Source organism: Nicotiana tabacum, chromosome 1 (assembly GCF_000715075.1).
Source record: "Nicotiana tabacum cultivar K326 chromosome 1, ASM71507v2, whole genome shotgun sequence".
Lineage (NCBI taxonomy): Eukaryota > Viridiplantae > Streptophyta > Magnoliopsida > Solanales > Solanaceae > Nicotiana > Nicotiana tabacum.
Genome location: NC_134080.1, coordinates 106,744,641 through 106,816,729, shown reverse-complemented (window position 1 = coordinate 106,816,729; position 72,089 = coordinate 106,744,641).

The window sequence follows — 72,089 nt, the reverse complement described above, 5'->3', positions numbered from 1 at the left end:
CTTATCTCTCAGAACTACGCTCGGTCTAATTCATGCGGGGTCATGATATGTAGGCAATATCCATAGGATTCGACCATAACCAAAAGAAAGAAAAGAAAGAAAAGGAAAGAGAAAAAAGGGAAAGAAATAAGAGGAAAAACAAGAGAGTAAAGAAAAGGAAAAAGCGGAAAAACAAGAAAGAAAAAGAGAAAATAAGAGAGAGTAAAAACAAGGAGAGAACAGAGGCTAGAATGAAAGGAAGGGAAAGGAAAGAAAAGGGGATGTTTGCAACTAAAAGAAAGAAAAGGCCGAGATGATGCATGCAACCGATCAAATACATAATAGAGAGACGGTTAACTATTTAGGTGTATTCATGCCCAATGTGCGGTTACCAATCTGTTAAAGCCTAATCGCTAACAAGGTTGTTTGTTTGATGTATTAAGTTCAGGCAGGTGGTTAGTTGACTGGCATTCTGGCAACTCACTCCTACAATACCGGATTGAAAGACAGGCTTAATATGGTCGACCAGGAATCGGAAACAAGTATTATCGACCCATCGAAAGAGCTGGAAGAAATGGACGTTAATGCAATGAGGGAGGAAATGTATAAGCTGAAACAACAGATGGCTGAAATGTACCAAGCTTGGGCGAAGGGGCATCCACCACCGGTTTATCCCACCAATCCTGCTATATCCCACCATCAGCCCAACCTCAAGAACCTCCCACTGTGAACTCATCTCCAGCCTTTCCCCTTTACCAACAATGCCAAGGCACCACTTCCCATACTTCTCAAGCTGCACCACCCAAACAAGTCCCGTACCCTCCCCCGCCAATTACACCTATTTTTGTGGCACCTCCACCTGCTACATTACACCGATCTTCCAGTGAACCCCTATTCCAAACTCATGATAACCAGTACTATCCCCCTGAACCCACCTTCAAAGTTCTAGAACCATATCCTTACAGTCCTCATCTTGATATCCCGGCAGAGACCGAGAAACCGCCCAGAAATCCTGAGCATGAAGAGATGATCAGAAAGGTCAAAAGCTTAGAGCAATCATTCTGAGATATGAGGGGGCTGGGAGGCCAAGTAAGTGTGGCCTATAAGGATTTATGTCTGTTCCCAGATGTTCAGTTGCCAGCAGGGTTCAAAATGCCCAAGTTTGATCTGTACGATGGGCATGGCGACCCGGTAGCACACTTAAGAGGGTTCTGTAGCAAGATGAGAGGAGCAGGTGGAAGAGATGAATTGCTGATGGCGTATTTCAGCCAAAGTATGAGTGGGTCAGTGCTAGAATGGTACACCAGACAAGATCATAGCAGGTGGTACACATGGGACGATTTGGCCCAAGCCTTCGCTTGTCATTTTCAGTATAATCTCGAAATCATCCCAGATCGCCTGTCATTGACGAAGATTGAGAAGAAGCCCGGTGAGAGTTTCCGAGAATACGGGTTTCACTGGAGAGAGCAAGCAGCAAGGGTTGACCCCCGATAAAACAAAGCAAGATGGTTGATTATTTCTTGCAGGCTTTGGAGCCCACTTATTTTGGTCATTTGGTGTCAGCAGTGGGCAAGTCCTTTAATGAAGTTGTGAAAATGGGAGGCAAGGTTGAGGAGGGACTCAAGTCCAATAAGATCATGAGTTACTTAGCAATCAAAGCAATCACCCAGTCCATTCAAAACGGTACTGGGGGTGTACTCGGAAAGAAGAATAAAGAGAATGTTGCAACGATCGAGTCGGCAGCTTGGGGTGGATCCAGGAACCTTCCACCATTCTACAACCAGCCTTGACCCTATCCCCAAACATACCCCCACACTCCATATAGCCCACCACAACACTACTACCCACCACCAGATCCCCATTTTTCTGTCTATCACGCACAAACCTATACCCAACCTTCCGCTCACGCGCAATGGCGTGCACCAGCTCCACAGAGTCCCTACCAAGCTCCACAAAATACCCATCCACCCCCAAAAACCTACAAAAACCCTCCTGGAATATGTTTTCGACCCAATCAATCCTTTAAGAATGAAAGGTTGCAGAAGCCGAAGACATTCACTCCATTGGGAGAATCATATACCAGCCTATTCCACAGATTGAGATAGTTGGGTATGTTGAATCCGATTGAGGCCAAAATGCCGAATCACCTTCCCAGAAATCTTGATCGCTCGGTAAGTTGTGAGTATTGTTCAGGGGCCCTGGGCCATGACACAGAGAAATGCTGGAAACTAAAAATAGTTGTACAAGAGCTCATTGATACTTATCAGATCGAGGTTCAGGCCCCAGAAACACCAAACATCAACCAGAATCCGCTACCAGCTCACCATGAGACCCATATGATTGAGTTGATACACAAGGGAGGGGAGGCTAAGAAACTCTCGCAGACGGTGATGATGATCCGCTCCAGTGAAACCAGTTCAAAGGAAAAGGTAACCAGTGGGAAATCAGTGGTCCAGTTGAAAGGGATAGACAATAAGCCAGCTGCGGTAGCCGGGAAAGGGTCATCAAGCGCTGTCATAGTGAAACCAGAGAATGTTAAAGTGGTGGTATGTGGTACCAGGGGTTACAAGTAAACCTGTTGTGGTCGTGAAGGGTGCTCGCACGGAGCCTGTTATTATAAAACCAGTAACTCAGCTCCCAGTGATCAACAGCAAGACGGTCCTGTGAAATTATGAATGAGTGACAGTAGCTTACCGAGGGAAAGAGGTTAAAGAAGAAGTGTGTGAGACCCATGGTTTAACTCGATCGGGGAGATGCTTTGCCCTCGAAGAGTTGAGAAAAGCTAAGACCTCAAAAGATAATCCAGTATTGGTGAAGAAAGCGGTGACTGAGGAAGAAGAAAAAGAATTTCTGAGAAAGATGAAAGCGCAAGACTATTTCATTGTGGAGCAGTTAAGGAAGACACCAGCTCAGATCTCTCTCTTGTCATTACTGATCCATTCAGACGAACGTCGTCATGCTTTGATGAAGATCTTGAACGAAGCCCACGTTCTTGACAAAATCTCAGTAAACCACTTGGAAAAGATAGCTAACAAGATATTTGAGGTAAACCGAGTCACTTTTTCTGATGATGAGTTACCCATGGAGGGTACCGAGCACAATAGATCCCTCTATCTGACAGTGAAATGCGAAGACTCCGTGGTTACTCGGGTACTGGTTGACAACGGGTCTAGCGCGAACATCTATCCTTTCGCCACAGTGAACAAGCTGCAAGTGGAGGATGAAAGAATTCACAAGAACAATATTTGCGTTTGAGGATTCGACGGTAGAGGGAAGGATTTAGTCGGGGACATAGTGTTTGAGCTCACAATAGGGCCAGTTGAATTTACTATGGAATTCCAGGTGCTCGATGTGGCTGTTTCATAAAAATCTATTGTTGGGACGACCTTGGATCCATGCTGCCAAAGCAGTCCCGTCTACTCTACATCAAATGGTCAAGTTTGAATGGGATCGACAGGAAATTGTTGTACATGGCGAAGATAATTTGTGTGTGCCCAATGGTGCCATTGTGTCGTTCATAGAGGTTGACGATGGCAAGGGACCATGGGTTTATCAGGTTTCCGACACAGTATCGGTAGAGAAATTTCGGAAGGAAAGTGCGTGCCAACTCCAAAGATGGCTGCGGCATCAGTCATGGTAGCTGTCGAAATGTTGAGAAATGGTTTCGTACTGGGCAAGGGTTTGGGTACATCTCTGTAAGGTATTGTGCAGCCAGTCTCCCTTCCAAGGAATCTAGATACTTTTGGTCTGGGGTTCAACCCTACCGTTGCAGACATGAGAAGATCTAGGAAAATGAAAAAGAAAGCATGGGCATTGCCAAAGCAGTCCTGCGTCTGTCTAGGTCATTCGTCAGGCCGGGTACTAGAAAGCAATTGTTGTTAAGGATCCCTGGACCACTCATTGGAGCCGATGGAGACTTGGAGAAGGGGTTCGAAAGGTTATTCGCTGAGGTTAATATGGTTCAGGCTGGGGAAGGGTCCAGCAAGGCAGATGTGCAATTTGTGGGACCACGTGCAAAAGTCAACAACTGGGAGGCTACTCCTCTTCCTATCCGGAGGGGGTCTTGGTAGTGGGTTTTGATTTTATTTTAGTTTTATGGATTATTCCTGGGTCTGTAATTCAGATATTATGTTCCGTCTAGTTGGATGTGTTAAAACCCTGTTATCTTTATATTCAATGAAATGCAATTGTTCCTTTTCCTTCATTTATTCTAATTTAATTTTTGTTTTGTTTTCCTCTTTTGTACAGTTCTTTTTATGCTGATATCAACAACATGACATGAGTAAGGAATCTTCGGCCCAGTTTTAAAAGCCAATATAACTCTAAAATAATAATACAAGAAATTGAGTGTGATGATGAGTTGGAATTTGAGGATGATGAGGCCTATGAAGAAATTAGTAAGGAACTAAGTCATTTTGAGGAAAAGCCCAAACCTAATTTGAATGACACAGAAATAATTTATCTATGGGACCAAGAAAATGTCTGTGAAACTAAAATAAGTGTCCATCTAGAACCTCAACTCAGGTAGGATATAATTAAAGCACTGTTCCAATACAAAGACGTTTTTGCATGGTCCTATGATGACATGCCGTGTCTGAGAACTGATTTAGTGGTTCACAAATTGTCCACTGATCCGGCATTCCCTCCTGTCAAACAGAAGCTGAGAAAGTTCAAAATGGATATGAGTGTAAAGATCAAAGAAGAGGTCACCAAGCAGTTTGATGCGAAAGTTATTCGGGTCACGCTGTATCCCACCTGGTTAGCCAATTTGTGCCTGTGCCAAAGAAGGATGGCAAGACCAGGGTGTGCGTTGATTAATGAGATCTCAACAAAGCAAGTCCGAAGGATAATTTTCCCCTGCCAAACATCCATATATTGATTGACAATTGTGCCAAACATGAGATTGGTTATCATCAGATCTTGATGGACGAGGAAGATGCAGAAAAGACGGCATTCATCACGCCGTGGGGAACGTACTGCTATCGGGTCATGCCATTTGGTTTGAAAAATGCTGGGGCAACCTACATGCGGGCAATGACAACAATATTCCATGATATGATACACCAGGAAATCGAGGTGTACGTGGATGATGTGATCGTGAAGTCTAGAAAGCAGTCTGACCATGTCAGGGATCTGAAGAAGTTCTTCCGAAGGCTTCGCAGGTACAATCTCAAGCTTAACCCTACAAAGTGTGCTTTTGGAGTGCCGTCTGGAAAGTTGTTGGGGTTCGTAGTCAGCCGCCGGGGTATCGAACTGGATCCATTGAAAGTCAAGGCCATCCAGGAATTTCCACCTCCAAGGAACAAGACTGAGGTTATGACTTTGTTGGGGAGATTGAATTATATCAGTAGGTTCATCGCTCAGCTCACGACAACTTGTGAGCCTATCTTCAAACTGTTAAAGAAAGACGCTGCGGTCAAGTGGACGGATGAATATCAGGAGGCGTTTGATAAGATAAAGGGGTATTTGTCAAACCCACCCGTGTTGGTCCCGCCAGAACCAGGGCGACCTTTGATTCTATATTTGACGGTTTTGGATAGTTCATTCGGTTGTGTATTAGGTCAACATGATATCACTGGTAGGAAGGAGCAGGCCATCTATTACCTCAGCAAGAATTTCACATCCTACGAGTTTAAGTACACTCATCTTGAGAGGACATGTTGCACCCTAACTTGGGTGGCACAGAAACTGAAACACTATTTGTCATCTTATACTACTTACCTCATATCCCGCTTGGATCCATTGAAGTATATCTTTCAGAAGCCTATGCCCACAGGGAGTCTTACAAAATGGCAGATCCTACTCACAGAGTTTTACATTGTCTACGTGACTCGAGCTGCAATGAAAGCACAGGCCTTGGCAGACTATTTGGCCGAGAACCCGGTTGATGAAGATTATGAACCTTTGAAAACTTATTTCCCTGATGAAGAGGTGATGCACATTGATGAGTTGGAACAAGGCGAGAAGCTTGGATGGAAGCTTTTCTTTGATGGAGCCGCAAATATTAAAGGCGTAAGGATAGGAGTAGTACTTATTTCTGAAACAGGGCAGCACTACCCTGTTACGGCTCAGCTTCATTTTTACTGTACCAACAACATGGCTGAGTACGAGGCATGTATTCTGGGTTTGAGGTTAGCTGTGGATATGTGTGTCCAGGAAGTCTTGGTCTTGGGTGACTCAGACCTCCTGGTGTACCAGATTCAGGGAGAATGGGAAACACGGTATTTGAAACTCATACCGTACAGATAATGTTTGCATGATCTTTGCCAGCGGTTTCAGTCGATAGAATTCAGGCATATCCCGAGGATCCATAATGAAGTAGCCGATGCTTTGGCCACTCTGGAATCAATGTTACATCATCCAGATAGGGCTTATGTGGACCCTTTGTAGATTCAGGTCCGTGATCAACATGCTTACTGTAATATGGTAGAGGAAGAACTAGATGGGGAGCCATGGTTCCACGATATCAAAGAATACATTAAGATGGGAAAAAACTCTAGATCTTGGATTGCTAAGATGCATAGATGTCAGACAAGCCACAGTCATCATGACTGAGGTACACTTCGGAGTTTGTGGACCATATATGAGTGGGTACATTCTAGCAAAGAAGATTCTCTGAGCAGGTTACTACTGGCTCACTTTGGAGCGGGATTGCATCAGTTTTGTGCGTAAATGCCATTAGTGCCAAGTGCATGGAGATTTGATTCATTCTCCACCATCTGAATTACATACAATGTCTGCACCATGGCCTTTTGTTGCTTGGGACATGGATGTCATTGGGCCAATCGAGCCGGAAGCATCGAACGGACACAAGTTTATCCTGGTAGCCATTGATTATTTCACTAAGTGGGTTGAAGCGAAAACATTCAAATCTGTGACCAAGAAAGCAGTGGTTGACTTTGTGCATTCAAATATCATCTGTCAGTTTGGGATTCCGAAGGTAATCATCACGGACAATGGCGCTAATCTCAACAGTCATCTGATGATAGAGACATGTCAGCAGTTTAAGATTATACATCGCAATTCCACCCCATATCGCCCTAAGGCAAATGGAGCAGTCGAGGCAGCCAACAAGAATATAAAGAAGATACTTCGAAAAATGGTGGAAGGTTCTAGATAGTGGCATGAAAAGCTGTCGTTTGCATTGCTGGGATATCGCACTACTGTCTGTATTTCAGTAGGGGCTACTCCTTATTTGTTGGTGTATGGAACGGAGGCAGTAATACCCGCAGAAATTGAAATCCCATCCCTTCGGATTGTTGCTGAGGCAGAAATTGATGACGTTGAATGGGTTAAAACCCGCTTGGAACAATTAAGTCTGATCGATAAAAAGAGATTGGCAGCAATGTATCACGGCCAATTGTACCAACAGAGAATGGCGAGGGCATATAACAAGAAGGTACATCCACGGAAGTTTGAAGTGGGTCAGTTTGTGTTGAGACGTATCTTGCCTCATCAGGCTGAAGCAAAGGGAAAGTTCACCCCAAACTGGAAAGGGCCACATGTTGTAACTAAAGTGTTGTGCAATGGCGCATTATATTTGACAACTATAGAAGGGAAATGTGTAGAAATGGCTATCAATTCCGATGTAGTCAAGAGATACTATGTATGATTTCTTTCTTTGATTGTACTTGTTTGTATTTGGCATATTTTGAAGATTGAAATGACGAAGGCATTTTGTTCTGCTATCTAAACACTTTATCCCTTGTCAGCCCTTTTGAGCCTTATTTATTTTCTTTCATACCCTTCTTTCGGGATCAACGGCACAATTCAGAAACGCAAGTGCGGAGGATAAGTAAGTGAAAAGAAAATTAAAGAACGAACAAGAAAGGAAAAGGAGAAGAAAAATGAAAAGAGAGAAGAAAGAGAAAGAAAAGAAAAGAAAAGAGAAAAGCAAAAAGAGAAAAAAAAAAGAAAAAAAAAGAGAGAAAAGATGAATAACAGAAGAAAAAAGAGAGAAATAAAAGAAAGAGAGAAAAGAAAAATTGCAACAACAAAGTAATTTCTATGCCATGAACTACGTTCGACCTGATTCCTTTTAAGGATACGTAGGCAGCCTCACGGTTCGGTCTCATCAAAACAAAATCCAAAAGTCCCCATGCAAGAAACTGGGGCAGAAGTTGTGGTTGTTGTGAGAAACCTGATTCCGAAAGTTGTAATTTTAACCCATTTGAATTGTTTCGAGCCTTTTATACCCTTTCTTTCTAACCCTGTCCAAAAGCCCACATTACGGTCCAAAGAAAGACCTTTTGATCAGTCTTTGAGAAATGTCAAGTCGAGCAGGTAAAGGTAATTCATGTTAGGGGAAACACTCTGGTTCAAGCAGGAAAAATAAAAATGAGAGAGTCTTATTGGTGAAAACCCTCGCAGGCACCATGAGGCGACAGGAGCTGAGAGAAAGCAAAGAATGAGAGAGTCTTATTGGTGAAAACCCTCACGGGAACAGTAAGGCGAAAGTGAGTTGAGAGATGAACGAATGAAAGAGGTTTGCTGGTGAAAACCTTTCAAGGCACCGTAGGATGAACAAGGTCAGGATTTGGGTGAAGAAATCAGATTATGGAAATTCCGGGGCAACAAAATACGGCAACTGAAAGTTAATTGGTTGGACAGATTGGGCCGATTAATCCGAAATACATGTCATGATCATTGGTACCAGCTGTTCCACTCAGATAAGTTTCTTTTTCTTTTTCCCTCTGCAGCTGTCATCTAGTTTTGGATTCTTCTTATCCTTAACCCGCAAAGTAATTGCATTTCATTTTCTTTGGGTATTTGTCTAAGATGTTTCAATGTTAGTCTTGTTCAAAGCAAGTGAAAAAGGATTTCAAAGCTCACTACCAACTTCCAAAATGGTGAAGCACGGCGTGGTCAGAGCATACTAAGGATAACATGATGTAAGGTGGGATACAGGGGATCACTAGAAGTCTCATCAGTGGAATGGTTTGGTAATGTCATGGGAGATGCAAAGGTTCGGATAAAGGGGTCAGAGGTAAAACAACAGCATGGGTATAGAACACTCGGTTCGTCAAAGGTCATGGGGTTTGAAAGTCAGTCAGAAAGTCAAAGCGGCTCAGGACCAGTTCAGGGAAGCCAGTCAGAACAAAACAATGCAACGGAAAGATCTTCAGCAAGTATGCCATCAGCCAACCACCATTTTAAACTGACAAAATTTTCTTTGATTGAAACAGTGGCAAAAAATTCGTTTGTTCCGGAGGAACTCTCTGTAAGGGAAAAGCAAGCACTAATCAGGTTTGATCGTAAACTCTCAGGACCCTCCTGTAAAATGTGGCTTAGTTAAAATTCAAAACAATCATGAGTAGCATAATTTAGCATAAATGTATCCCAAAGGAATATAAGTTGGTTTCAATGTTTGCATGTTTAAGATAAGATTCAATTAGGAGTTTTCAGGACCTTCCTGGATAATAGGATGTAGTTTAAAACCCTCTTAGATAACAGGACTTAGCGGAAGTAATACCTTTAGAAGATACAACTTAGATCTATAATTGTCAGTTGTCAGGACCTCCCTAGATAATAGGACCTAGCTTTCAAATTCTTAGTAACAGTTGGTAGAATGACTCAGTTTAACACTCACCCATGTGCCCAGATACCCAAACTAGGGTAGGAACATTTCTCTGTTTTGTCTATTTTGTTGAAGTCAGGAGCCCGCCTGGAGAGCAGGAAATACTTTCAAGTGCATCAGTCAAGAGCCCGCATGGAGAACAAGGGAGTACAACCTAAGTTTTAGTTTTCAAAATTCTTTGTTTTGTCGATGTTGAAGTTAGGAACCCGCCTGGAGAGCAGGGAATACATTTCAAGTTGAAGTCAGGAGCCCACCTGGAAAGCAGGGAATACATTCAAACGTAGCAGTCAGGAGCCCGCCTGGAGAACAAGGGAGTACAATTTAAGTTTTAGCCTTCAAATTTTTTGTTTTGTCTGTTTTGAAGTCAGGAGCCTGCCTGGAGAGCAGGGAGTACTTTCAAGTTGAAGTCAGGAGCCCGTCTGGAAAGTAGGGAATACTTTCAAGTTTAGCAGTCAGGAGCCCACTTGGAGAACAAGGGAATACAATTGAAATTTTAGCTTTCAAGTTCTTATTGATAGTTGGTAATGTGATTCGTTCTATACTTACATATGTTCCCAGATACCCAAATTGGGGCAGAAAAATTTCCTCTATTGTTGTCATTTTGTTGAAGTCAGGAGCCCGCCTGGAGAGCAGGGAATACATTTCAAGTTAGAAGTCAGGAGCCTGCTTGGAGAGCAGGGAATACATTTCAAGTCAGCAATCAGCAGCCCGCCTGGAGAGTAGGGAACACATTTCAAGTTCAACAATCAGGAGACCGCTTGGAGAGCAGGAAATACATTCAAGTTCAGCGATCAGGAGCCCGCCTGGAGAGAATGGGAATACATATCAAAGTTTAGCAGTCAGGCATCTACCTGGAGAAAGGGAAACATCTCAGTTTACCATTCAAGGCGGCAACAAAGAAATTTTACCGAGAGAATAGAGGACAACAAGGCAACAAGAACTAGAAGATCAAGTTTGAAGATATAGAGAGGACTTTTGTAATCCATAGATCATAGTCTAGTCTAGCTTCTTGTTTTACTTTGACATGGTATAATAAGGGGGTTCAGTAAGCGGTGGCAGCAACAGCAACAGTGAAATCACAGCTTCATGGTAGTCCCAGCTACCAAAACTTCCCGAACTACACTGACCTAATTCCTTTTTAGCCAAGGATATGTAGGTAACCTCGGAAGTAGGGTGCGGTCAAATCTTTCAAAAATGCTTCCCACGGAGTATTCAAACGGGCAAAAATTGCCCGTATCCGCTCACTTTATCTTTGCACGAAAACTTTTCGTGTTTCGAGCAAAGAGGAGCAGCTGTGAGCACGTGATTTTTGCCCTATATGAATTACTCCCATAAATTCAAAACAAAAATGAATTTTTTCCATTATTTGCAAATTCGTAGATTTTTGTAGTTTTGTATGCATTTGTCCGTGCATGTTTAATTTTGTTTAATTCATGAAAATACAAACAAAACACATGGCATTTTTATTTAGGATCTAATTTTGCACTTTTGTGTTAATTAGTAATTTAGTTGTTTACAAAAATAGAAAAATCACAAAAAATAACCCATTTTTGCACTTAGCTTCGAATCTTCTAGTTTTCTTTGATTTGGTAATTAATTAGTTGTTGTGAATATTATTTTGAGTAAATAATCTAATTTGGTGGGATAATTTGGTTTGGGATTTAATTTAGGTTTTATTTTTAATTTTAATTTTGGAAAGAAAAGAAAAACTTGAAATTGGAAAAGAGAAGAGATTTTTAAATAAAAGGATTTGAGCTTTGGGCTCATCAATTGATTTCCCCCTCCCCCAGGGCCCAAACTCCTTTCTTCTAAAATCTGCTCAAACCCAGCCCAAACCAAACGCCCCAACCCGTCTGCCCCCTCCCCCTCCCAAACCCTGACTCGTCACTGACCCGCCTCGTTATCTCTAACATAACAGACCCCTTACTAGCAAAACCTAAGTTCCCAAAAGCAGCGCCCCTGTTCATCTTCTTCTTCATCTCAGCCGCATTCAACTCGCCAAATCTCAAGCGAGTAAGCTCAAATTCACCCCACGCGCTCCCCATCTCTCTTCATCAGCAAGATTCTAACGGCCTCTGACAAAATAAGAAGGTTCCCTCCGGATTTTTCACGTGCCCTTTAACTCTTGAGCGATTTGTTGGACGTATGGGGGCCATGGATGGATGGAAATCAATCCATGCCCTCCATCTGTCCCTAAATCGTTCACGGAATATTGAGAGGATTTGGAGATTTTTATAAGAAGGTTCGAGATTTTTGAGGGGATAGGAAGGTAAGGATTTTCTCGTTTAGGGGGGGATGTTTTTCGAGAGTTCTTGAGTTTTTGGGGGTGAGAGTGCTCAAGGTTTTTCTTTTCAACCCTCTTCAGAAAAAGAAAAGAAAAAGCAAAATATATATATATAAAAATAAATATATATACAATCTGAGTTCGATTTCATTCAGGTTTTTACGGCATTTCAAGGTTCATCAACAAAAATCACCAAAAAAGATTTTGTCTTTTTGCATTTCATCTTTTTCCTGATTTCTAGTCCTCAATAATGGAGTTTGATTAAAGTTTGAGTTGGAATTTGCGTTTAAGTTCTAAATCTCGGTATCGTTTCAAGTTTCTGTCTGAGCTTTTGATTTCTACTCGTTTCTGTTGCTAATTGCTGGTGTTAGCTATTGGATTTCACTTGTATTCAACGTTCGAGCAAAGTTAATCGGAAGTGTTTATTAATTCCAGGTTCATTTATTCTTCATTATTATTTGTTTTTCCGTGATTCTGTGTCGTGTGCTCATGTTCCGTTATGTTTTTAGTCTAAGACTACCTGAAAGTCAGTGTTTGTTGTTCAGATTAAAGGCTGAGTTCTGTTGGCCTTGATTTAGGTCTGTTTTTGTTTTTGTGTTTATTCTATATTGAACGAGCGATTGTACGCACTGATATAATGGCTGCAATTGTATAAATTCGCACACCCGTTTGTTAAATTTGAGCATTGAAACAAATTCATGAAACCTTAAGGGTGGAAGCCTTCTTGTTTGATCATTTCTGCTGGTTTAGCTGCAGTTTAAATGCTAAATGATTGTTGGGCTTGGTTCCCTTGTGAATTAGTGGATCGACACGCATTTAGCTTCATCTATAAGGCCATAGAGATTAATGTTCACGTTTCCAGCAGTCATTTCTGTCCTTAGGCTTCTTGAACAGAATCAGACATGAAAATTGTGAAGTATTATGGCTTCCTAGTAGCTATCAAAGTTGGTATATGTGGGAATGAGTTTTGGAAAAGAATTTTTGTTTGTGTGTGGAGTTTAAACTTGCAATAAGCCATGAGACTCCTTCTAATCATTGTCCATTTCATGGTCAATTAGTTCGGCAGCTTAGGGATATTCATTGAACTTCGATTTGTTTGGTTTTCACTTGTATGGTTGGGGCGTAACTAACTGCATATCATCTGAGCAAGTTGTCAATAAGCGGCGTGTTCATGTGTTCGTATCTTAAGTATTCTGGACTGTATCTGTTGGTTTTTTTTTCGAATTCGATCTTCGTTGGCCACGCAATCTCATCTGTTGTAGGTGTTGGAGTATTTTGGCCTCTGAAATCTTTTGAGCCAGGTAGTTTGAGCTATGAGGGGCACTGTATTGTCATTATTTCGCTGATTCCGTGTAACTAGGCCTACCAGTTCTTCTTCAATTCTATTTGGTCCACTTCTTATTTGTTTTGTTGTTGTCCGAAATGTGTTTGCAGTTTAATTCTATTGCAGGAGATTTTACTGCTATGGAATCTGCATATATGTATTCACTTCAATACTCTGCCAAAGGAATTGTGAACCATTGTCGTGCTTTCTCTGAGTTGGTTGCGAGTCTTTTAATTCCTTTGCTAATGTAAGTTCACATCCAGTGTTAAGAACCTTGTGTGCTATTTTGTGTCATCTATTTGAGTTATCTGTTGAGTTAATTAGGATATAAATCAGTACAAATTCGTGATAGTTTCAGCTCGACTGAACTATTTGTTTAGTTGAATTTATTCAATTGCCGTTTTATTCCTTTCCAATAAATTTTGTTCCTGAAACACGTTAACATCTTCGATGAGGCTGTAATTTGATTCGATCTTCAGATTTTTGTTTTTCTCTTTGATGGATGATTCAACCTGGGTTTGCAACACATGAACTGAGGTCTTGAACAATTCGTTCCATTTGTCTGTGTCGGAAGAACTCTTTTTGTTTCTTTAAGCTTCGCCATTGCAGCTGGAAGAAATCGATAGAGCTTAACATCTTAATTTTAACCACTAGTTAGTTTGGTTTTTGTTGTTGTGATTCTGTGATAAACTCAACATGTTAGCGGGCTAAATGTGAATATCACTATTTGGTATTATCTATGTAGTTAAGTGATATCCTTTACTCAATTGTGATTATCGAGTGCCTAGTTCCGTGTCCTCACTAAGAATGAATAGCATAAGTTAAAACATGTATCCATTGTATAAGTCTGTTCGATCAGCTCCTGATGCATTGGTTTGGCTTTTCATTAGTTCATGTAGTCTAAATCTAAGGATCTTGACCGTTCCCACAAAATTCTTAGAATTCGAGGTATGTCATTTGGCAAAATTCCATGGCCCTCACAAAGTTGCAAACGCGTAGTTGCTTTAGGCGCGTTGTTTTAATAATATTACCTTCCTAAATTCGGGTGCGCATTTATGTGACCCAAATCCAAATCTCAACAATGTTAAAATATGTCGAAAGTCACGGGTGCATTTATGTGACGTGGTTTGAGGCGTGTTTTAATAACGTTGCAATCTTCTTTAATTAATTAAATAAAAGCGGTTAAAAAGTTAAGTTTGCACATAGGTTCGTAATTATTTAGAATCAGATAATTAAGCTGAATATAATGGTTAAGCGACCGTGCTAGAACCACGGAACTCGGGAGTGCCTAACACCTTCTCCCGGGTTAACAGAATTCCTTACCCGGATTTCTGGTTCGCAGACTGTTAAACAGAGTCAACCTTTACCTTGACTCGAGATTTGAACCGGTGACTTGGGATACCATAAATCTCTCAGGTAGAGACTCTGAATCTTATAAAATAAATCCCGTTTCGATTGTCCTTTAATTGGAAAAACTCCTTTATACACCATCTCGGGGTGTAGGTAAAAAAAAGAGGTGTGACAGCGCTTGGGCCTTAGGAGCCCCTCCGGAGTCTGCACACCCATAGTGGGCATGGATGATATTATTGAGCGATGGATCTTCCCTGGACATGAATCTTGTCTGAAGCATTGATACTTGGAGATGGATCTTCTCCACAGGGCTAGAAGTAGCCTTCCTCGGTACTGGATGACTACAGTCAGTGATGTGTATATATTCCAGGATGGATCTTCCCTGGGCCGGATGGCCATATACAGTTCGAGTGGTTGAGCATTTGAGACTGGAAGTACATGGTGCATTTTGTACGTTCTGTGCATTGGCATGTAGAGATTAGCTGAGATTTATACCTCACATTGTTCAGATCTGTATTTATTTTTCTGTTTGAGTTGTATACATGAATTGAAAGCATGCCTACTTTTCTGCACAATTTACATATGTTTACCTGTTGAGGTTAAGTTTGTCACTACCTATCAGTCCATAGTTTGGACTTGTTACTTACTAAGTTGGAGTACTCACGTTACCTGATGCATCTTGTGTGCAGATCTAGGTATCTCTGGCCTTGATAGCGGTTGCTGATATTTTCTATTGCTGATCATTCGAGATAGTAAGGTAGTTGCCCGGCGACTGCAACCCTGCTTTCTTCTTCTCTATCTTCCATAGTTGTATTTTGGATTTTCCCCAGACTATGCTAGTATTGTTGTTAGCAGAATAGTTGTGGTAGTGGCTCATGACTCAATGACACCCCGATGTTTGGGGCTTTACTTTCCGCACTTCTATTTTAAGTTCAACTCTTATTTTTTTTATGAAATTCTGCTAAACATGATGTCTTTTGGCATAGCTTTTAATGAATCATTGTAGTATTGTGGAAGTCGGCTGGCCTAGTACTATTGATAGGCATTATCATGATAGGTTTGAGTTTAGGGTCGTGAAAAAACCAATACTTAAAAAATAAAAAACGTGAAATATAGATGATAGCTTATCAGAAAAAAATTGGACCACAATTGTTGCATTTCAGTGATAAAAAATTATTTTACTCTTGAAGTAATGTAAGATACAATAGAAAAGCAAAGAGTTTAATATAACAATGAAAATGATGTTAACAATAACAATAACAAAATAATATTTCTATTAGGAGGGAAGTCATTATTAGTTTTCTGAGTTATGTAGTAAATAATTTAAAATTTTAAGCTTTTCTTTTATATTCGTCAAAGTCAAACTAAAACATTCAAATGCAGATTCTTATTTTCCTGAGTTTACATTTTTCGTTATTGACAAGTGGAGAGGGGGAGGTGGTTAAAGTTTCATGTGAAAAATTAGCAAGAACAAGGTGGAAGATGTTCTAAGATAACTCCGGTAGGAATTTAAAAAATTTGACTTTCATGGAGGTTAGAGAAGTAGAAAATACCAACAAATAAAAGATAAAAGAAAAAATGGGGCAGGGCAAGGCTTAGTAGGCGGGGCAGGTAAAAGTTTGTAAAGATGTTAAACGGGGAAGGGTAAGGTGGGTCAAAATCTTAGCGGGCCAAAGCTTGCCCTGCCCCGCCCAACCCGTTTGACATCCCAACTCCTTCAGTTTTCCACCTCTTCATTGCTTTTTTTTTTATTGCCGTTCCAAGAATCAAATACCTTCTTTAATTTTCACCCACACATTAATGTCAATTTATTTGATATAGAGTTTTTTATTTTCTTGTGATTTGATTTGAAGCTCAAAATTCTAGAACTTGATACAATTATGACGAAAAATTATATATACAACCAAGTTATGAAAGCTTATAACATATATACCATTAATAAATCTTTGTTATATCGGGTAAATATACACACAAAAATAAACAAATATATGTATACGAAATACCATCATTATATCATCTATATAATTACATATACACACTTTAACCGAAGCAACATCCACGCGCTGATCTTTCTAAGAATATATGGTTTTATTAATTATACATGGTTAATATTGTAAAATCATCTAAGATTTTTTTATTATACCAAACATATAAATAATTTGTAATGTATATATACCACATATATACCTTATATATTTTCAATAAATATGTGTATATTATATTTTTCAAGATATAAGGATGAGTATGGTAAACATACATAGTTTATTCCAATATTATACATATTATTAATTAAACATGATTTTTTAATGAAAAGCCAATGGAATTATTATTAAAGAGAACACATTGAGTGAATGTATATTTCAATTCAAGAAGAATAGCTATCACTTTAAAATTATAATAATTCATGAAAATTCGGTAATTGTTATAAAATAATAAAAGAAGAAGAAGAGTATTGCACAGAAAAATAGAGAGAGGATTGTTATTGATTTTGGATGAATTACAATAGAATAGAACCCCTCTATTTATAGGGAAAGAGTGACTTAGCCACCAAGTAAAATCTCTCTAAAATATAGACATTCACCATAAATAAAATTTTACTTATAACACTCCCCCTTGAATTTCTATTCAACAGATAATGTGCCTAGTTAAAACCTTAACTAAATAAAATCTAGTGGGAAAAAATTCTAGAGAAGGAAAAAGAGTACACATATCTAACAATACACCTTTTGGTTGCCTCGTTAAAAATCTTGCAAGGAAAAACCAGTGAGACAAAATCATGTAAGGGAAAAAGAGTAGAATGTGTATTAACTCCCCCTGATGAGAGAATCAATTCACTTCTTTAAGCATTCTGCATTCAAATCTTGTACACTATCTTCAAAAGATCTTTGGTAGAGATTTGATAAACAAATAAGTCATATTAACTTGAATGAATTTGTTTTACTTTGAAATCATCATCCCTAATAGGTGTATTATTTTCATATGATCTTGTTGGAATCATCTGTTCAATATCTTCACATAGAGGCGAAAACTCTTGCTATCATATTATCATGCCTATAGTTATAGCAAGATATATTTGTGCACAAATTGCACTGAGGAAGTGGTACTTCAAGATCAAGAATTGTATATGCTTCAAGCAACCTAAATCCTTCATGGATTGTCATATTAATTAAGTCATATAAGCCATATAATAGACTTTAGATGCATATCAAGTTTTCTTGTAATGCTAGACAAATAAGATACCGAAAACTGATTGCACATAATATTGACTTTGTACTTTCAAGTACTTGAACTACATCTTCAAAACTACATGTCTTTCATATGAAACCAATTCTATTTGAATTGTGTCTCTTCCATTTGGCCAATATTTTTAGTGTCTATATTCGACAGACTTAAGATCCTCATCCATACTTAGTGGTATCACAGATGTCATCAACGAACATTTTATATCGATTCCAACATTTTTTCATAAAGACATAACATAGAGATCTCTTCCTTCATATTTTCAGGTACCTAAACCTCTCCTGAGATTTTATGAAGTATTATATCATGTGATCTTCTAGATCACTTGCCTCCTTTATTATGATCATTTTGACCATTTTATCATCTTCTTTATCAAGAAGTTTTGTTTGAAACCGATTTGTCTATACGCTTTAAGCATACTATAGACTTTGTCCTTCTATGACATAATAGGAGCATTTGCAATGAGAATATAGTTACTTTCTTTGGGTCAGCAAATGCGTCTGGCATGCTTTGTAATATATTGTAGATGAATTATTTTTTTATGAATTTCAAGTGCATATTATTTTATTCGAGGAACTAGATACAAATGATAATTCATTCCACGTAACTTTTTATCAAATGTTTATCATGTCTCTCCCTCATGTTAGAAAAACTAACTTGCTTCCCCAACTTTGTAAATCCATCTTTGTGCCATGGTGTTAATCAAATATACACAACACATCAATAATAATGTCACGACCCAAATTGATGGGCAGCGACGGGTGCCCAAATCCTACATGTTGAACATCCTTAAGCATGCGTTTAAGATATAAACATGAATAATAGACGTGAGGGAACCCTATCCAAAAGATATATGTACATATACATGCGGAATACAGTGGGCGAGCCGTCAAGGCTGCTATATACAACTATATACCAAAAACTGGAAGCCGACAAGGCCACATACTATCCAACTATACATGACTGTCTACAGACCTCTAATAGAAATAAAATTTTACAAAGACAGGACTGAACCACGTCATACCCATATGAGCCACATCATACCCATATATGTATACAAGCATATCATATCAAAATCAAAAACAGCTTCGGATCAAGTGGAGCATGCCAACTCTCGCTGATCAAGGATCCTAAGAAGGGGGCTGTCAGCTTGCCTACCTGCACCTGCAGGCATGAAACACAGTCCCCGGAAAATAAGGTATCAGTACGAATAATGTACTAAGTATGTAAGGCATGAAAATCAGTACATAAAAGACAGATGAAACATGGAATAATGAAATCCATCTGTATGTCTGAATAACTTTGTAAATTCTAAAACATTTATAATGTCATGCACGTGCATATACATGTCGTGTCATGCATAGGTATAGGTGTAATGACCAAGCCGGTCGTTTCATTAGTTAGCGCTCCATTTTCCCCATTTCTGCTTTTTATTGTCTTGTTCAGCTGTATTATGTGTTATCGGATTGGTTGGTTTGGGTTCAGAGAGGTTTTGGTAAGGTTTGAGACATTTAGTCTCTTTTGAGTAAGTTTGAGTTGAAAAATTCAATCGGATGTTGACTTGTGTGAAAAAGGGCTCGGATGTGAATTCTGATGATTCGGATAGCTTCGGGAGGTGATTCGGGGCTTAGGAGCGTTATCGGAATGTGTTTTGGAGGTTCGGAGTTGATTTAGGCTTGAATTGGCGAAATTGGAAGTTTGACGTTTTCCCGTTGATTGGTGAGATTTTGATAAAGGGGTCTTAATGGGATTCCGGAAGTTGCAATAGGTCCATTGTGTCATTTTTGACGTGTGTGAAAAAATTCCAGGTCATTCGGACGAGTTTTGATAGACTTTTTCATCGAAAGCAGAATTTGGAAGTTTTTGGAATTCTTAGGCTTGAATCTTATGTCAATTTGGTGTTTTGATGTTGTTTTGAGAGCTCTGAAGGTTGGAACAAGTTTGAATGAGGTTATGAGATATGTTGGCATGTTTTGGTTGGGGTCCCGAGGGCCTCGGGTGAGTTTCGGGTGGTTGAACGGATCAATTCATGTTGGAGAAAGCTGCAGAAAATTTGTTGTTGGTGTTGCAGACGTTTGGCCTTCGCGTTCGCGAGTGGGCGCTCACGTTTTCAAATAGGATGAGAGGCAGGAGGTTTGGCCTTTGCGTTCACGATGGGGTTCCCGCATTCGCGAATGGTTGGGGTCAGTGTGCTTCGTGTTCGCGAGCTAATAGTCGCGTTCGTGATGTGTTGAGAAACTAAGGCTTCGCGTTCGCATTTAGGGTGTTTCATTCGTTATGAAGGATTAAGTGGTCAACGGGACTTTGTGCTTCGCGAACGCGAGGCGTTGATCGCGTTCGCGAAGAAGGAATGTGAATAGCTGGGCAGAATGTTTAAAAGACCATTTCCGCGATTTTGGGTCTAAGTTTCACCATTATTGAGAGATTTGGAGCTTTTTTAGGAGGATTGAAGAGGGAATCAAGGGGAAACACTTGGAGGTAAGATTTATGGACTTAATACTCAATCCTAATGTGATTTTTACCTAATTTAACATGAAATTTGTGGAATCTAAAACCTAAAATTGAAAGTTAGGGCTTGAAAATTAGAGACCTAAATCTAGGGATTTGAGGGATCAATTGTGGTCTGATTTTGGTATTCTTGATATGTATGAACTCGTGATAGCGTAAGGATTCTTGTTTTGTTATTTTTGTCAGAATCCGAGACGTGGGCCGGGAGGTCGGGTTTGGCCAACTTCGGGATTTTTGATGTAAATTGGTTATTTTCGAGTGGGCTTTGTTCCCTTAGCATATTTTGATGGTATAAATATATTCTTGGATAGATTTGGAGCGTCCAGAGGTCGATTCGAGAGGCAAAGGCATTGCGGGCTAGAGTTTGGACCGGATAGAGATAAAATAATGATTGTAAATGCTGTCCTGAGGGTGTGAAACCCCTTATTTCACATCGTTGTGCTACTTTGAGGTGACACACACACTAGATGACGAGCGTGGTGCCGTGCACTATTAGGGATTATGACTTAGTCTGTCCCGTATGACTGTTAATCCATGTATTTGATTGAAAACTATTTGCTATCACTGTATTTTTGAAAGTATTATCATGTTTTGGGCGGAATGCCATATTTGGGCTTTGTGCCAATTATTTTGGACTCTTAGGGGATTTTTACTACCATTCCTCACTTCTTTGACTTCACAGTCATGTTGTATTCTATTATTTTTATAGCTCAACCATATTTACTCTATTTTTGACATTTTAAATGACATTTTGGGCTGAGTATCATGTTTACTGTTGCCCGAGTGGCTTGAGAGATTTCTGACTGAGAGAGGCCGAGGGCCTGTATTGTGAGGATATTATGGGATCAGGCTGTGTGCCACAACAATGGGTACTGATTCATGATTATAAGGCTGAGGGTCAGTTTGACTATACCATGAGATGGCTTGATATAGTGCTTGGGCTGTAGGATCCCTTCCGGAGTCTGCATACCCCAGTAAGCACGAGTACCTAGTGTGAGATGTGATATTTCCCGAGGGGTTGTTATTGTTTCATGTTATTGCCCGATGGGCTGATACGAGTGATTGTGAGATAGCCCCAGGGGCTGGTTCTATTGGTATTTTGCCCGAGGGGCTCATTTATGTTTCTATCATTTTCTCCCTATTTTCATCACTCGTTTGAATTACTGCAAGATGTTTTAAAGAGGTTTTTACTGAACTAAGGTGTTTCTATGAGTTTTTATTGTTTTATTGCATTGTTCTGGTTTTATACTGTTTTGTTGTAGCATTATGCTGTATTTTACGTATTTTCTTATCGCTCAGCTGCTTTTACTTTTATTACTTACTGAGTTGGCGTACTCACATTACTCCCTGCACCCTGTGTGCAGATCTAGGAGTCTCGGGTCACGCTAGCGAGTGCTGATTTGCTTTCCAGCATGCTTGTTCGGAGTTGACTAGGTAGCTGTTCGGCGTTCGCAGCCCATTGCTTCTCCTTCCTATATTTATTTCACTTTGTACTAGCCTTGTATTAGATTATGTTGTCTTGTCATACTCTTAGACGGATTTTAGATGCTCATGACTGGTGACACCCCGATGTCGGGCTGTGTTTGTTTCCGCACTATTCTATTCTACTCTATATTTTGGGATTTATAGCTTATTAATAACTTAAAATGAATTATTATAACTGTTTAGTTGGTTTTGGGGGTTTGTGGCGGCTGGTCTTTTTTCACGATAGGCGCCATCACAATCGGGTCTGGTTAGGGTCGTTACAATAGGTGTACATAACATCATCAAGACTCTCAGGGAATCCCATCATATCGTCTCGGCCACTGTGGGTAACATCATCAACATATACCAATTGATCAGGTGGTGGTGCGTATATAACGCCGTAACCTTTTTCCCATATCCCATATATATATATATATATATATATATATATATATATATATATACGCGTAAATAATGCCATCTGGTCATGGGTCAATGTACATATATAAATAAATGAAATGCATGAAAATGTATTAATAATATCAATATTCCTTTCGGATAAACTTTTGTCAACTGCGTATTATTCTAAGACCCATGAACAGAAGATATAATAATATGTCACATGGAGAATCAAGAACACAGAGACCCCTAGTATTTCCATGAATAGAGTTGTTCATGAAAACTGTGCGTTTGCTCGTTTCTTTTGTATTATTTGGATCATGCTAAAGAAAAAAGAAGGAATAGCCTTAACATACCTGAGCCGATTCTCCTTATCCCATTAATTTCCTTTTGTCCAGTTTGTAAAAAAAAATGATATCTCAATGTTAGGCATACACATTAGAATGTTAATAGCAATGGACCATTTTTTTTTTCGAAGACTTGTTCAAACTGGATGTTCCATTAGCCAGTTGGAGAAGCAAAAGTCATTAGTATCTTCATGGTCAAGTAGAATTGCCCAGAATTCCAAGGCAAGAAAATAGAAAAGATCGAGGACCATGATCATCTTCGACACTGATTGCAAATAACGAAGTGAGTGTGACTTCTAGATTCCATAGTGATTTGTGGCAAATGGTTTAAAGAAGTCTACGTCTAAAGGGAAAGAAAGTAGGAATTGATTGCAACTAAAGAGGTGGATTTGGTCATATCCTTGTAACTTTGCCGCCAAAATTCTTAATGTGACACATATAATAAATGACTAATGAGTCAGTTAGTGGCTTGCTGCAACGTAAGGGTAGGGTGAAATTTTTTAATCTTTATCCACTTATTAGGTGATGTCTCGTTACCCGATAATTAACCAATTACCCGCATAATTAAGAATTGTCTCAAATTACTTAAAATTCTACTCATTTGTAATATACTTTATACATCATAATATCACAGTCATATGGTACCTTGTATGGTACTAGTTCATAAATATCGGGTATTATAGCTCGGATCGTATTTTATCCCAAATCGACAACCTTCAACGAAACTCCTTTTCTTTAATTCGTGTACCCTTTATCCTTTATCGCATTAACTTATCGCTTGTTATAAATAGCATAAATATGCTAAACTCAAGATAATCTCATCCCCGAGTCTATGTCAATTAACTGAAGATGAAACTTTAACGTACAAAAATGCGAGATGTACCATACTTCCCCCTTAGAAACATTCATCCTCGAATGTTTAACTCCCCGGAATCTATATAACTTTGGCAGAGTCGCCTTTGTAACAATACTACTACCAACCCTTCCTATAGAAACTCAATAATTCAATGCCACATATGACCATAATCATTAATAACGACAATGGCCTCACACAACCAATGACAATAACTAACACAAGAATCCATACACGTACCTTAAGGTTGTGATGTCTCAGTCGAACCTTTTTCTGGAGGAGAAAATAAGTAGGTATATCTAGGTTTCATGTCTTCCTCGGCCTCCCAAGTCATTTCTTCCACATTGATGTTTCTCCAAAGTACTTTCACCGAAACTATATCTTTACTTCACAATCTCCGAACTTGTCTGTCTAATATAGCAATGGGAGTTTCTTCATATGATAGCTGCTCTATGACCTAAACGTCGTCAACATACACGATTCTAGAAGGATTTCCGATACATTTACGGAGCATAGACACATGAAAGACTGGATGTATAGACTCCAAGTCTGAAGGCAAGTCTAACTCATATTCTACTTGTCCTACCTTGCGTATGATCCTATATGGTCCAATGTACTGAGAGCTAAGTTTTCCTTTCTTACCGAACCTTATATCACCTTTTATCGGTGATACCTTTAGGAATACCCAGTCGTCAACCTGAAACTCCAAGTCTCGCCGTCGATTATCCGCATAAGACTTCTGACGGCTTTGAACTGCTAATTGCCTTTCCTGTATAAGATTAATTTTTTGATTGCATGTTGTACCAATTCTGGTCCTATTAACGTAGTTTACCCAACATCAAACCACCCTATAGGTGACCTACGCTTCCGTCCATAAAGATTTTCGTATGGAGCCATCTGAATACTGGAATGGTAGCTAATATTATATGCGAACTCAATAAGTGGCAGATGATCATTCCAGCTACCTTTGAAGTCTATCACGCAAGCCCTTAACATATCTTGAAGTGTCTGAATAGTACACTCAGCCTGTCCGTCTGTCTAGGGATGAAATATTGTACTAAGACTTACTTGAGTCCCAATCCTTTTTGGAAGGACCTCCAGAAGCTAGCTGTAAATTGAGCTCCACTATTTGAGATAATAGATACAGGGATACCATGCAGTCGTACCATCTCCTTAATATAAAGCCTTGCATAATCCTCTGTAGAATATGTAGTCCTAACGGGCCAAAAAAGGGCTGACTTTGTAAGCCTATCAGCAATCACACATATCGAATCGAACTTACATTGGGTACGAGGTAAGCCTACAATGAGATTCATATTGATTACTTCCTATTTCCAAGTCAGAATCTCCATAGCCTGCAATAATCCACCGGGTTTTTGATGCTCAATCTTAATCTACTGACAGTTAGGACACTGAGCAACAAACTCCGCTATATCCTTTTTTATACTGTTCCACTAATATACTTCCCTGATATAATGATACATCTTTGTCGCTCCTGGATGGATAGAATAACGAGAATAGTGAGTTTCTCTCAGAACCTGTCGATGTAGCCCTACAAATTAGGGACACATAATCGTCCTCAATATTTGAGGACCCCATCTTCTGTAATTTCAAACGGTGTCTTCTCCTTCTGAGGAGTGGTATCCCTATAACGAACTAACACATGATCCTCATACTGGCATTCCTTTACTTCAGTTACTAAAGAGGATGTTGACGTATCCTGAATAGTAATTCCAATATCACCTAAGTCCAGTAACCGAACTCCAAGACTAGCTAGTTGATGAATCTCATGGTCTATTCACATCTTTTTTGGCTGTAAATATGACAGGCTACCCATAGATCTACGGCTGAGGGCGTTGGCTAATACGTTCGCCTTCTTCGGATGGTATAAAATATCAATATCATAGTCTTTAAGTAGCTCCAACCATCTCCTTTGACGTAAATTCCATTCTTTTTGCTTGAAGATATACTGGAGGCTCTTATGATCCGTATAGATATCAACATGAATGCCATACAAGTAGTTCCTCAACATCTTTAGTGCATGAATCATCGCGGTTAACTCTAAATCATGGGTTGGGTAGTTCTTCTTGTGCTTTCTTAGTTGTCTAGAAGCATAAGCTACAACCTTACCATGTTGCATCAGCATACAACCCAATCCAATGCCTAAAACATCAAAATAGATAACATAATCATCGGTCCCTTCTGGGAGAGTTAGAACCGGTGCTGAAGTTAATCTGTCCTTTAATGCCTGGAAACTCCATTCGCAAGCATCAGTCCATTGAAACTTTGCTCCCTTCTGAGTCAACCTTGTCAAAGGTGCTGAAAGGGAAGAAAATCCCTCTACAAATCTCCTGTAATAACCTGCCAAACCGTGAAAGCTGCGAACATCCGTCGGTGTTGTGGGTCTAGGACAATTCTTTACTGCCTCAATCTTTTGTGTATCCACTCGGATGCCTTCACCCGAAATGATATGTCCAAGGAAAGCTACAGAGTTCAACCAAAATTCACATTTAGAGAATTTGCATACAACTTCCCTTTTTGTAGAACTCTGAGCACAGTACGCAAATGATCTACATACTCATACTCTGAACGAGAATACACCAATATATCATCGATAAATACAATTATGAGCAGATCTAAAAAGGATCTGAACACACGGTTCATCAAATCCATGAATACTGTTGGGGCATTGGTCAAACCGAATGACATAACACGAAACTCAAAGTGCCCGTATCTAGTCCTGAATGTTGTCTTCGGATATCTTCCTCCTTAACCCTTACCTGATGGTACCCAGACCTCAAGTCTATCTTTGAAAAACACTTGGCACCTTGCAAGTGATCAAATAAATCATCAATCCTCGGGAGCGGGTACTTATTCTTGATCGTCACCTTACTCAACTATCTATAATGAATACACATCCATAAGGAACCATCCTTCTTCTTCACAAATAACACAGGTGCTCCCCACGACAATGTACTAGGTCTGATAAAGCCTTTTTCAAGAAAGTCCTTTAATTGTTCATTCTATTTTTTCAGCTCTGCGGGGGCCATTCTATAGAGAGGAATAGATATTGGATGAGTATCTAGTAATAGTTCAATAGCAAACTCAATTTTTCGCTCTGGTTGAAGACCCGGAAGCTCATCGAGAAAAACATCGGGAAAACTCATTAACCACATGGATGGACTAAATGGTTGGTGACTCTACTTTCATATCCTGAACCCGAAGTAAGTGATAACTATAGACCTTTCTAATCATCTTCCTTTCCTTGAGATAGGAAATAAATTTACCTCTCGGCGATGCCGTATTACCTTTTCACTCCAAAACAGGCTCCATTGGAAATTGAAATCGGACTATCTTTGATCTACAATCAACGTTGGCATGATAAGAAGCAAACCAATCCATACCCATTATAACATCAAATTCTATCATATCTAACTCGATTAGGTCCACTATGGTAGATCGACTATGAACTACTATTATACAACCCTTATATACTCGCTTAGCTATCACTAAGTCCCCAACAGGTGTAAACACCTCAAAAGGTTTAACCAATTTAGGTTTTATTCCAAACTTACTAGCAACCAATGGAGTAACATATGATAAGGTGGAACCTAAGTCAATCGGTGCATATACATCATATAAGGAGACTGATAATATACCTGTAACAACCTTAGGTGATGACTTTAGATCCTATCATCCTGCCAACACATAAATACGGTTCTGAGGATCACTCGAGCTAGATGCTCTGCTTCTGCCTCTACCACGACTCATTGGTGCTTGTGAACCTTGCCTAGGGGGCGTGCTAATGATGACGAACCAGCTACAGATCCCGCTGTCTGAGCTATGCTTGCATCACCTCTCATTGGACAATCCCTCATAACATGGCCCGAATAACAACAAGTATAACAAACACCCAATCCCATACGGCACTGCCTGACATGTTTCTTACCACACTTAGTACATCGTGGCAAGGGCGGCCTCATCTGACTTAACTCACTCCTATATTGAGAACCTGAGGCCCTAGAATTCTGACTAGGCGCTAAATATGTGGAACTATAAAATCTCTTACCTCCAAACTAAGGGGGTGCGCTAGCCAATGGATGGGCTAGATACCTCGGGTATAGTTGTCTCTGACCACCTCTCAACTCACCAAAAGGACCCGAAGACCTCGCTCTCTTATTTTGGGCACTATCATTCTCACGATTGGCCCTCTGTTTCTGCTTACACTCCTTTACACCCTGGGTGTATGCCTGAATACGAGAAATATCCATGTCTGGCTGAAGTGAGACCGACATACAATCGTTAACCAAGTGCGGCTCTAATCCCATCACGAACTGGTGAACCCGATCCTCCATCTTAGATACAATAGTGGGAGCATACCTAGCCGACGAATCAAACTAAAGATTGTACTCCCGAACACTCATATTACCCTACCGAAGGGTCAAGAACCTATCAACTCTAGCCCGCCTAAGCACTGATGGCAGATAATGATGAAGAAAAGCTTCTGTAAACTCCTACCATACTACTAGAAGGGCATTCTCACCTCTGGACAACTCCCAAGACTCGTACCAATTAACTGCAATATCCTGAATTCTGTAGGAAGCTAGCTCAACTAACTCAGTCTTAGTAGCTTTTATTACCCTCAAAGTCCTCTGCATTCTATCGATAAATACCTGAGGGTTTTCATTTGGATATACCCTAGTGAATACCGGAGGGTCCAAATTAGGGAAATCACGACCCTCGCACTGACGGACCTATCTACATGACCAATACCTACTTCCTGATGCCGAGCCTGCATGGCTACTAATCGAGTTAATAGCTGAGTAGCATCTCTCATCTCCTCACCTGGTGTATCTGGTTTAGGGGCTGAAAGTACAGGGGCGGGCGCTGGAGCTGGTGCTCCTCAGAGCTCTTCTGGAAAGGGAGGGGTATGTGAAGTCTGAGATGGAATCACACTATGAGACTCTCCCCGAGCCTTAGTAAGTCGTGGCGCTCGACTTGTAGTCTCACCAGCCATGGACTTTTCCTTCTGGGTGGCTGTAGTCTTCGGAGGCATCATTGAAAACGTAACATATTGTTAGGAACATGAATTCTTATATCGCAAGATCTAAGATAAAAACAGAGGGTAACATCATATATGTCATGTAGTCTCCTATCTATAAGTATGGTGCACAACACACCCATAAACAAGACTCTACTAGACACGTTCTGTAGATAACCCTAGGACAAAACTGCTCTGATACCACTTCTGTCACGAACCAAATCGATAGGCAGCGACGGGTGCCCGAATCCTACATGTCAAACATCCTTAAGCATGCATTTAAGATATATACATGACTAACATATGTGAGGGAAACCTATCCAAAAGACATATGTTCATATACATACAAAATACAGTGGGCGAGCCGGCAAGGATGTTATAGACAATTATATACCCAAAACTCGAAGCCGACAAGGCCATATACTATCCAACTATATGTGACTGTCTATAGACCTCTAATAGAAATACAACTGTACAAAGACAAGACTGAGACACGTCACATCCATATATATATACAAGCATATCCTACCAAAATCAAAAACAGCTCTGGATCAAGTGGAGCACACCAACTCTCGCTGATCAAGGATCCTAAGAAGGGAGAGGGAGGGGTCGTTGGCTTGTCTACCTGCACCTATGGGCATGAAACGCAGGCCCCGGGAAATAGGGCGTCAGTACGAATAATGTACTGAGTATGCAAGGCATGAAAATCAGTACATAAAAGACATAGATGAAACATAGAATAAGGAAATCCTTCTGTAAGTCTGAATAACTTTGTAATAACATTTATAATGTCATGCACGTGCATATAAATGTCGTGTCATGCATAGGTATAGGTGTACATAACATCATCAAGCCTCTGAGAGCATCCCATCATATCGTCTCGGCCACTGTGGGTAACATCATCAATATATACCAACTGATCAAGTGGTGGTGCGTATATAACGTCGTAACCTTTTTTCATATCTCATATACATATATATATATATATATATATATATACATACGCGTATATAACGTCATCTGGTCATGGGTTATAAATGAATGAAATACATGAAAACATGTTAATAATCTCAATATTCCTTTCGGATAAACTTTACTGCGTATTATTCTGAGGCCCATGAACAGAAGATATAATAATATGTCACATGAGAATCAAGAACACAGAAACCCCTAGTATTTCTACGAATAGAGTTGTTCATGAAAACTGTGCATTTGCTCGTTTTTTCTGTATAATTTGGATCATGCCAAAGAATAAAGAAGAGATAGCCTTAACATACCTGAGCCGATTCTTCTTATCCCTTTGATTTCCTTTTGTCCAGTTTTTTAAAAAAATGATATCTCAATGTTAGGCATACACATTAGAATGTTAATAGCAATGGACCATTTTCTTTTTCGAAGACTTGTTCAAACTGGCTGTTCCATTAGCCAGTTGGAGAAGCAAAAGTCATTAGAATCTTCATGGTCAAGTAGAATTGCCCAGAATTCAAAGGCAAGAAAATAGAAAAGATCGAGGAGCATGATCATCTTCGACACTGATTGTAAATAACGAAGTGAGTGTGACTTCTAGATTTCATAATGATTTGTGGCAAATGGTTTAAAGATGTCTACGTCTAGAGGGAAAGAAAGTAGGAATTGATTGCAACTAAAGAGGTGAATTTGGTCAGCATTTACGACCTCTCTTTCGCTCATATCCTTGTAACTTTGCCACCAAAATTCTTAATGTGACATGTATAATAAATGACTAATGAATCATTTGTTTGGTTAGTGGCTTGCTGCAACGTAGTGGTGGGGTAAAATTTTTTAATCTTTATCCACCTATTAGGTAATTAGGTAATGTCTCGTTCCCGGTTATTAACCAATTACCCGCATAATTAAGAATTATCTCAAATTACTTTAAATTCTACTAATTTTTAATATACTTTATACAACATAATATCACGGTCATATGGTACCTTGTATAGTACTAGTCCATAAATATTGGGTATTATTGTTCGGACCGTATTTATCCCAAATCGACAACCTTCAACGAAACTCATTTTCTTTAATTCGTATACCTTTTATCCTTCATGGCACTAACTTATCGCTTGTTATAAATAGCATAAATATGCTAGCCTCAAGATAATCTCATCCCCGAGTCTATGTCAATTACTGAAGACGAAACTTTAATGTACAAAAACGCGAGATGTAAAAAATAATAAGATGGGATTATTTGATTTGTTGACCCTGAACCATTTGTGAGAGGCAATGTAAATCAAACATATATAGATAAGTTTTTTCTCATAAGCAATAATTTAGTTATTGAGTGGAGGCACTAACTAAATTATTTTGCTAAACCAACTGTGATGTAAATCAACTTATCAAGATGAACTATCTTGAATAAAAAGTCTGGAATATGCTCCAAATAAAATTATTGAGCAATTTATCTCGCAAATATCATGTTGAGGGTTAATAATAATCGCACATGTAACCATCTCATAGAAGCATCTTATGTGGTATACAAGGCACGTGAATGGGCCCCAATTTACCTTTGATATTTCCAGCATTCATGGGGCTCAATCCCAATTTTAGTTGGTCTATTAGTTAATGAGAACAAGCAACGTAAGAGAATTCGTAAAGAACTTAGTAGTTCTTTAATATTTACTCATGTGAATTCTCTTTTATTTTTGCACATCATACTTAAATTAACATCGCTAAACCAATTATGCCAACTGAATAAATTATCAATATTGATAAGCTTCAGATTTACACTATGACGTGTGTAATTATCGATAAACTTCATGTTTATTATGATATGGTTTTTATATCAATAAACTTTCACTTTATTGTGGCATTCTTTTGTTTGTGTAGTACAAACTGGAGAATAAAATGGGTAACTTTTCACATACATATTACCTTGCTACAAGTTCTAGTAATAGAAGATATTAAATCTTTCCTTTATTTATACTCTCATTATAACCAATTGCTTTCGCGAATACTTTAGAAACTAAATAAGTTTCTTAGAGACTTACTACAATATAATGCCTTATTGATAATCAATTTTGTTCCACCAAAATAGTAATAATTGACTTTTCCAGAGCTTTCAATTAATTTTGTACTATCACATATTCATCAACATCTATATGGTGAATATCTCTTTTAAAGAAAAAGTTATATCATTATGGTTATAATCAAAATTATATGCAAGATATGTTTCTTGTCTCTTAATAATAACAATGCCAAAATATTTTGACGTACAATAAGTACGTGACCGATGACCATTTATGCCATAGTAATGAGATTATTTTCTTATTTCATCTCAAACCTCCTTCTAAAGGTGAATGTGGTATATACCACTAGCACACTCATATTCTTCCAAATATGAATATGTATTCATAAATCTCATGTTGTCACATTCCAATCATGAATGGACCATAATTATTTATATGTGCTTTACAAAATCTCATGTCAAATCGATGACAAACATTACTTTCACAGAGTGAAGGATTATTTTGAGAATTCTTATTATTCTCATTACCATAATGATGACGATTATAGCTTCGTCTATTGCCACGTCCACATCCATTGATACCTTCACGGTAATAATTTAGTCTTCTTTCAGACTTATTACATATTGTTACCACATTCTTTAAGGGAATGAGAATAAAGCAAATTCAATGGGACGAATTTTCACTTCTTGTGCTTACGATCATACATGACTTTGATCATGGCAAGACATAGAACTTTTACCACTTCAAGTGATTATAATTTCTTACTAACTCCATTAGAGTTATAATCAAAATTTATTGTCTTTGCTTTTATTTAAAATCAAATTATAGAATAAAAGAGAAAAATACGGTAAAATACATACCTTAAATCCAGAATTTAATCATGAAAGAAGTTCATGGAACAATTGACAATCACTATGCTCATCCCAAAGCTTCTAATCAAGTGGTTAGAGTCTCATGCTGATAACGTGTTATAAAATAATAAAAGAAGAAGAAGAGTATTGCAGAGAAAAGTAGATAGAGATGATTCTTATTTATTTTGGATGAATTACAATGGAATAGAACCCTCCATTTATAGGGAAAGAGTGACTTAGCCACCAGGTAAAATCCCTAAAATCTTTCTAAAATATAGACATTCACCATAAATAAAATTCTATTTATAACGGTGATTTATTTGTGATTGGTAGGATTTGTACATCATTAATTATTACGGCTTATTTTAGTGGAATTTGAAAAAGAGTTTTATTTTTAGATGAAAGCTATCATCTTTTCTTTTATTTTTTCTTATTTTTAGGGATTATTAACCAGCATCCCTATTTTAATGAGATTGAGTGATTTTCTGCTAGGAAATATATTTATTTAGTTGCAACGAATGTAAAATAACTATTGCTGCAAGCTTTTTGAAATTTTTTCTTAAATATTGCTTATTTATATTTTTCCCCCATTACCAACTAGTGGATTCAATGACATTTTGTCCTTTTGTTTATCTTTTTGTACCTTTAATGTTGTTATTGCTATTTAGCAGTTTCATTTTATATGATATTATTTTATTAAATATTTTTTTAAAAAATAAATAAAAATTGTATCTTTCATATTTAGTCTTTTTTAACATGCTACTATATGCCAATTCCTATAAAAATGTGTCAACGGCAAAACAAAAATGTTGAGATTAAAGAGTTTCAAATAGGAAAATATTAATCTTTTTTGAAAATATACATTTGTGTTATAAATATATTATATTATGGATGTTCATTTAGTACTCCGTTGTAAATAAGCTTCCGGAAGAAGCTTATCCATATGGGACTCCACCGTAAATATGTTTATCTATTTAAGTACTCTATTGAAAATAAGCTTCCTGAAGAAGCTTATCACTTCGGTACCCGGTTATGGATAAACATTATCCCCGATAGAAGATTATCCATACCGGGTATAATAAGTTTATCCTTTCAGTGCCCAGTTATGGATAAACATTACCCCCGATAGAAGACTATCCATAGCAGGTATAATAAGCTTATCCTTTCAGTACCCAGTTATTGATAAATATTACCCTCGGTAGAAGATTATTCATACCGGGTATAATAAGCTTATCCTTTCAGTACCCAGTTATGGATAAACACTACCCCCGGTAGAAGATTATCCATATCGGGTATAATAAGCTTATCCTTTCAGTACTCTGTTATGGATAAACATTGCTCTCAAAAGAAGATTATCCATATCTGGTATAGTAGCAGCTTACACAGCAGCTTCCTTTCTTCTATAAATAGAAGAGATATCAGTTCATTATGTACATCAGTTTGAATTCGAATAATATATCAGTTTCTCTCTATATTTGTCTTTACTTTACAGTCTTTATTTTATAACACGTTATCAGCACGAGACTTTGTCATCTCGAGCAAATATTTTGAAAGTATTTGAGGTAAGAACTTTCTTTTCCTAAATAATTTCAAATCTTTCTAAACTTGAATTTGTAGCCCTGGATATATCGGGCAAAAGCTACATGTCTTGGGTGCTTGATGCTGGAAATTCATCTTGATGCGATGGATCTGGCAGACACCATCAAAGACTATCAGGCATCAAACCAAGATCGTGCCAAAGCAATGATATTCCTATGCCATCACCTTGATGAGGGCCTGAAAATGGAATATCTTACTGTTAAAGATCCAGTCATACTGTGGAATAATTTGAAAGATAGATATGACCACCTGAAGATGGTCGTTCTTCCACATTCACGATATGATTGGACTCATCTAAGGCTACAAGATTTTAAATCTACCAGTGGGTATAATTCTGCTATGTTCAGAATTATTTCCCAATTGAAATTATGTGGTGATAATATTACTGATCATGATATGTTGGATAAAACTTTCACCACTTTTCATGCCTCGAATATGCTCTTGCATCAACAATATCGAGAGATGAGATTCAAAAGGTATTCTGAACTTATCTCACATCTTATAGCCGAGCAACATAATGAGCTATTAATGGAAAATCATGAAAGCTGACCTACTGGTTCTTGTCCATTCCCTGAAGTGAATGAGACGAACTTCCACAAGGCTAAACGTGGAAAAGGTCGTGGTCATGGTCGTAGTTAGGGAAGAAACTCTAATCATGGTAATAATAATGCACCAAAGAACCCTCCTCGCCACCAACAGTGGAAAAGGAAGGAACAAAAGCATGAAGCAGTGCAAGCACCAAATGCAGAAAATGCATGCTATAGGTGTGGAGAAAAAGGGCACTGGTCACGTACCTGTCGTACGTCAAAGCACCTGGCTGAGCTTTATCAAGCCTCCCTAAAGAAGACAGAGAAAAATGCTGAAGCAAATTTTATTTCTGAAGATAATTTAGACTTCATGCATTTGAATGTAACTGATTACCTTGCACTCCCAGAAGGAGAAACAAGTCATGTAATCGGTGGTGAATCTGTAGAAATATAAATATTTTAATTTTTGTTGTTTGTAATAGATAGTATGGTTATGTAATTGTTGTACATAAAGAAAAAAATTATGATTTGATAATGATGTTTACTATTATATATCTTATTTATGTCATTTTGAAGAATATGGATAATATTATTAGATCAACTTAAACTCTAGCAAAGTTTGCAAGAAATATACAATCACCAGAAGTAGTTATATTTCATATATCTCATTGTAATTATATTTTGTTAACCACCAGAAGTGGTATATGTCTATGATCACCAGAAGTGATAATTTAGGCTTTCTATGGTTACAATTGAAGATAAGCTACGTAAATATTCTCTATATTAAATGCACGCCTCGATTTGCTCCTGAAGTAGTAAATATTTTAAAAGAGGTTGAGGCATCACAATTTGATGTGATTAATGCGCATTCAGATAATTATGTTTGATTTCCTGAAGGATGAGAACTTTGGATAATATTAATCCATTTCCTGAAGTGAATGTGCCAATATTAATAAATCGGGTAAATATGAACGCGCTCTTGATGTGAATATATCACAATTCACCTTCAGAAGAGGTAATATAATCAAGAGAATATATACTCAATATTTCGTATTTTAAATTTGCTCCTGAAGAAGTAACACAATTGAAATTGCCTCCTGAAGTAGGAAAATATTACGAAGAAGAGTGTTCTTGTGCTTAAACAATTTCATACATTGTTTATTTGATTGTGATTTTCTCTCATGATACCAGAAGTGTATGAGAAATATTTGATAGTACAAAATGTATCAACAACTCCTGAAGAGCTAACTGTTTGCCTAAAGGATACATGACACCAGTAGTGCCCGATAAATATTAGATTGTGAATAATAAATGAAGGCTCTCGAAGAGCTTATATACAAATATGTCATTCATATTATATGATTATGGTCAAAACATATGTTGTAGTAAACCTGAAGTTTACTAATATAAATGGCTATCATATTGAGACTACAAATGATTGGAAGATTGATAATCTTCATGTTTCCACAATCATAGGGGGTAAAATAATATGTATGTGAGAAGTTACCCGTCTTATTCTTTAATTTGTACTATATCATGTATCACAGTAAACCAGAAGTTTACTAAAGCAAAAGTTTATGCCATAGTAAACCAGAAGTTTACTAAGAGATAGCACATGACATGATAAACTTGAAGTTTTCATTTTCCATTTTTAAATGAGCTATTTGAGAATTCAGATAAGCATATACTAAAGAACTAGAAGATTCTTCAGGAATTCTCATGTGTTGCTTGTTCTCATAATGAATTGATTATACCAGCTAAAGTTGGGACTAAGATCCCTGATTCTGAAATATATAAAAGGTGAATATGGACCCGTTCACCTATCATGTGAACCACTTATAGGTGCATATATGAGATGGTTACATGTGTAATTATTGTCAACCTGCAGTTTGGCATTTGGAATTGCTTTTCTCGATTAAGAGCATAATTTTCAGATTATGAAATCAAGACACAGTTCATCTTGATGATGCTGGTTTATATCCAAGCTGGTTTAGCATTGAATACCTCCTATTAATGTCTAAACCATTGCTTATGAGAACAAAGCTTCATGTGTTAGTCTTAGATTTTCTAAATTGCATATAACAACATTTGTATGTATCAGATCAACAATATATGATAAGTCCTCCCTTCACAATTTGTTTAGGATCAGAAACCAAATATTTTTACTATCTTTTGTTGCGTGGTATATGATTAATTTCTCTACTATAATATACAAAGATATGTTTCCCAAAGATGATTGGGGATATATGTTAGTTTTTCTAACATTTGGGGAATGGAATAAACAGTTGAAAAATATGCTATATGAATCGAATTATCATGAGCCTCACTTAGAAGATAATTCAAGTCGAATGCTAGAAGCATTTGCTGATCCAAAATTAAATATCATATTTCAGCTGCAAATGCTCCTATTAAAATTAAAATCCCTGAAGGATAAAGTTTACTGTACGCATGAAGCGTGGTAGACCAATCGGTTCCAAAGGTAACAATCCTTGAAAAATAGTAGGAGCTAATGATCAAAATGATCATAATGAGGAGGAAATAAGCTCTAGAAGAGCCCACGACATAACATTTTATGAAACTCCCGAAAACGTTCAGGTACCTGAAAATAAAGAAAGTGATGAGATCTCCACAAGTTATGTCGCTTCGGAACTGACACAAAATGATCGTTGACGATATATTTAATACAATATAGTGCACAATATTGTAAAAGATTGTGAGGATCGGACTAGCAGTCCAGACACTTGAAGATGTCATACCATTTATATACAAGTCTTAACCTATATGACTTATTTGACTAAATCTATATAAAGATCCTTGAAGGATTGAAAATGCCTGAAGCATATAATTCAAAGTCTTGAGAAATGTACTCGATCAAATTATAAAGATATTTGTACGATTTAAAACAATCTGTGCGTGTGTGGTATAATCGCCTCAGTAAATATTTGCTTAAAGAAAGTTACATAAATTATGTTATTTGTCCATGTATTTTTATAAAGAAAAGGTCATCAGAATTTGTTACACTTGCTGTTTATGTTGGTGACATAAATTGGAACTCCAGAAGAGCTCCAAGAGGGTCTTAAAAATGCTTTTACATGGACAAAGTGTACCCATTAAGTACACCAATGGATATTCAATCACTTTAAGTGAATAAGGATCCGTTCCAACCTCTAGAAGAGGATGAAGATCTCCTTGGTCCTGAAATACTCTATCTCGATGTAGATGGTGCACTTATTTATCTTGCTAATGCTAACAAAAGTGGTGCAGATCGTATTGGTAATGCAGATGCAGGTTATTTATCCGATACCCATAAAGCTCGATCTCAAACCGGCAAGCAGGGAGTAAATATAATTGAGATCAGTGATTCATTCAAAAAACATATGGGTTGGAATGTGATAAAAGACCCACAATATTATACAGAGACAATGTTTCATGCATAACACTATTAAAGGGAGGATTTATAAAAGGAGATAGAACGAAGAACATTTCACCAGAATTATTCTACATACATGATCTTCAGGAAAATTATGACATTGATGTGCATCAAATTAGTTCAAGTGACAATCCAGCAGATTGTCTTTACCAACATCAATTTTTGAGAATATGGTATACAAGATTGGAATGCGGAGACTCAAATATTTGAAATAAGGTTTTCTTCAGGGGGAGTAAAATGCGCGCTATACTCTTTTTCCCTTACTAAGGTTTTTCCCACAGGGTTTTCCTTAAAAGGTTTTTAATGAGGCAGCCTGCAATGCGTATTACTAAATATGTGTACTCTTTTTCCTTCACTAGGATTTTTTCCCACGTGGTTTTTTCTAGTAAGGTTTTAATGAGGCACATTATCTTTTAATGAACATCCAAGGGGGAGTGTTATAAATATATTATATTATGGATGTTCATTTAGTACTCCGTTGTAAATAAGCTTCCTGAAGAAGCTTATCCATATGGGACTCCACCGTAAATATGTTTATCTATTTAAATACTCTATTGGAAATAATCTTCCTGAAGAAGCTTATCACTTCGGTACCCGATTAAGGATAAATATTACCACCGGTAGAAGATTATCCATACCGGGTATAATAAGCTTATCCTTTCAGTACCCAGTTATGGATAAATATTACCCCGGTAGAAGATTATCCATACCGGGTATAATAAGCTTATCCTTTCAGTACCCAGTTATGGATAAACACTACCCCCGGTAGAAGATTATCCATATCGGGTATAATAAGCTTATCCTTTCAGTACTCCGTTATGGATAAACATTGCTCTCAGTAGAAGATTATCCATATCTGGTATAGTAGCAGCTTACACAACAGCTTTCTTTCTTCTATAAATAGAAGAGATTTCAGTTCATTATGTACATCAGTTTGAATTCGAATAATATATCAGTTTCTCTCTATACTTGTCTTTACTTTACAGTCTTTATTTTATAACAATTTGTTTATAACAATTTGTGTAATAGGCGTCAACGATGAACGTTCTCCACCATTCTTTTGAGAAAATTAAAAAACATCTTAATCCCCTGTTTTATCAAATGTTCCAAACTATCAAATGTTTCCACACACACACATGTATCTGTTTGTGTCATTTTGTGTGTGTTGTGGGCTTGTGGCAACTGTGTTTTTGAGAAATGCATTTTTACGGCTTGGCAGCGACCAGTATATGCTAGTTGAATCATCTTACGATTGTCTAAAGTTTAATATTGCGTAAAACTTGTTTTACTCACATTATTCATTTTAGTGGTATTTATATTTGATATAAATAATATCCCGTCAAAAACATAACAAGTATTTTGTATCAATATAAGGCATATGTTAATTTTGAAAAGGTAGGACGTGCAGATTCAGCCTAATCGAGTGTGCGAATTAACTCAAATTATTGACTTATCGAGCCGAGTCTGAGTTTGAAAAAGAAAGAATGAATATTTTCACTGTAAAAGAAGTACTCGCGAAATTAGTGAGGAAAACAATAATAATATATTCAGAGTAATCCCATAAAATAGGGTATGGAGAAGTTAGAATATACGGATATCTTATCCCAATCTTTGTGAAGGTAGAAAGGCTATTTCTAATAGGCCCTCGGTTAAATTTTTTTTTTAAAAAGGCAGACACAACAAGTAGTAATAACAACCAAATAAAGAGATAAAATGATAAGGTGATAGAATAATCAAAGCGAAAGAAACAACATATAGCAAAAGAAATCTGCAGATAGGAAGCTATGAAGATACGAGATTAATATTAATGCTACCGGCATGAAAAGAAGACACATGCCTAACTAGCTACTAACCTTCTAGCCTAATCCCAACCTCCACACCCGCCTATCAAGGATCATATCCTTAGTAAGTTGGAGTAGTGTCATGTCATGCCTAATCACCTTTTCGCAATACTTCTTAGGCGTACCTCTACCTCTCCTCAGCCCCACTATAGATAAGCTCTCACATCTCCTCACCGGGGCATCTATGCCCTTCCTCTTCACATGACCGCACCATCTCAACTTAGCTTCTCGCATCTTGTCTTGCACGGGCCACTCCCACCTTATCCCGAATATCTTTATTTCTAATCTTATATCTCCTATATGCCCACACATCCATCTCAATATCCTTATTTTTTTCTACTTTCAGAAAACTGTTACTTAATTCTAAACTGTTGGACTGTACTGCATAATTCTTCTAACAGCCATACTATGCAAAATACGCCAAAGTTCGACTATTTGCAGAGTGCATCTCTTGTCATCGTGCATGAGCTGGGCTGTAGTAAATTATTGCACTCTTAATTCTCTCTATAGCAGCATTAATATATCTTTCTTAAGCTAGTAAATAACGCATATGCATGTAAATATATAGGGTAAAATATGATATGACACGTGGTTATCTAAAGGTAGGACACGTGAAATCCAAGATGGGGATGACCGAAGACCGAACACAGCTATTCCGCTTGTCACCGGAAGGGATAGCATTCATAAAGGTGTATTAAATACTCTGTGCCCGGTAGTATTTAATAAAGAATATTCTACGGCGTTAAGAGTGACGGCCCATTACAGAGAATTTGGCATTTATGTTCATCGTTACATCTTCATCAATGACCCTCATAATTGACATTAAAGGAGGGTACGATCCTAGGACCTCCTTCCCTAGACACAACTAAAAATAGTAAGCTCGGTTATCATTGTAAAGGACACGAATTTTCTGGAAAATGTACAGTACATTCTATACAAAGCTTAATATAGTCTTACTTTAGCTCTTTTGATTTCATTATTGCTGTGCTCGGAGAACTTGTTACCGGAACTGTTATCTCTGCCCTTTCATCTATATTTTAAGGCTAAGTATTGCATAATTCTTCAATTATTTTATTATTGAAGGATCAAATTAGTTCAATTGTCTAGAAATCACGTATAAATTCAATTGTACTATTTTACGGGTAAATAGTTTGGCGCCCACCGTGGGGCCTAGACAGCGTGCAATTAAATTGATCCTTGCCTTTTTTGCTAACGTGCTTTTGATTATTTTGTCTTAGAAAAAATTATAAGAAATGGCAGATAATACTGTTAACAACATGCATAACCCCGAGATTCGACGAGATCAACATCATTTTGAGGATTCAATCAGTGACACCTACAATGAGGGGAATGACGCCACACCCTGCATGACAAGCAGTATCCTTGACAGGTTCGGGAGACAACTCCCGATGATGCTGATGAGCAGCATATTGTTGACACGGTAAGGGTCTTGCAAGAGCAACAAACGATCATTCTAGGTCATCTCATGCGGACAGGATAAGGTTATGACAAAGTTGAAGCAGGCGTTGTCAGGGGCGTCGAATAATGCAAACAGTCGAGATCCAATTCCTCCCGGTTTTCCCATAAACCAAACAACGCAGAGGATCGACAACAACACTCCCAGGGGTGAAGTCGACTCCAACGGGGCTGTGAGGAGTGGATCCGGTCTCAATAATGAGAACAATCCTTTCAAGAATGAACTTTTACGATTTATGAGGGAAGTAAATTCCCACATGGACCAAATCTCGAGCGCGCCACCAGTACTAAAGGGTCAGGACTTAAAGAAGTATACTCAATTCCCGTACAAGCCGAGTGCGGCACCAGAATTAATCCCGAAGTGGTTCAAAATGCCTGAAGTGCCAAAGTATGATGAAACTTCAGACCTCGGGAGAATATTACCACCTACAACACGGCGGTAAAAGGAAATGATTTAGCTCATCACGAAATTGAATCTGTGTTGCTAAAGAAATTTGGAGAAACTCTCATGAGAGGAGCTATGACGTGGTATTCATTATTATCCGAGAATTCCATAGACTCCTTTGAGATGCTCGCTGACTCTTTCATCAAGGCCCATGCCAAGTTTAGAAAAGTACAAGCCCTGAAGGCCAATATATTCAGGATTGCGCAGGGAGAGTCCGAATTATTACGAGAGTTCGTTACCCGATTCCAGAAAGAAAAAATGTTGCTCCCAGCTGTCCCGAATGAATGGACGGCTGAAGCATTCACCAAAGGATTGAATCCAAGAAGCTCAGATGCTTCTCAAAAGCTAAAGGAAAGCCTGCTTGAGTTTCAAGCAACAACTTAGGCAGATGTTCACAGCCGGTATTAGTTAAAGATAAGGATTGAAGATGAGCAGGTTGGCTCTCCATCGTCGACCAAATGACGGGAAAAAAATAGGGAAAAATCAAAGGAGGACTACGACACGGGTAGACAGACTTTGAGGGGTCGTATTTTTCCCTATGAGCCGACCGAAGGTCGTGGCAGAAACTTCTGGACAGTAGACAAGTTCACCATTAATAGAAGGACTGATCGTGGTCGCAACAATAGATCACTGCAGGATAAAGAAACATTGAGGTCACGGGATCCCTCTTACCCCAAGTTATTGTAATACAACTTCAACATTAGCATAATGGAATTGGTGTCAGCCATGAGAAACATCAAGGAGGCATGATTCCCTAGACCAATGAGATCTGATCCCAGCCAAAGGGATCCCAACTTATGGTGTGAATACCATAGGACTAATGGCCACCAGACAACGGAATGTCGACACCTTCGAAAGAAGTGGCAACATTATTGAAGAATGGTCACCTCATAGAGTTCTTAAGTAACCAAGCTAAGAACAATTATGGTCGTAGTAGAGATAACACGGAACCCTCGAAAGCATGATAAGAACCCCCACGTCAGACGATCAATATGATCTTCGGAGGGAATAAGATTAATGGAGTCACCTTTTCGGTAGCAAAAAAGATAAAAGTGTCAATAACTCGTAGTATGAGGCTTCGGGAAGACGATATCACTTTTACAGAAGATGACATAGATGGATTGCTACTACAAAACAATGATGCACTGGTAATTTCTTTAAATATGTTAGATTTTAAGATTAAACGTGTTCTAGTGGATCCAAGAAGTTCAGCTAATATCATACAGTGAAGAGTATTGGAGCAAGCTAAACTCACCGGAAGCATTATTCCGGCCACTAAGCTCCTCGCGAGTGTGACAACTCGGGGAGATATTTTGTTGCTCACGAATGCTGAAAGAGTAATAAAACAACTCTATTCAAAGTAGTAGATGGTGACATGAGATACAATATCATCCTGGGAAGGCCATTGTTACACCAGATGAAAGATGTACCCTCAACATATCACCAATTGTTGAAGTTTCCAATGTCCAAAGGAATCAAACAGATAATGGGTGGTCAACCGGCAACAAGGGAGATAAATGCAATTTCGGTCTCCAGTTGCAAAGGAAAGGAACACGCGACATTGCAATTGCACGAACCGGTAGCTTGTCCCCAGCTAGAAGAAGTTCGCTCAGGGACAGAGTCGTCAGAACACTATCAGGTGTCGAGATATTTCCAAGTTCCAGAAGTGACAGATGCAACGAAGTCCATGGTGGAAGAACTGGAGTGAATTGCATTGTTTGAAAAATTCCTAGAAAGGAAATTCCACTTGGGGACAGGACTGCACCCGGAGCTCAGGTATGGTTTTATTGAATTCCTTAATTTAATGCTGATTGTTAGGCATGGTCGCATGAGGATATGATAGATATCCCGATAGAGGCAACCATGAACAAGTTAAGCTTGGATCCTAACGTACCTCTAATAAGACAAAAAAACGTCTTATTGCTGAAGCCAGGAATAAATTCATCAAAGAAGAGGTAACCCATTTGCTTAATATCGGTTTGATCCGAGAGGTACGATATCCGGACTGGCTAGCTAATATAGTAGTAGTTCCTAAGAAGAAGAATAAATTTTACATGTGTGTAGAATATAAAGACCTTAATAAGGCGTGCCCGAAAGACTCGTTCCCACTGCCAAATATCGATCAAATGATAGATGCCATAGCCGGGCACAAGTTAATGAGTTTCCTCAATGCTTTTTCCGAGTACAACCACATCAAGATGAACCCGGAAGATCGGGAAAAAACTTCATTTATAATGAATTTCGGTACATATTATTACAATGTGATTCCCTTTGGGTTGAAAAACACTGGAGCCACTTATCAACGACTCGTGAACAAGATGTTTGAATACCAAATAGGAAAAACTATGGAAGTTTATATAGACCATATGCTTGTTAAGTCTTTGAATGCAGGTTACCACCTTAAGTATCTGCAAGAAACTTTCGACAACTTTAGGAAGCACAACATGAAACTTCATCTCGAGAAATGCGCGTTCAGGGTTAGTTCTGGTAAGTTCCTAGGATTTCTTGTCTCACAACGGGGAATTCAGGTAAACCCCAATAAAATCAAGACCATAGAAGACATCCCGGACCTACTGTCGAACGTAAAGGAAGTCCAAAGGCTCACAGGTAGGTTGGCAGCTTTGAGTAGGTTCATTTCCTGACCATCATAAAAATGTCATCACTTCTTCGCACTGCTCAAAAAGAAAAATAATTTTGAATGGACACCGGAGATTCAACAGGCTTTGAGAGATTTGAAGAAGTACTTATAAAGCCCTCCCTTGATCTCAAAACCAAAAGAAGGAGAAACCAGTCTCGAAGGTTGCAATAAGTGCGGTTTTAGTCCGAGAGGACGAAAGTACGCAATCTCCAATTTATTATGTTAGTAAAATTTTAACGGGAGCAGTAACTCACTACCAATATTTAGAAAATTGGCCTTAGCTTTTGTAGTTGCCACTCGGAAGCTGAGGCCCTACTTCCAATGCCACCTGATAGTCGTGGTGACTACTTTCCCTTTGCGGAACATCCTCCAAAAACCCGAGCTCTCGGGTAGATTGGCCAAATGGGCCATCGAAATGAGTGAATTCGACATATAATATAAACCAAGGACTGCAACTAAGTCTCTGGCAACCAAAGAGGCAGTAATGGTGTCGGAATCGACATAAGGGGTTTGGATCTTATACACAGACGGAGCTTGCAACGTGAAAGGGTCCGAGCTCAGAATAGTCTTAATCACGTCTTCAGGGAAAACTCTAAGGCAAGCCATCAGAACGGTCCCTTTAACTAATAATGAAGCAAAATATGAAGCTTTGATTGCAAGGCTCGAATTGGCCCAGAGACTTGACTTTGAGGTCATCGAGATCAAATGAGACTCACAGCTGGTGGTAAATCAGGACTATGGGATCTTTGACACTAAAGAAGAATGCATGCAGTAATACGTGATAAAAGTTCAGGCTCTGCTAGCGCAACTCCGGGAGTGGTCAATTAGTCATATCCCAAGGGAGAATAACGCGGAAGCAGATGCATTGGCAAACTTAGGGTCATCGATGGAAATAAAGGGATCGGAGTCCGGGACAGTGGTACAACTGGTGAACTCAGTCCTGGATTCGGATGCTTATTATGAGGTAAACTCGACTAATTTGCTCTCGGAATGGAGAAATGAGATTATCGACTATCTCGAGCACGTGAAGTTTCCCGAAGACCCCAAAGCATCCCGGGAGTTGCGAACCAAAGCAATGCGATATAGCTTCATAAAAGGACAATTATATAGAAAATCTTTCCAAGGCTCATTGTCCACGCTTAGGGGAATCCGAAGTTAACTATGTCATGAGAGAGGTCCACAAAGGGATATGCGACAACCACTCGGGCGTAGATTCCTTGTTGCTGAAGTTGGTATGGGCAGGATACTACTGGCTCTACATGGAACAAAATGCCAAAGATTTCGTATGAAAATGTGATAAGTGCCAATGCTATGCACCACTAGTGCATCAACCGACAAAACCTATACATTCAGTTCTGTCCCCGTGGCCATTCATGAAATGGAGGATGGACATCGTCTAACCTCTGCCACCGACTCCTGAAAAGTAAGATTTCTTTTAATTTTGACTGACTATTTTTCTAAATGGGTGGAAGTAGGTCCTTATCAGAAGATTGGAGAACGCGAAGTGGTCAATGGGCCACAGTTTATTGATGCAAAAGTTACAAAGTTCCTCGAAGATTTGAAGATAAAAGGATCACATTTTCACCTTATCATCTGAGCGAAAATGGTCAAGCGGAGTCAACAAACAAAGTGATTATTCAAAACCTCAAGTAAAGGTTATAAGCAGCAAAAGTCAAATGTCCAAAGAATTGCCCGGAGTTCTATGGGCCTACGGAACAACGGCCAAGTCGAGCACAAGATAAACTCCTTTTTCCCTTGTGTACGGTGCAAAAGCTCTAATCCTGGTGGAAGTAGGGAAACCCACCTGAGATATTTCCAAACAAATAAAGAATTGAACAACGAAGCAATGTTAATATACTTGGAGCTGCTTGAGGAACGCAGGGACTTGGTGTGTGTAAGAATGGCAGCTCAAAAGCAAAAAATGGAATGGTACTATAATCAAAGAGCAAACCTCCATTATTTCAAAGTGAAAGTAACTTAAAATACCCGGGAACACAACACAGGGAAGTTGGGTCCAACGTGGGAAGGTCCCTACAATTTCAGCTAACACCGGGAAAGGTCCATACGAATTGTATAAGCAGAATGGAGCCAAGTTTCCCAACAATTGGAACATGGTGCAACTCAAAAGATATTATTGCTGATAAACATTATTCAACCAGAAAGTATAAGCTGCACTCATTTTCTCTTCATTTAGTTTTTGTCCCAATTGGGTTTTCTAGCAAGTTTTCTAATAAGGCAGCAACAAAAAGCATATTATGAAGACAACAACAATAAGACCTTTAATAGCAAGGCAAACAAGCAAGTTTCCAATCAGGGGCGGTTAGATAATTTTTAGCTCGATAGCTAATTCCCACTAGGAAGTTAAGTTTGCTACCAAGCAAAGGTGACCGTTCAAGAGCACAAACCACCAGAGGGTTGTTAGATAGTCTTTTTATTGATAGGAAAGATTCCTGAGGGGAAGTAAGGTATGTTACCGAGTTAAGGATTATCTAGAAATTCATTGGTGGAATCTATGAAGGCACAAGACTTCCAGTGTTCCAATTCGCATTCTTTGCATTTGAACACTAAGGAGAATGATATGAGGATACAGAAACAATGACTGCCATGTCAACTGGGAAATGAAAATCCAAAACATAAAATGCATCATCGGGATTGGGGACTACGCATCCAGCCCCATAGAAACAAGTTGTACAAGACGTCAACCGGGAAGCAAAAATCTGGAAACATAAACTACACCATCGGGATCGGGGACTGCGCAACCAGCCCCGTAGAAACAAGTTTTACAAGATAGCTACAAGTAATGGCCATTTCTTTTTAGCATAACAAATTCTTGTGTACTTTTGAAAATAGAAGGAATTATATGAAATAAAATCCTTTTGTTTTTATATTGTTTCTTGTGTGAACAATGAACTAACTTTGTCATTTGAAAGTTAACAAAGTACTTCAAATGTTAGTGCCGTAATGAATAGGAGGTGTCCTCTTTAAGAGCACCGTAAACATAAGAGGGCCCTCTCTTATGAAAATCCTCACGTTAAATAGTTAGTTTCAGAAGAATTTATGCCAGGAATCAAAATGCCTTCGGGGAAAAATGCACTCGAAGACGTACACGAAAGGACGTAAAAAGTAAATTTTCACAAATACTTATTGAAACCCTCACGTAAAAAGGTTAATGCTCGGAACCAAAGTTCTTTGAGGAAAATGCATTTACACAAAATAAAACGCGAAAAGAAAAACGTGGCATAATTCTTAAGCAAATGCAAAGGTTAAGGTCTGCATGAATATTCAAATGAAAGAGAGACTCAAACGATACTGTAATGACCCGGCCGGTCGTTTTAAGAATTAACGCCCCAATCCCCTATTAACTGCTTTTCCCGCGTTTGTTTTTGTTATTGTGAGTTGCCGGGAGGATTCGTTTCGAGTTTCAGAGTGTTTTGGGACACTTAGTTCCAAAATGAGAGCTTAAGCTTTAGAATTTGGACCATAGTCGGAGCAGTGTGAAGACGGCCTCGAAATGAAATTCCATCGATTTCGGGCTTAGGGGCGTGTTTGGATTGTGTTTTGGAGGTCCGTAGCTTATTTATGCTTGAAATGCCGAAAGTTGAATTTTTGAAGTTTCTGGATCGATAGTGAGATTTTGATATCGGGGTCGGAATCCAATTCTGAAAGTTGGAATATCTCCGTGGTGTTGAATGTGAATTTGTGTGCAAAATTTTGGGTCAATCGGACATGATTTGGTTGGTTTCGACATCGATTGTGGGTTTCTTGAAGTTTCAAGTTCTTTAGGTTTGGATTGGAGGGGTGGTTCGTGGTTTTAATATTGTTTGATGTGATTTCAGGGTTTGATTAAGTTCGTATGAATTTTTAGGACTGGTTGGTATGTTTGGTTGATGTCCCAGGGGCCTCGGGTGAGTTTCGGATGCTTAATGGATTGGAATTTGGACTTAGGCAAAATCTCAGATTGTTGAACCTATCATAACCACACCTGCATGTGTGGGACCGTTGTTGCAGCGACGCATGAGCGGTTAGGGAACCGCAGGTGCAGTCCAAGGCCTAATTAGAGTTGGTTACGGATGCGGCCCAAGGACTACAGAAGCGGACCCCATCTACGAGTAAGTGAGCTCAGGTACGGGATCTTGGCCTTTAATGAAATCTCGCAGGTGCGAGTCCCTAACCGCAAGCGGAAAACGCTGGGCAAATATAGAAAATTTGAGGGTTTGAGATTTCATAACACAAAAATCGAATTGGAGCTCGATGTGAGACGATATTTCGAGGGTTTTTTAAGGAGAATCATTGGGTAACAATTTCTAACATGATTTTGATCTTAGAACTATAATCTATTGTTATTTTCCTCTTCTAATTGAGGAATTTGGGGGATAAAAGTTTGAAAATGGGAGAAAAGTTCCGCAATCGAGAATTTGAGTTTTGAGTGAGATTTTGACGTCGGATTTTGATGATTTTGTTCGAGTGTGCTCGTGAGTGAGCGGGTGTTCTGAATTTGTAAATTTTACCCGATTCCGAGGCGTGGGCCCGGGGACCTTTTGGGCATTTTTCTTAATTCTGCGTGTTAGCTTCGAATTAATTAGTTAAATTAGTTACTTGAAGTTATATTTATATTATGCAATTAATTTGAATAGATTTGCACCATTTGGAGTCGGGTACTCTAGGCAAGAACGTGATTTCGGGTTGATTTAAGCTGGTTCGAGATAAGTGGCTTGCCTAACCTTGTGGGGAGGAACTCCCCTTAGGATTTTGTGTCTGTTGTTATATGAGTGTCGTGTACGTGAGGTGACGAGTGCGTACATGTGCTAATTGTTGAAAACCCCTATTTTCATTAAGTAAATATTTGTGTTTCCTTTTTGTTGAACACTACTTGTATTTTAAAGCCTTTTGTTTAGCTTAGGAAAGCATGCTTAAGTGACTTAACTGTACTATATGCTTAAACTGTCTACTTGAATTATGTGCAGCATGTTTAGAATGGAAATCTCTACTTTTTTGGTATGAACTTGAATAGTACCGTAGATTCATTGTTGAGACTGTTGTGTGTTTACTTTGGGACTGCGGATCGGTATTCTGGTAGATCCCTTTGCATGTTCACCTTGGGACTATGGATCTGTATTCCGGTAGATCCCCCTGCACACTTATAATTGGGACTACGGGACAACACTCGATAGATTCTCCTGTACTGGATATTTACTTGGGACTATGGATTGGTATTCCAAGAGTTTTCCCCTACATATTTATGATTCGGACTACGGGACGATATCCCAGGAGATCCTCTGTACATTAACGTTTGGGACTACGAGATGATATCCTGGGAGATCCCATATTACTATGTCTGTGTACTGAGCATATTCTGTGTGTGATTTTACTCTTTATCAATTGTTAGCGTCTTCGTCTCAGCCATACTATCAGTGATACGAGGCGATCTTTAGAGATTTCAAGGTATCTCTGCCGCGTCCGCAGACCGAGGAGTCCCTCTCTATTCTCTCTTCTAGTTATAGACCTTCTGTACATTCTTTAGATTAGACATTCTGTAGTTAGAACATTATGTAGTATCTACAGCTTGTGATTTCATGAGATTCCGGGTTTTGGGAGTTGGTTCAGTTTTTGAGGGTGTGTATTTTTATATGCCGAGAGACATCTTAAACATTTTTATTATGTTTTATCCACAGTTTTTGCTAGTTTCGTACTTCATTTCCTTTTTCCGCAATTCGTTAGGCTTACCTAGTCATTGAGACTAGGTGTCGTCATGAAAGGTCACGTAGGGAAAACTTGGGTCGTGACAAGTTGGTATCAGAGCTCTAGGTTCATAAGAGTCATGAATCACAAGCTAGTTTATTAGAGTCTCACGGATCGGTACGGAGACGTCTGTACTTATCTACGATAGGCTATGTAACTATTAGGAAAAATTCCACTTCATTTGATTTCCTTGTCGTGCGAGATTTTTGATATCGAAATTCTAAACTTATGTCTTTTATTCTCTCATAGATGGTGAAGACACGTGCTATCGTAGATGACCAGGCACCCGCACCCCCTACTAGAGCTGTTAGAGGTTGGGGCTGGGGTAGAGGCCGAGGACGTGCATGTGGTGCTGCCAGAGCACCCGTGCAAGCTGCCACTGAGGAGCCACCAGCAGCTCCAGTTATAGGCCAGGAACTTGATACGCATACTGCTACTACTATTCCAGCTCTTCAGGAGACATGTACACCACTCTATCTCAGGCGGGGTTGATTCCCCTTGTTGTAGCCATATCCCAGGTAGGGGGAGGAGCACAGACTCCCTCCACATACACTCCTGAATAGTGGGTCCAAGTTGATCAGATCCCAGAGGTTATGCTGCTAACGCCTGTAGCCCTAGTTCAGCCCGAGGACAGGGCAACAACTTCCAAGGATGAGCAGCGGAGGCTTGGGAGGTTCAAGAAGTACAAGCCTCATGTATTCAGTGGTCTAGCATCAGATAATGCTCTGAGATTTTTGGAGGAGTGCTACTGTATGCTCCACACTATGGGTATATCATGATCGAGTGGGGTTTCTTTCACTACCTTTCAGCTTCGAGGACCAGCCTATCTGTGGTGGTGTACTTTGAGTTAGACAATCCAGCTAGGGCAGCTTCCCTTATTTGGACATAATTTTTAGATATGTTCCTGAGAGAGTTTGTCCCTCAGAGCCTTAGGGACGCATGTTACACAGAGTTTGAGCATTTGCATCAGGGCACTATGCATGTTTCGGAGTATGCTGTCCATTTCACTAACTTAGCTAGGCATGCACCAGCCTTAGTTTCTACAGTTCGTGAGAGTGTTCGCTGGTTTATTGAGGGGCTCATTCCCAGCATCAGGTCTAGCATGGCCCGGGAGTTAGAGATGGATATTTCTTATCAGCAAGTGGTGAGCATTGAAATGAGAGTAGAGGGTATGCATGCTCGGGATAGAGAGGAAAGGGAGACAAAGAGGTCTCAAGAGTCGGGCTATTATTTTGGTACCCGTGCCCCAACTGCAGTTTATCATGGTAGGGGTTATATGAGTCACCCCGTTCATTCAACTCTTCTAGCAGCCAGTGGTATTCTAGCTCCTCCTAGACCTCAGGAGCCTTATTATGCACCTCCACTATCTAGTGTGCCTCATGTATTGGGTACTTTCAATGGTCAGTCCAGCAGACCTGGCCCGAGCTAGTCACAGCTTCCACATCCTCCTAGAGCTTGTTTTGAGTGTGGTGACACACACCATATAGTGAGGGATTGCCCCAGACTTAGGAGGGGTGCACCTCTACAAACTACTCAACGACAGCGTGCCCCGTAGAGTTCCTAGGCTATGATTACGACTCCAATTGCTACCCACCTGCTCAGCCAGCTAGAGGTGGAGGTCGGGAAGGTAGAGGTCACCCTAGAGGAAGAGGCCAGGCTAGATATTATGCCCTTCTTGCCGGTACTGAGACTGTCGCCTCCGATTCTGTCATCACAGGTATTGTCCTAGTTTGCCATAGAGATGCATCAATTTTATTCGATCCAGGCTCCACTTATTCTTATGTTCCTACTATTTTGGGATATTATCTTGTTGTGGACCACGTTTATCGGTCGCGTTTGGTTGCTCTTAGTGGTTTTGAGACCAGAGTCGATCTATTATTGCTCAGCAGGGTAAATTTCTATGTTATCTTGGGCATGGACTAGTTTTCACCCCATTATGCTATTCTTGATTGTCAAGCCAAAACCGTGACACTGGCTATGCTGGGTGTATCGCAAGTAGAGTGGAGGGGTACTTTAGATCACACTCCCAGTAGAGTTCTTTCTTTCCTTAAGGCTCAACAAATGGTTGAGAAGGGGTGTGACACATATCTAGCTTATGTGAGAGATATTAGTATTGATCCTCTACAGTGTATTTAGTCCCAGTAGTACGACACTTCCCTGATGTGTTTCCGGCTGACCTTCCGGGTATACCGCCCGATAGAGATATTGATTTCGGCATTGATTTGTTACCGAGCACTCAGGCCATTTCCATTCCTCCGTATCGTATGGCCCCTCCTGAGTTGAAGGAGTTGAAGGATCAGTTATAGGAATTGCTTGATAAGGGTTTTATTCGGCCCAGTGTATCACCTTGGGGTGCTCCTATCTAGTTTATGAAGAAAAAGGACGGTTTTATGCGCATGTGTATTGATTATCGCCAGTTGAACAAAGTTACAGTGAAGAACCAGTATCCTTTACCTGGTATTGATAATTTGTTTGACCAGTTATAGGGTGCACGAGTGTTTTCTAAGATTGATTTGCATTCATGTTACCATCAGTTGAAAATTGAGGAGCCAGATATCCCAAAAACTGCTTTCAGGACTCGGTATGGTCATTACAAGTTCCTTGTTATGTCATTTGGGCTAACCAATGCCCCAGCAGCCTTCATGCATTTGATGCATAGTGTGTTCCGGCCATATCTTAACTCGTTTTTCATTGTCTTTATTGATGATATTCTGGTATACTCCTGGAGTCGGGAAAATTATGAGCATCACCTTAGGACAGTGCTTCAGACTTTGAGAGAAAATAAATTATATGCAAAGTTCTCAAAATGTGAGTTTTGGTTGGATCCCGTGGCATTCTTGGGTCACGTGGTATTGAGTATGGGATAAAGGTGGATTTGAAAAAAGTGGAAGTAGTGTAGAGTTGGCCCAGACCATCCTCAGTTACAGATATCCGCAGTTTTCTTGGCTTGGTAGGTTATTACCATCGATTTGTTAAGAGATTTTCATCTATTGCAGCACCTATGACCAGGCTGACCCAGAAGTGTGCTCTGTTCTAGTGGATGGAAGAGTGTGAGGCAAGATTCCAGAAGCTCAAGCAGCTTTGACTACAGTCCCAATTTTGATATTGCCTACAGGTTCGGGGTCTTATATTGTCTATTATGATGCCTCGAGGATTAGCCATGGAGCGGTATTGATGCAGGATGGTAGATGATTGCCTACGCGTCCAGATAGTTAAAGGTACATGAGAAGAATTATCCTGTCAATGATCTTGAGTTAGGTTCTATTGTTCACGCCTTGAAGATCTGGCGTCATTATTTGTACGGTGTTACTTGTGAGATCTATACTGATCACCGGAGTTTGCAACATCTGTTCAAGTAGAAGGACCTTAATTTGTGCCATAGGAGGTGGTTAGAGCTGCTGAAGGACTATGATATCACTATCTTGTATCACCCGGTCAAGGCCAATGTGGTGGTCGATGCTTTGAGTTGCCGGGCAGAGAGTTTTGGGAGTTTGGTTTATCTACCAACAGCGGAGAGGCCCATGGCAATGGATGTTCAAGCCTTAGTCAGCTAGTTTGTGAGGTTGGATCTTTTGGAGCCCAATCGGATTCTAGCTTGTGTGATTTCTCGATCTTCCTTATTTGATCGTATAAGAGAGCGTCAGTATGATGATCCTCATTTGCTCGTCCTCAAGGATAGTATTCTGTATGGTGATGCCAGAGATGTGAATATTAGTGATGACGGGGTATTAAGGATGCAGTGTTGGATATGTCTACCCAATATTGATGCACTTTGGGAGTTGATCTAGAGGAGGACAATAGTTCGCGGTATTCCATCCATCCCTGTGCCGCAAAGATGTACCTGGACTTGAAGCAACACTATTGGTGGAGACGGATAAAAAAGGATATAGTTGGGTTTGTAGCTCGGTGCCTCAATTGTCAGTAGGTAAAGTATGAGCACCAGAGACTGGGTGGGTTGCTTCAGCAGATAGAGATTCCGGAATGGAAGTGGGAGCGGATCACCATAGACTTCGTAGTTGGACTCCCATGGACTTTGAAGAAGTTCGATGCCATTTGGGTGATTGTGGATCGGCTGAACAAGTCCGGCACTTAATTCCTATGTATAATACATATTCTTCGGAGTGGTTGGTGGAGATTTATATCCGTGAGATTGTTCATCTACATGGTATTCCAGTTTCTATCATTTCAGACAGAGGTACTTAGTTCACATCACGGTTCTAGAGGGCCGTACAACATGATTTGGGTACTCGAGTGGAGTTGAGCACAACATTTAAACCCTAGATGGACAGACAGTCCGAGCGCACTATTCAGATTCTTGAGGATATGCTTCGCGCGTGTGTGATAGAGTTTGGAGTTTCTTGGGATCAGTTCATGCCACTGGCAGAGTTTGCCTACAATAACAGTTATCAATCCAACATTCAGATGGCACCGCATGAGGCTTTGTATGGTAGGCGGTGTAGATCCCATATGGGTTGGTTTGAGCCGGGTGAGACTAGATTGTTGGGCACAGACTTGGTTCAGGATGCCTTGGAGAAAGTTAAGGTGATTCAGGATAGACTTCGCACATCCCAGTCCATACAGAAGAGTTATACGGACCGGAAGGTTTGTGATGTTTTCTATATGGTTGGAGAGAGGGTCTTGCTTCGGGTTTCGCTTATGAAGGGCGTTATGAGATTTGGGAAGAAAGGGAAATTGAGTCCGTGGTTTATTTGTCCTTTTGAGATATTGCGACGTGTTCGGGAGGTTGCTTATGAGTTTGCCTTACCTCCTAGTTTGGTAGGAGTTCATCCAATATTTCATGTTTCGATGCTCCGGAAGTATCACGATGATCCATCATATGGGTTGGATTTCAGTTCAGTCCAGTTGGACAAGGATCTATCTTATGTTGAGGAGCCAGTAGCGATATTGGATAGGCAGGTTTGAAATCTGAGGTCAAAGAATATTGCATCAGTGAAGGTTCAGTGGCGGGGTTAGTCGGTCGAGGAGGCGACTTGGGAGACCGAGTAGGATATGCGCAGTCATTACCCTCATCTTTTCACCACTTCAGGTATGTCTTTATGATCGTTTGAGGACGAACGAATGTTTTAAGAGGGGGAGGATGTAACGACCCGGCCGGTCATTTTAAGTGTTAACACCCTGATCCCCTATTAATTACTTTCCCCATGTTTGTTTCTTCTATTGTGAGTTACCGGGAGGATTCGTTTTGAGTTTCAGAGTGTTTTGGGACACATAGTCCCTAAATGAGAGCTTAAGCTTTAGAATGGTGACCGTAGTCGAAGCAGTGTGAAGATGGACTCGGAATGGAATTCCGTCGATTCTGTTAGCTCCGTTGAGTGATTTCGGGCTTATGGGCATGTTTGGATTGTGTTTTGGAGGTTCGTAGCTTATTTAGGCTTGAAATGCCGAAAGTTGAATTTTTAAAATTTCCGGATCAATAGTGAGATTTTGATATCGGGGTCAAAATCTGATTCCAAAAGTTGGAATGGCTCCGTGGTGTTGAATGTGACTTGAGTGCAAACGTTGTGGTCAATCGGACTTTGTTTGGTTGGTTTCAGCATCGGTTGTAGGTTTCTTGAAAAGTCAAGTTCTTTAGGTTTGGATTGGAGGGGTGATTCGTTATTTTAGTGTTGTTTGATGTGATTTGAGGGTTGGACTAAGTTCGTATGATATTTTAGGACTGGTTGGTATGTTTGGTTGAGGTCCCGGGGGCCTCGGGTGAGTTTCGGATGCTTAACGGATTAGAATTTGCACTTAGGAAAAATCTAAAATTCCTGAATCTATCAAAACTGCACCTATATATGTGGGACCGCAGGTGCGCCGCTGCAGAAGCGGTTAGGGAACCGCAGGTGTAGTCCAAGACCTAATTGGAGTTGGTCGCGGATGCGGCCCAAGGACCGTAGAAGCGGACCGCATCTGCAAGTAAGTGAGCGCAGGTGCGGGATCTGGGCCTTTAGTGAAATCTCGCAAGTGCGAGTCCCCCACCGCAGAAGTAAGACCACATGTGCGGTCCCATGACCGCAGAAGCGGAAAACACTGGGCAGATATAGAAAATTGGAGGGTTTGAGATTTCGTAACATAAATATCGAATTGGAGCTCGTTGGGAGACGATATTTCGAGGGTTTTTGAAGGGGAATCATTAGGTAACGATTTATAACTTGATTTTGATCTTAGAACTATAATCTATTGTTGTTTTCCTCTTCTAATTAAGGAATTTGGGGGATAAAAGTTTGAAAATGGAAGAAAAAGTCCCCCAATCGAGAATTCGAGTTTTGAGTGAGATTTTTACGTCTAATTTTTATGATTTTTGTAGTGCTCGTGAGTGAGCGGTGTTCTGAATTTGCAAATTTTACCCGATTCCGAGGCGTGGGCCCGGGGGACCTTTTGGGCGTTTTTCTTAATTCCGCGTGTTAGCTTCGAATTAATTAGTTAAATTAGTTACTTGAAGTTATATTTACATTATGCAATTAATTTGAATAGATTTGGGCCATTTGGAGTCGGGTACTCATGGCAAGAACGTGATTTCGAGTTGATTTTAGCTGGTTCGAGGTAAGTGGCTTGCCTAACCTATTGTGGGGGAACTCCCATTTGGATTTTGTTTCTGCTGTTATATGAGTGCCGTGTACGTGAGATGACGAGTGTGTACACGTGCTAATTGTTGAAAAACCTTATTTTCATTAAGTAAATATCTGTGTTTCCTTTTTGTTGAACACTACTTGTATTTTAAGCCTACTGTTTAGCTTAGGAAAGCGTGCTTGCAACTTAACTGTACTATCTGCTTAAACTGTCTACTTGAATTATGTGCAACATGTTTAGAATAGAAATCTCGGCTTTTTCTTGAGACTGTTGTGTGTTTATTTTGGGACTGCGGATCGGTATTCCGGTAGATACCCCTGCATGTTTACCGTGGGACTACGGATCGGTATTCTGGAAGATCCGCCTGCACACTTACACTTGGGACTATGGGACAGCACCCGGTAGATTCCCCTGTATTGGATATTTACTTTGGGACTACGGATTGGTATTCCGGGAGTTTTACCCTGCATATTTATGATTTGGACTATGGGATGATATCCCGGGAGATCCTCTATACATTTACGTTTGGGACTACGGGACGATATCCTGGGAGATCCCCTGTTGCTATTTCTGTGTACTGAGCATATTTTGTCTGTGATTTTACTCTTTATCAACTCTTAGTGTCTTTAATTATATTGTCGCACTTCATACTACTTTACCTCGTATATATAAAACCAGTAGGTCTCTGACCTTCCTCGTCACTACTCGATCGAGGTTAGGCTTGGCACTTACTGGGTACCGTTGTGGTGTACTCATGCGCTTTCTTGCACATGTTTTTCGTGTGCAGATCCAGGTTCTTCGGCTCAACCATATTATCAGTGATACGAGGCAATCTTCAGAGATTTCGAGGTATCTCTGCCGCGTCCGCAGACCGAGGAGTCCCTCTTTATTCTTTCTTCTAGTTATAGACCTTCTGTACATTCTTTAAATTAGACATTCTGGAGTTAGAACATTATGTAGTATCTACAGCTTTTGTTTTCATGAGATTCCAGGTTTTGGGAGTTGGTTCAGTTTTTGAGAGTGTGTATTTGTATATGTCGAGCGGCAATTTAAATGTTTTTATTATTTTTTATCCGCAGTTTTTGTTAGTTTCGTATTTTGTTTCCTTTTTTCGCAATTTGCTAGGCTTACCTAGTCGTAGAGACTAAGTGTCGTCACGAAAGTTCACGGAGGGCGAACTTGGATGTGACAGGTACATGAGCAAAAAATATGTTTTTATTTACAAAAACGTGCCAAAACAGCAAAAGGTGCAAGAATGGGAAAAAGAAAAGAAAAGCTAAAGTGTAGTATCTCTAGAACTAGGAGGAAGAGAAGAGTCCGCGCCCCTGGGAGAAGTTGATGGATCCACCGATGGCTCGACATTTTCCCCACTATGGTCTTCAACATTATCGTCCTCCGATTCCACTTCAGTTCCCGAGAACTTGAAATCGGAACCAAATGAACCAGGAGCATTAGACTGGCCCGGGAATCCATTTTTAGTAGCCAACTCAAGGTTTCGGGCCTTAGCGATTTCGGTATCAAAGTCAATGATACCTACTTTGGCCTCTTCCAAAGTTTTTCTCCTCATGTTGTACATGGAGTAAGTTTTTGCAACAACGAGGGAAGCTGCTAGGTGCTTAAGTTCTTCTTTAAGTTGAGTTACCTTTGCAGAAAGGCTTTCCCAAGCGGTCCTAATAGATCTAAGGCTAACATCAAGGTCGTGGATAGTTGAACCAAAAAGCCTGTTATGCTCGATAGTTTTCCCGTAATTCTCTTCTAACTGGGCATGTTTTTCCCCCGCAGCAGCAAGCTCTTCGATTATGGAGTTCATGGCTGCCCTTAAGTCAGTTACTTTTTCAGCAGTGGCAGCCTCGCGTTGGGTTGCAGCAAGAGCAGCGTCCTACACTTCAGCCCATTTGGCCTTGGCTTCATCAAATCTAACCCTCTGCAGGCCAATTTCTTGGCTAAGGCTTACCACCCCTTGCTTGCTTTGCTGCAAACAAGCCTCCAAAACAATAGCCTCAGCAACTTTAGTTTCCAGTTCTGAGAGGCGGAGAACTCTTTGGTCCCAATCCACCAAAAGTTGATCCCGCTCAGAAGTAAGTTCCTCCTTCTCACTAATCAACCTCTAAAGGCCCTCGGAAGCAAGAAAGTTGTCCTACAAAACAAGAGTAGTAAAACTTAGAATACATTTATTCAAAAGTAGAAGAAATAACAAAGGAAGAAAGGAAGGCACTGCTGCGGCATTGTGCATGGCGTTGTTCAACAAACACTCCCCGAAGAGTTCTTGAATCAATTTTCGATCTTTCTCTGAAGCCAAAGGCTTCAGATAATTAGCAAGCTCCACCGACCGTGATAGAAAGTTGCATCTAGTAGAGACTAAAAGAGTAACGTTCCTCCTTCTATGGGGATCTTCAGAAGGGGCGCATAATTTTGCTTCAAATTCGCATGAACTGGGGACTACGGAGGAGGAACTTCTCCTTCGTGATCAGATGTGGCGGGTGGAGATGATGTAGCAGTTGTTGGTGGAAGAGTGGGTGAAGATGGAAGTGATGTAGCAGTTGCTAGTGCTGGTGAAGACGGGGATGAAGCTGATGGAGTTGAAGGGTGTGAAGCAGCTGCATCAAACGCAATGCTGGTAGTTGGATGCTCGCCAACCAAAGACGGCAAGGACTCAGTACTCAGCCCCGTAGTATCGGGCACTACATTTGGGACCCGATAGCGGGAGTTGGCATTTTCCACTAAATCAAACTCCCCCTAAAGCGTTGAGGCATCGTCCTCGGTTATTGTAATTAACTCAACATATTGAGCATTCTGTTAAGTTAACGATGAACGTCGCCTTCTGTGTAGAGAAGCCCTATCATCATTATCTTCTCCATCATCGTCAATCATCAAGGTGTTTATGACCGGCCTGGGAGGACGGCTAGAGATCACAACTTCCGGAGAAGACTCAGGCGCAATAGTCTTCGCCCTCTTATTATTTTCCCCGGCCACTGAAAAATGCCTTCTTTTTGGTTGCTTGTTCTCCGACCGGGGACTCCGTGGTAAAATATTTATGCCTGAAGCAGGGTTGAAGATACCTATTCGAGTAACTGCCTCTTAAAGCAGCCTTACCGGATAATAAGGATCAGCCAAGAAGTCCTCCTCGGGGACAACAACGAAGCCCGCGGTTAGACCTAATTTCATGAACAAGTGAGAAGGGTTCAACCAAGTTCTTCACATAAAAATGGAAGCAAGGTAAGTTTAAATTACCATGATTTTTGGCCTTCTACCCATATTTAAGGGCTAGTTCTTTCCACTATGTTTCAGGCGTCATATCTTCCAAGATCTTCTGAACCCACTGGTCCAAGCCTTCCATCACCAGTAGAATCCATCAAGTTGCTGAAAAATGCGAAGAGTGAAGAGTCAATACGACCACAGAGGAATATTTAGTAAAGTGAAATATCAATTGAACATCTTACAAGTACAATTCCAAGACTCCGGAAAGGATGAAGCCATTGTCGGAATGATATTATCGGTGGCAACTACAATGAATCGTTCCATCCATAGACGGCCATTATCATCATCCATGCTGGTCAACATAGCATGGTGGCCACGTTTGTAGATGTTTATCATTCTCCTACGAAAAATCTTGGGATAGTAAAGATTAATCATACAAGCTAATGCTAGCTATTCTTCAGTCTCCTGGCACAAACGCCGAAAGAAGGCAACCATCCTCCACATAGAAGAAGTTACTTGTGCCAAACATACTTGGTAGTAGAGGCAAAACTCCGCAAACACGGAATCTAGATCTCCACTCAAAGAAAAGGCACCCAAAATAAAGGGATACATGTAAAAGTATGTAAAGCCCTCCTTGGGAAGGGTCACTCACTCTGATAAATCAGGAGCAATTATATCTAACTCATGGCAGCGCCAGTCTTCCTTCACAGTAGGAATACTAGAAGGACGAATGGAAGAAGGGTACCTAGTGACAACCCATGTATGAGGGTTAGCAGTGGGGAATTTCTCTTCGAAGTCTTTTGTGGTATTAAGACTTATAGGGATGATGGAACCCATCGTTGGAGGAGTAGAATCTTCGTCCTTGTTCTTATTCTTTGAAGAACCGGCGCGCTTTGAAGAATAAGCCATTGAATGGAAGAAGGAAAAGGTTTTTGTTTGAAGAGAGTTAGAGAGAAGATGGAAAACAAAGGTGCAAATCAAAAGCTTGGAAAATTATGGAGAACAAAGGAAAAATGATGATGCGTATAAGTAAAGTTTTGGCAGCTAAATTCATGGCCATGATTACCTTGATAAGCGGCGAAAGTTGTGCTGAATTGTGGGATGATGCGTGTTTGGGGCAATAAATGCGGAGAGACATGCATTTAATTAACTGTCAGAAGCCTTCAGAGGGAGTTATAATAATTCCCGCAAAAAGAGTGTTTCTACCAACTTCCCAGTAACACAAAGTTTGGTCAACGGAAAGCAGGGGGACTATCTGTATAGGGTAAACTATGATATGACACATGGTCATCTAGAGGAAGGACACATGGAACCCAAGAGGGGGATGATCAAAGACTGAACACAGCCATTCTGCTTGTCACCAGAAGGGATAACATTCATAAAGGTGTATTAAATGCTCTGTGCCCGGTAGCATTTAATAAAGAATATTCTGCAGTATTAAGTGCCATGACCCGTTACAGAGAATTTGGCATTTATGTTCACCGTTACATCTTCATCAATGACCCTCATAATTGACATTAAAGGAAGACACGATCCTAGGACCTCCTTCCCTAGACGCAACTATAAATAGTGATCTCAGTTATCATTGTAAAGGACACATATTCTAGAAAACTTATACTACATTCTATACACAGCTTAATATAGCCTTACTTTATCGCTTTTGATTTCATTATTTCTGTGGTCGGAGACCTTGTTCCCCAAACTGTCATCTCTGTCGTTTCATCTATATTTTAAGACTAAGTATTGCATAATTCTTCAATTATTTTATTATTTCAGGATCAAATTAGTTCACTTGTCTAGAAACCACGTATAAATTCAACTGTACCATTTTACGAGTAAAAGGTTTGGCACCCACCGTGGGACCTAGACAGTCGTGCAATTAAATTGATCCTTGCCTTTTTGCTAACGTGCTTTTGATTATTTTGTCTTAGAAAAAATCATAAGAAATGACAAATAATATTGTTAACAACACGCACAACCCGAGATTCGAGGAGATCAACCTCATTTTGAGGATTCAATCAGTGACACCCACAATAAGGGGAATGACGATACACCAGTGCATGACATGCAGTATCCTTGACAGGTTCGGGAGACAACTCTGGATGATGGTGATGAGGAGCATGTCGTTGATGCGGTAAGGGTCTTGCAAGAGTAACAGGAGATCATTCTAGGTCGTCTCATGCGACAAGATAAGGTTATGAATGAGTTGAAGCAGGCGCTGTTGGGGGATTTGAATAATGCAAACAGATGAGATCCAATTCCTCCTGGTGTTCCTGCAAACGAAACAACACAGAGGGTCGACAAAAACACTCCCAAGGGTGATGTCAACTCTGATGGGGCTGGGGGAGTAGATCCGGTCTCAATAATGTGAACGATCCTTTCAAGAATGAACTTTTACGGTTTATGAAAGAAGCAAACGCCCGCATAGACCAAATCTCGGGTGCACCACCAGTGCTGAAGGTCCCAGACTCAAAGAAGTATACTTAATTTCTATACACGCCAAGGGAGATCAAAATATTGAATACCATATTGAAATACATAGTTACATATGAAATACACATATTTCACATTATTATAAAGATAATAATAGTTTATAAAAAGGCACACAGTTACTAGCAATAGAAATCTTTTTTAGTAATTGGTTTAAACTTTTGGTAGGTCACCGGTTTAAACTTTTAAATATTTCGATATTCGATATCACAATATCGAATACCCGTCACGACCTAAAATCACAAGTCGTAGTGATAACTTCTAACACACCGGCCACGCAAGCCGAAATATAACAATAAAGAACCAAAACAACAAAATTTATAGAAATAACATATAAGTCTGAAATATGACAAGATACTGCTAATACAAGATAAATCCCCAAAAATAGATAAATATGGAATCATGAGCTCTACAATGGAATACAAGTCTGAAACTAAATAATGATTTTGTCTAAAATGAAACAACAATATATAATAAAAGACAAATCAAAACTGTGACCAAGAATGCACCTCTACCTCGCCTCTCGAAGCTCAATCCAACAAGAAAATCTACTACTGATAACTGGTCCCCACATCTGGTGCAGAGTGTAGTGTGTGTACAACCGACCCAATGTACTCAGTAAGTATTGTGACTATCCTCGGCAAGATAAAAGAAGCGATAACTATAAATGATACTAGCTATAATAAAATCAAGTCATAAAGCACGAAAAGAAGTAGTTGTGTGTGAATGTGTACAGTTACTAAAATACTCTGATCAGTCAATGTTCAGCATATAGAAATGATATGTAAATCCGCCCGACGTGGTCACATGCATAACAACACAATCCGCCCAACATGTTCATAGGCATCCAGTCCAAATCATATCACACAGAAGCAAATATACAAGAATACATGTATATGATGAATGAATATCAAATTTCATGCTCTTGGACTGGTATAATGATATGCTAAAGTGTAGGCATGTGCATAGTGAGCTATCATAGCTCAAATCGGAAATTTCATCACAGAAATAACAATCGTCAAGTTCATTCAGGAAATAAGCCTCTATATAACCTCAAACACGGCCAAAATAGTTCACAACAATGTTACAAATATGAGAAACGTTATAGTTTAAAGCATAACAGTCAACTCTAGGCATATCACAGCCTAGGCATTACCCGAACATGAATAAGTACCCCCCAATGTTAGCACATGGGCTCAAAGCCCGAACATGTGCGCACCCATTGCACGTAGCTATCACAAATTATTCATGCATCTATTGCCTCAACCAAGTTTAGATAAGATATTTATCTCAAGAAAGCCAAATTACTCCTCTAACAAAACCTTCTCGTGCGTATTGACCTCCAAAAGGCTCGAATCTAGACAAAATAATGTAATACAATCAATAAAAATAGAGGAAATGATTCCAAAACACAATGCTAAGATTTTTAACTCAAATCGAAAAGTCAACTAGAAATGTCAACCTCGGGCTTGTACCTCGAAACACAAAAAAATTACAAATTTCAAACACTCATTCAATTACGAGTCTAACCATACCAAAACCATCCAATGCCAACGAAAAATCACCCTCAAATCCTCAAATTCCACTCTCCAAAAACATAGTCCAAAAATTTCCAAATTCTAACATAGATTCATGAAAATTGGTTGTAATAATCAATAGGCATTCAATATTTATGGACAAATGTGATTAAAAGTCGCTTATCTCTTCAATCTAGGTGGAAAATCTCCAAAAATCGCCCTAGTCTGAACTCCCAAAATTCCAAAATGAGATAAAAACTCAGACCCTCATTTTTACAACACTGCCCCAGCGATCCTGCACCTGCGGACACAATGATCGCATATGTGATTCCGCTTTTGTGAAAAACCCGACGCTTCTGCGAAGCCCACTAAGAATCCCGACATGCCGCTTTTGTGGCCAATCCACAACTTCTACTGGTTCACACCTGCGGTACTTGGTCCTCCATGCTCATTTCTGCTTCTGCGGTTCCATCCTCACAGAAAAAACTCCGCTTTTGCGGTTTCTTGTACATGCCTATGATTGCGTAGCTTCCAGCCTTCCTCCGCTTTTGCAGCCTCGCACCTGCGGTCCCATTCTCGCAGGTGCGATCACAATAGGCATTAGAAAATTTAGCCAAGTTCCTAAGTCCATAACAAAACCCGAACTCCATCCAAATCACTCCCGGGGCCTCTGAAACCCCGTCCAAACATACCAACAATTCCTAAAATATAACAAACTCGCTCAAAGCCTCAAGTCACATCAAACAACACAAACCATAATTCACACATGGATTCAAGCCTAATGAACAAATGAACTTGCGACTTCTAAAACTTTTGCCGAATCATACCAAAACAACTCCGATTGATCTCAAATTTTGCACACAAGTCATAAATAACACAATGGACCTATTCCAACTTTTAGAACTAAAATTCGAACCTGATATGCACAAAGTCAACTCTTGGTCAAACCTTTCAACCTTCCAAACCTTAAACTTTTGCCCAAAATCATCAAATCAATCTACGAACCTCCAAATCCAAATCCGGACATACGCCTAAGTTCAAAATCACCATACAAAGCCATCAGAACCATCAAATCTCCATTCTGGAGTCGTTTACACAAAAGTCATACTCTAGTCATCTCTTTTAACTTATGTTTCCAACCTTGGGACTAAGTGTCCCAATTCACTCGAAATCATCACCGAAACCACACCAACCACCCTGATAATTCACGTAACCATAAGTGAAATAGAATAAGCAACAAGTAGGAGAATATGGCTACAATATACAAATGAATGGCTGGATCATCACATTCTCCCCTTGTTAAACAGACGTTCATCCTCGAACAGGTCTAGAATCATACCTGGAGTCTCAAATAGGTGTGGATAACTGCTCCGCATCTCCTGCTCGGTCTCCCAAGTAGCCTCCTCGATAGGCTGGCCTCTCCATGAACTTTCACTGAAGCTATATTGTTTCATCTCAACTTTCGAACCTGACGATCCAAAATGGTCGTCGGCTCCACATCATTAGTCAAGTCCCCATCTATCTGTATCGTGCTGAGGTCCAACACATGGGACGGGTCACCATAGTACTTCCATAGCATAGAAACATGAAACACTAGGTGAACACACGAGGGATCAACTTGCCCTTCTTCCCAAACCTCATCACGCCCTTCATGGGCAAAACTCTGAGCAAAACCTTCTCACCCACCCTAAATGCAACATCATGAACCAAAATATCAACATAACTTTTCTGCCTAGAATGTGCTGTACGAAGCCAATCCTGAATCAACTTGACTTTCTCCAAGGGATTCCGAACCAGATCAGTACCTAACAACCTAGCCTCTCCCGACTCAAGCCAACCAACTTGAGAACACCACCACCTCCTATATAAGGCCTCATAAGGTGCTATTTTGAATACTCGATTGGTAGCTATATTTTTAGGCAAACTCTGCAAGTGGCAAGAATTGATTCCATGAACCCCCAAAATCCATAACACAGGTGCATAAAATATCCTACAAGATTTGAATAGTGCGTTCGGACTGTCTGACCGTTTAAGGGTGGAATGTTCTACTCAACTAAACTCGCGTGCCCAACTCTCGCTGCACTGCGCTCCAATACTACAATGTGAACTATGAGCCTAGATCGGTGATAATGGACACTAGCACACTATGAAGGCGAACAATCTCACGGATATAGATTGAGACAGCCGCTAAGAAGAGTAGGTAGTCACAACCAGAATGATGCATGCAGACTTAGTCAAACGGTCCACAATCACCCAAACGACGTCAAATTTCTTCAAAATCCATGGGATCCCTACAACAAAATCAATGGTAACCTACTCCCACTTCTACTCGGGAATCTCAAGTCTCTGTAGCAAACCCCCGACCTCTAATGCACGTACTTCACCTGCTGATAGTTCAAGCACTGAGACACATACTCCACTATATCTTTCTTCATTCACCACCACCAATAGTGTTTCTTCAAATCCTAATACACCTTCGTGGCACCCGGATGAATGGAATAGCGCAAACTATGGGCCTCCTCAAGAATAAACTCACGTAACCCGTCTATATTGGGCACACAAATCCGAACCTACATCCGCAACACCCCCTCATCTCCAATAGAAACCTACTTGGCATCACCTAGTCCTTAAGGACAAGCAAATGAGGTTCGTCATCCCAACGCTCTCTGATGCACTCATAGAAAGAAGACCGAGAAATCACGCAAGCAAGAACCTAGCTGGGCTTCGAAATATCTATCCTCATGAACTGATTGACCAAGGCCTGGACTTCCAACACTAGCGGTCTCTCACCAATTGGAATATATGCAAGGCTACCCACTCTCAGCCTTTCTACTCAAGGCATCGGCCACCATATTGGCCTTCTCAGAATGATACAAAATGGTGATATCATAGTCCTTTTGAGAGCTCTAACCACAACTGCCTCAAATTTATATCCTTCTGCTTAAACAAATGTTGTAGGCTCCAATGATTTGTGAATACCTCATAAGACACGCAGTAGAGATGCTGCCTCCAAATCTTCAATGCGTGAACAATGGTTGCACACTCTAGATCATGAATAGGGTAGTTCTTCTCATGGGGCTTCAACTGGAGTGAAGCATAAGCAATCACCCTACCCTCCTATATCAAGATACATCAAATACCAATCTGAGAAGTATCACAATAAATCGTATATGAACCCGATGTTGAAGGCAAAACTAGAAATAGAGTCGTGGTCAAAGTAGTCTTGAGCTTCTGAAAGCTCTCCTCACACTCATCAGACCACATGAATGGGAAACCTTTTGGGTCAATCTAGTCAAAGGTGCAGCAATGGATGAGAAAATCCTCCACAAAATGGAGATAATAACCTACCAAATCCAAGATGCTCTGAATCTCTGTAGCTAAAGATGGTCTAGGAAAACTCTGAACTGCCTCAATCCTCTTTAGATCTACCTTGATCCCCTCACCAGACACTACGTGCCCCAAGAATGCCACTGAGTTAAGCCAGAATTCACACTTGGAGAATTTAACATATAGCTTCTTCTTCTTCTCCCTCAAGGTCTGGAGTACAATCCTCATATGCTACTCATGCTCCTCTTGGCTGCGTGAGTTCAACAATATATCATCAATGAATACTATGACAAAGGAATCAAAATATACTGCAATATAATGTTTATCAAGTGCATAAAGGCTACTGGGGCATTGGTCAGCCCAAATTACATCACAAGAAACTCAACGTGACCATAGGGGTCCTGAATGTCGTCTTCAAAATATCAGAATCCCGAATCTTCAACTGGTGATACCCAGACCTCAAATCAATCTTAGAGAACACTCTAGCACCTTAATGGTAACTTTTTTCAACTGCCTGTGATCAATGCACATCTGCATAGTACCATTCTTTTTCCTTACAAATAGAACTTGTGCACCACAAGGCGACACACTAGGCCTGATGAATCCCTTATCAAGTAGCTCCGGGAGTTGTTCCTTTAATTCTTTCAACTCTATTGGTGACATATGATACAGAGGAATAGATATAGGCGGGGTGCCCAGCACCAGATCAATACCAAAATCAATGTCCCTATCTGGTGTCATGCTCAGCAGGTCTGCAGGAAACACATCTAGAATGTCTCTCACTACCGAAACTGACGCAACGGTAGAGCATCAGTACTAACATCCCTTACAAAGGCCAAATATGGAATATATCCCTTCCCAACGATCTTTTTGGCCTTCAAATATGAAATAACTCTACTGGGAACATAGTCCAGAGAACCTCTCTACTCCACCCTAGGAAACCCCCGCATCTCCAACTTCATGGTGTTAGCGTGACAATCCAGAATAGTGTGACATGGAGACAACCAATCCATGCCTAAAATCATGTCAAAATCAACCATGCTAAGTAGTAAAAGATTAATTCTCGTCTCTAATCCCCCAAAAGGCACTACACTCTATCGGTATACATGGTCAATTAAATAGAATCACCCGCCGATGTAGATACATGAACAGGCATAACTAAAGAATCACAGGGTATATCCAAATAATGAGCAAAGTATGATAACACATATGAATAATTGGAACAAGGATCAAATAATATGGAAGCGTTCTTGTGTCATACTAAAATAATACATAAGATCACGACATCGGAAGCAACTACCTCTAGCGTGTCTGGAAATGCGTAGTAATGGGCATGACCACTGCCTAATCGACCTCTCCTTCTAGGGCAGCCTCGAGCTGATTATGCCCCACCCCGAGCTAGTTGTGCAGATGGTGTAGCTGCTGGTGCGGAACTCATAGGCTAAGAGCTCCACTTTGGAACCCTACTCAATAGTCTAGGGCAATCTCTCTTAAGATGACTCAAGTCTCCACACTCATAGCAACCACTCCTGACAGGCTGTTGACCCTGATAGCTTGAAGAACTACCGATAGAGACCTGGGTAGATGAAGCATGGTAAGAACTCTGTGCCAGTAACACGCTAAATGATTACTGAGCTAGGAGTGCACTGTAGGAATTGTGACTAGCTGAGGAACCATGAGGAACATGGTGAGCTATCTGAACGGGTCTAGAAGAATGACCTCTACTCTAGTAGGACTGGCCTCCAGATGAGGCAGTGCTAAAACCACCTGAACTAGGAGGCCTCTTGGCCTCCCGCTCCTCATGCTCCTGCATGCGAACCAGCTTTAAGAGTCTAGCAATATCAATCACCTCATAGAAGTTCACACCCGTCACAACCTCCGAGCCATAATGAAGCATAATCTATAGTTGGGGCCATCAATGAACCTCTTAATCTTCTCCCTCTCAGTGGGAACCAATCATACCGCGTGATGAACCAACTCTAAAAACCTCATCTCATACTAAGTCATGGTCATGCCCTCCAGGCGTAGTTTCTCAAATTGCCTACGCAGCTCATCTCTACGAGTCTGTGGGAAAACTTCTCTAAGAAGATAATTGAACTCATGCCATGTAAGTGACGCTGCATTGGCTCTCTTGCTCAATTCATAAGCCTGCCACCATCGGTAAGCTACCCCTGTCGGCTGAAATGTAGTGAATAAAACTCCAAAGGTGTCCAAAATACCTGTTGTGCAAAGAGACTACTGACATCGGTCTATAAAATTCTGAACATCCTCCTACTCTGCTCCACTTAACTCAGGAGGCTTAAGTCGTTCCAGTCTCTTCTGCTCCTCATCCATTATACGGGGACCAACCTTGGTCCAAGCGACAACAACCGGCTGAATGGGCAATACACCCGATGTCTAGTGACCTTGAGCTAGCTGCTCAGGAGTATGGGTGGAAGGAGTCTGGGCACCTCCTCCGGCCTGTGAAGTGAATAGTGAAACTCGTACTTAAGCCGCCTGATCTAGGCTCGTGCACAAAGTCTAAATCCGGGCTAAGCCTCCTGAAGGCCAGGAATCACAATGGGCACTGTTGGTGCCTGAGTTGGTCCTACTGGCTCAACCATATGTGGTACATATTCCAGAGATGGAGCAACTGGTGGCTCTACAGGTGCTGCTCTAGCTATAGCACAGTCCTGATCTGGTTGCATGCATCCTAACTATATGTAAGAGAATAGAATAGTCAAGTTTGAAACTTCAAAATAACAAATACGCATGACAAGAATGCAAGACGGTGAAATTTTCTAAAAGTTCGATAGCCTCTCGAAGATATGTACAGAAGTCTCCGTAATGATCCGCAAGACTCTACTAAACTTACTCACGACTCATAATACCAATAAACCTAGGGCTTTCATACTAACTTGTCATGACCAAAATCCCAACCCGTCGTGATGGTGCCTAACACACCGGCTAGGCAAGCCAAAATATAACAATAAAGAACCTAAATAGAAAAATTTATAGAAATAACATAAGTCTGAAATCTCAATATGACAAGATAATGCTAATACAAGCAAAATCCCCCAGAAATTTGTAAATACGGAGTCATGATATCTACAATGGAATACAAGTCTAAAACTATATAATGATACTATTTGAATTGAAACAACAATACATAAGAAAAGACAAGTCAAAACTGTGGCCAAGAACGTAGCTCTACCTCGCCTCTCGAAGCTCAGTCAAACAAGCAAATCTACTGTTGATAACTGATCCCCACACCTGGATCTGCACAATTAAGTGTATAATATGAGTACAACCGACCCAATGTATTCAATAAGTATCGTAGCTAACCTCGGTGAGGTAAAAAAAGCGAGAACTATAAATGATACTAGCTATAACCTGTATAGTTTTATCGTCTTTAGCAAGTACAAAACAATAATGAAATCAAGTCATAAAGCACAGAAAGAAGCAGTTATGTGTGTATGTGTATAGTTACTCAAATACTCTACTCAGTCAATGTTCAGCATATAGAGATGATATTCTATTAAATCAGGTAATTAACCACGGAAACTACAAGTAAAGATGAAATGCAAGATCCAAACAAAACACTGGCCAGATTTCCTCAATCTTTCCATATCCGTACCAAACAACCGATCAGTTTTTCTCAATAACTGCGTGTACACCATCAAGAGAGAAACATGAAAGGGTGACCCTAGGGAGATGGATCCATATCCATACGCAAGCACGACCAATTAAACATGCTACCAGGCCGGCGTGGTCATAGGCTCAATATTTTAATCCACCCGGTGTGGTCATAGGCATAACATTATAATCCCCAGTGTGGTCAAAAGCAAAACAACATAATTCGCCCGGCGTGGTCACATGCATAACAACATAATTCGTCTGCCGCGGTCACATGCATAACAACACAATTTGCCCGGCGTGGTCACAGGCATCCAGCCCAAATCATATCACAAAAAAGCAAATATACAATAATACATGTATATGATGAATGAATAACAGATCGCATTCTCTAGAGTGCAAGCATGTGCATAATGTGCTATCATAGCTGAAACAGACAATTTCATCACAGAAATAACATTTATCAAGTTCATTCAGGGAATAAGCCTCTATGTAACCTCAAATACGGCTCAGATAGTTCAAAACAATGTTACAAATATGATAAATGGCATAGCTTAAAACTTAACATCCAACTCTACGCATATCACAGCCTAAGCACTACCCGATCATGAATAAGTACCCCAGTGTTAGCACATATTCTCAAACCCCAAACATGTGTGCACTCGTAGCATGTAGCTATCACAAATAATTCAGGCATGTAGTGTCTCAACCAAGTTTAGATAAGATACTTACCTCAAGTAAGCCAAACTACTCCTCTAACAAACCCTTCCCGTGCGTATCAACCGCTGCAAGGCTTGAATCTAGCCAAATAACGTAATACTATCAATAAAATCCATTGGAAGTGATTCCAAAAGACAAAGCTAAGATCTTTAAGTCAAATCAAAATGTCAACCCAAAAAGTCAACCCTAGGCTTGCAGCTCAAAACCCGACAAAATTCACAAATTCCAACACGCATTCAATTACTAGTCCAACCATACCAAAATCAACCAATTCAAACCAAAAATTGATCCTCAAATCCTCAAATTCCACTCTCTAGTAACATAGTCCAGAAATTCCCAAATTCTAACTTAGATTTATGAAAAGTAGGCGTAATAATCAATGGGTATTCAATATTTATGGACAGAAGTGATTAAAAGTCACTTGCCTCTTAAATCTAGGTGGAAAACTCTCCAAAAATCGCCCTAGTCTGACCTCCCAAAATTCCAAAATTAGATAATAGCTCAAACCCTCATTTTTAAAACACTGCCCACCGATCCCGCACCTGCAGACACAATAATAGCATCTGCGATTATGCTTTTGCAAAAAAAAATCCATTCTTCTGCGAGGCCCACTAATAATCCCGGCCTGCCGCTTTTGCGGCCAATCCACCACTTCTACAGGTCCGCACGTGCAGAGACCTTTTGCATCTGCGGTACTTGTTCCTCCATGCTCATTTCCGCTTATACGGTTCCATCCTCGCAAAAGTGTCT